Raw genomic sequence first — 72,089 nt, 5'->3', positions numbered from 1 at the left:
ACTCTACGATATCTTCCTCTCCCAAAACGTTTCTCCTAAGAAAATCCCGGCCTTGTCTGCGTCCCGCATTCCCTCAGTGATGGTGTGTTCACTGCAGGACCCAGGAGGCTGACAGGCCCAGGGAGAGAGTGGGGGTTTATGACAATCTGCACTTTAGGGGAAAACAGCCAGAATTACCACTGTGTGAGGATTTCTCTTTAAAGGAATGGAAATTGCAAAATGAGATCCTGACAAATGTGTGTAACAAGGTCTTGGCGGAAGACAGTGAGTTGTGTATAATCTGCTATTTCAAAATCTGGAAGCAGAGAGACCAAATCTTCCGCTGGCCTCCAGCTGACCTCTAATATTTCAGGCATAATTACCGCATTTGCATGTGCAATTGAGTGTGATGTCAGCCACCCAGGCCAAGGCGCTTTTTGGAGTTTGTTGGGACCAGAACACACACAGACATTTCCATTTCAGACTGTGACCAAGCAAGTGTAGACCGTGGAGGTCATTTCTGACATCCTGGCCTTGTACCCTGATTCTGCACATACTATGCTGTTTTGATCACTCTGTTTCTCAGAAAACTACCGTGGCTCCAAGGGCGTTTCACGTCAGAGCCGACTGCTTAGTGATGAGCTGTCCAGGCCATTGTGCCTCACATCAGACACTCACTGCAGACAAGCAGACCCTCCCCTTCCCTCTGACCTGACTTCCTCACTGCCACCTCTGGCCCATCCATTTACCGTTTCTTTCTCCTTTTCTCCAAACACTTCTACACATTCCTTCAAAATCCCCTTCTTCCATGTGATTCCACAAGCCATCAGCATCAATGCCAGGAACAACTTCAGTAACAAAAATCTTTTCCTAGTTTCCAAGATTTGATGACAGGATGTTGTAAAATTATTCCAGGACATGAATGTCCTAATACCGGATCCCACTTTGGTACCCTCTCTTTGACAATAATAATCACACTCTCACGTAAGTCGCCTTCTTTGATCCCAACGACAACCTCCTTTCGATGCCTTCACTTCCTGCCTGAGACTCGAATCCTAGGTCCTCTGCTGGGTTCCTAATGAGGAATCCTACAAGTCTCCCACATGACCTCTTGGTGGCATCTGACACTTTCCAGCACTCTCTTCTTGAATCTTTCTATTCTTTTGACTTTAATTTGTTTGTTTCTCCTGTTTTTGTGCCTGCCTCCATGATTCTTCCGGGTCTCCCTCCCCAGCTCTCTCCTCCAGCATGGGAGTGCCTCCTCACCACCAGCAAGTTCTCAGCCTGCTCCCCCTTCATGCCACGTAGCTGCCCCTGGTTGAGCTATAGGACTTGCCTATAGGCTTGAGCTATAGGACTTGAGCTGTGGACTTGAGCTGTAGACTTGAGCTGTAGGCTTGAGCTATAGGCTTGATCAGTAACCTCTATACTAGGGAGTTGAGCTATCGACTTCAGCTATAGGACTTGAGCTACAGGCTTGAGCTATAATCCCTATACTAGGGACTTGAGCTATAGGCTTGAGCTATAGGACTTGCTATAGACTTGAGCTATAGGCTTGAACTATAGGACTTGAGCTATAGGCTTGAGCTATAACCCTTATACTACCCCTCAATGCCCACCTGGGTTCCGGCACCACATCTGCCCACTGGCTCTTCAAGCTAGAACCCGGCAAACTCAACCACCATGTATCAATTGCTTACTGTATGAAATAAAAATCAGTCAGGCACACACCCTACACATATCCACATCCATCTCAAACTCGATATTTCTTTTTCTTTCTGCCAATGCTTTTTTGTGTTTTTCCTATGTAGTCAAGTATCTGGCTGTCCACAGTTAGAAATCTCAGAGTCCCCCTTAATACCTTCCTTCCCCTCAAATTTCCCATCTGATCTGAGAGCAATCTCTGTTGTTTCAATGTCAACAGTCTCCCTCCCATCTCTTAACTCTTCCCCTTCCCCACTGCTACTTCCTGAATTCAACCTTTCATCAGCTCTTGTCTTAACTGTTGCAATCCTCTTTTATCTGGTTGCTCTTCTGCCAGCCTTACCCTCTTCCAATCTTTACAAGGCAAATATGTGAAGAGTTGTGTCACTGCCTGATGCTCAGCCCCTATTTCCCAAAGCTGTAGCCTACACTCCTGGAAACAAGTGCAGGGCCTTTCCAGCCCGACCCATGGACCTTGTCAGCTACATAGTCCACCCCAGCCTCCTCCTCTCTCTCCCTTCACCCTTTGAGCCAGCAAGACCAAACTTCCTGCTGTTTCTTGAGCATGCAAGCTTTTCATTCCTCCATGTCTTTGCAAATATAGTTTCTCCTACCTGGCAGGCCTTTATTTATTCTGCTCTCTGCCTGGTGAGCCCCTATTCATCCACTGGGCCCAACTCACTTCCACCATGAGCTTTTGGGGGTTTCTGTCTGCAGAGAGACACCCTTCGGTCCCCCATGCTTTTAGACCACCATGCTCCATGCTATGGCCCCTCAATTAGGCAAGCTTTTCCTGCTTGCAGGATCTGGACTGCTCATCAGCACTCCCTCAGCAACCAGTACAATGTGGCACAGCAGCTGCCAGTCTCTCTTTTGAATGAATGAAATCTTGTGGCACTAAATGATACCCTCTGGGTAACTAAATGCAGCTAGTTAGCACAATGCCTAATTTGGATTCTTTGTTCCTCTTCAATTGCAACCTGATAAAACTCATTATTCCTGGGTGGTGAGTGTGCATTCTTGGAGAGAAGAAAGAAACATTCTCAATTAATCCCCGCTTCCCAACAGGCTCACCTGCCTCACTCTGCAGGTGCAGATTGTGAAATTCATTTATCCAGCAGCACGCATGTGGGTATCTTGTATAACATTCTAATTTCTATTAGAGTAGCCATAAATTATTTTATGCTAAAACCAGTCAGCTACTAAATACTTTGTAGACAGTACTGCAGTTGAATTTCTGTGTTGGTATATGAAAGATATTTGTGGGCAGGATTTCCTTTGCTTCAATCCATGGGGAAATGGCATAGGTTACACTTGCATAGTCATCAAGAGAAATGTCAGGCTCTGAAGTCAAACAAACTGGGATTTAAATCCTAGTTTCATCAACACGTGACCTGTGACATGTCACTTAACCTCTCTGCCTCTGTTTTCTCATCCATAAAATGGAAAAAGTGAAGCCTCACGGCACCATTTTAAAAATGAGATGAGATCATGTCTTTAGAGCATTTATCACAGAGGAAGCCCTCAATCATAGTTATCACTTACTGTACTTAAGGCTTTATATATTATGTAACTATATACACACACAGGAGTATGTAAAAATATATGTGTGTGTATGTGTGTATATATATATATACACACATACACACACATGCACATGTATAGTGTGTATATATGCCACATGTATTTATACACACACATACACATTATACTGCCTGTAACAACGTATAAACCTTACAACAACCCTATGATGGAGGTACTATAATTATCTCCATTTTACAGATGAAGAAACTGAGGCAGGTTAAGTAACTTGTCCAAAGTCACACAGCTAGTAAGTAGCAGATCTGAAATTTAAAACCAGGTAATTCAGATTCAAAGTCTGTGCTCTTAGCACTCCATTAAAATGTCTCGCAATGTCTCAATGCACTCTTCAAGTCAATGAATATTAACCATCATCATCATCATCATCGTAATCCAGGATGCTAACCAGGCCTATCTCATATTACAAAAGTGCTCCAGCAAGCTCAGTCAGCTCTAGGATGGTAACTTTGTTGCACAAACAACACTGTACTAATCCTGGGGCTGCCCCAAAGGTCAATCTGGTGTGACACCAATGCATGGGTGGTAGGATACACTGCCGGGGGAGGCCCTGAAATTCCAAAAGAGCCAAGCCAGGATGCAAACTGGCATGAAGTCAGAGTGTGTGTCCCTGGCACAACTTCATCCCATTGCTGATTGCCTTCCTTCTTTTATCTGGATAAAGAGAGACCAGTTGATTCCCCCTCCCGACCAGCTCCAGCCAGACTGTGAGATTTTGCAATCGTGTCTGTCTCAGCTCACGGCTCCACAGAAATCAGACATAGAAGTACTTGCTTGGGTTGTCCACAATTCCACCCCTGAGACAGGAAATGAGAACTTCTAACCCAGTGTCACCGTTTTGTTGTAAAAATCACAATCACTTGTAAAATGTATAAGTGGAATTAAATGCATCTTAGTGCCATGAGCTTGTTTACCAGAAATTTCATTTAGCCTTTGTTTTCTTTTCCTTCTTGTCATCACCTACGTTTATTGACCATCCTTCTTTACTCCCTTTTCCCCCATCCTCCATCTCCAAGTGTACTGTTTGCTTTGACCTCTGCTAAGGGTTTTAGTCCACTGTAATCTATGCAAAATATGCTTTTCTGGAGTATTTGTGCTTTTAGAACCAGGCAGATCCGCCTTTCAATTCTGATTCTGTTTGGCATTAGGCAAGTTACCCTCTATAAAAGCCTCAGTTTTGCACATGTAAAATGATTACAATAAAGAACCCATGTTGGGAAAGCTGTGCTGATCATATGCAATCATAGCAGCAGCTATTTCTTCTTACTGAGAATTGGCACAAGTCCTCGAATACTGGCTAGGTGCCTTTTCACAATCTTACAGATGAAACTGCTGAATGAAGGAAGAGAGCATAGCGTCCCATCTGACACTGGCCTCTTTCCAGGAGGCACCTCTCCACCCTGATAGAAGGGAATGAAGTCTATCTCATCTGTCAGACCTTGGACATAGCACTGTGGCACAGGTACCATCTCATTTAATCCTCATAAAAATCCTACAGGGAAGGTATTGTTTCTATGCCCATTTTACAGATGAAGAACTTCAGTTAAGAAAATAACTTGCTCGAGGCCACCCAATGAATGAGTGGCAGAGGAGGTACTCTTAATTACCGTGAATATAACAATACAATAAACAGTAGTGATGACAACAACAACAATCAGTGACTATCGTGCATTTACCATGAGCCAGGCACTGATGTAGTATTATTTCATGTAACCCTATCATCAACTCCGTGAGGCAGACACCATTCTTAAACCCATTTTATGTCAGGCGCGGTGGCTCACACCTGTAATCCCAGCACTTTGGGAAGCCGAGGCAGACGGATCACCTGAGGCCAGGAGTTCAAGACCAACCCCGGGCAACAAAGCAAGACCCTGTCTCTATAAAAAAAAAAAAAAAAAAAAAAAAATTAGCCGAGCATGATGGCAAGTGCCTGTAGTCCCAGCTACCTAGGATGTTGAGGTAGGAGGATTGCTTGAGCCCAAGAGGTTGAGGCTGCAGTGAGCCATGATCTCACCACTGCACTCCAGCCTGGGTGACAGAGCGAGACCCTGTCTCAAAAAATAAACAACCAAAATGAACAAATGTGAGGCTTGAAAGGAAATGGTGTTGAGTGACTTGCTGAAGGTCCTGTCATTGGCAAGTAGACAGGACTGGCACGTGGAACCTGGTGGTCTGTGTTCAGAGCCAGAACCCATCCTATATTGTTTCTTCAAAATGAAATCATGAATTTCTGTGTACAAAGAGCTTAGCCCAGTGCCTGACACACTAATTTCCAATATGCTATTATTGTCACGGTTATTGTTACTATTTTAATAATAGCATTAGTTTTCTATTGCTATATAAAAAATTATTACAAATTTAGTGGCTTAAACAACACGCATTTTTCATCTCACAGTTTCTAGAGGCCGGGTGTCCCAGCGCAGCTGAGCTGGGTGCTGGTAATTCAGTTCTGGCGTTATCTATCTTGATGGTAACATCAGACCTCACAAGGCTGCAGTCAAGGTGTTGGCCGGCTTGCCTTCCTTCTGGAGCTGAGCAGCCTCTTCCAGGCTTATGTGATCGTTAGCAGAATTCAGTTCCTTGTTGTTGTAGGACTGACTGAAGGTTCCTAGCTTCTAACTGGATGTTGGCTAGAGGCCACCTTCAGGTCCTAGAGGTCCCTGAGGGGGCCAGCCATGTGGCCTTCTCTGAAAGAAGCTCACATCAGAGCAACTGGCTTCTTCAAGGCCAGCAGGAGAATCTCTCCCTCCAGTCTAAGATGGAGTCTGATAGTCATAATCACAGGTATAATGTCACAGCGGCTTTGCCATAGTCTATTGTCAGATGCAAGTCATAGGTCTCACCAAGCTTGAGAAGATGGAGTTACACAGGTTGGGCCACTGCGAGCCACCTTAGGATGTGGCCAGCACACATTCCTTGGCTTCAATTTTTATTTTCTCTCCCACTTACCTTAATTTCCTTTTCATCTCCGAAGAGTACCCTCACCCATTTCATCCTCACCTTCATAGCCACAACAAAGCATTTTCTTACTATACCAGTAAAATGATCAGATTCATTCTATTTCCCAGATTTGTAGAAAGGTTGGGGGCTGGGGTAAGCACACTCGCTGTTGCTCTACCCTCTCTCGCAACACTTCTGATGCCAATTCTGAAGAAAGACACTCTGTTTCTCTCCTACTGTGCTTGCATCACAGCCCAGAACACTTCTGTGACCAGACGCACAGGGGATTTTCCCCACACACCATGCAGTTCTCCAGCAAACACCAACTGGGTATACTATACATCAATTCAATCCTGACATTATCTGTCTGGAGTTAGCAGTAGATCCCATAGGTTGGGTGTTAGGGACTCTTTGCCAGGAACTGGGGACAAAGACCAAACATCTTTCATATTATACCGCAGTAAGGATCCAAGCCAAGGCCTCTCTTTTTCTTTCCATTTTATAAGACCATAGTTTATTCATTTTTCTTTCTTTCTTTCTTCTTTTTTTTTTTTTTTTTTTCAGAGTCTCACTCACTCTGTCACCCAGGCTGGAGTGCAGTGGCATGATCTCCACTCAACTGCAACCTCTACCTCCTGGGTTCAAGTGTTTCTCCTGCCTCAGCCTCCTGAGTAGCTGGGATTACAGGCGCCCACCACTACACCTGGCTAATTTTTGTATTTTTAGTGGAGTTGGGGTTTCACCATGTTGGTCAGGCTGATCTTGAACTCCTGACCTCAAGTGATCTGCCCACCTCGGCCTCCCAAAGTGCTGGGATTACAAGCTTAAGCCACCACGCCCGGCCAGTTTATTCATTTTTAAACCACTGTATTGATATATAATTTACATACTATAACATTCAAAGTGTATAAGTCAATGCATATTTACAGAGTTATACAACCATCACACAACATAATTTTAGAACATTTCATCACCCCAAAAAGAAACTTCATATCCTTTAGCAGTCATCCCCATTTCTCTTGTCTCCCTCAGCCCTAGGCAACAACTAACGTATTTTCTATCTCTATAGATTAGACTATTCTAGACATTTGACGTGAGTGGAACCGTACAATATGGGATCCTTTGTGACTGGCTTCCTTCACTTAGCATAATGTTTCTGAGGTTTATCCACACTGCAGTGGAACCGTACAATATGTGATCCTTTGTGACTGGCTTCCTTCACTTAGCGTAATGTTTCTGAGGTTTACCCACACTGCAGTATAAACAGTATTATTGTGCCCATGGAGGAAGTTTAGTACACTATAGACAAAAAAAGCTGAAAAATGAAAGATTTCAACTTATCAAAATAGGGTTAGAAATAAACATCTTTATTAACTTTTTCACCTCACAATTTTTTATGAGAACCTACTATACCAAAGGCCCTGGAAAGATGATAAGACAGGTAAATTGAGTTAGTCTGATAAAGAAAACCGACAAATACACAACACTTTACCCTATAGGTCTGACTTGTTCTTCAACACACATAAATATCATAGAATCATATAAGGTGAAATTCAGGGTAAATTTTCTGTTATTTTTCTTTTTCTTTTTTTTTTTTTTTTTTTTTTGAGACAGAATCTCACTCTGTCACAAAGGCTGGAGTGCCATGGTGCTATCACAGCTCACCGCAGCCTCACCGTTCTGGACTCAGGCAATCCTCCCACCTCTGCCTCCCAAGTAGCTGGGACTACAGGAACGTGCCACCTCACCCAGCTATTTTTTTAATTTTTTGTAAAGACAAGGTTTCATCATGTCACCCAGGCTGGTCTCGAACTCCTGGACTCAAGCAATCAGCCTGCCTTGGCCTCCCAAAGTGCTGAGATTACAGGCACCTGGCCACAGAAAATTTTCAACTCACTAGAATAAACAGAATCCAAAAGCAGTTTCTCTGAGAGGCGAATTGTATTTTAGGGGAAAAAAATAATGTTAACCAATACTCTCTGCTTTGAGTTACATTGAAGCTTGATGATTTCTATTTTTTTAATGGGGCAGGGGTTGTTTGGAAGATGTCACATCTTGGGAGCGTGCCTGAGAGGCCTGGCTTGCATGTTGTGTCGAAGAAATCAGGGGCAGGGCCGGCATTTCGGTGGGGGCTGGTGCTGCCTGCCTTGACATCAGCCCTAGTCATCTCATTCTACAGTGATGTGGTCATGGATGTATGTGCTCCAAGCCTGGAGGAATTTCACTGTGCTGTAACAGTTTTTCATTTACCGGAGGTCAGGGTTTGAATCGAAAACACTTCTGATTTAGACAAGTTGAGGAATGATGAAGCTAAAAGGTTTCTGTCAGCAAGAACTAACCTCTATGTGGGAACCCAGGATGTTGCACTGGAGTCACTAAAGGGCAAGTTCAAGAATCCTTAAAACGAAGAAGTGTCTATCAGATCAGCTGAAGGAAACAGTAAAGTAATGAAACATATACCACAAATGTGATATTCGTAGTGTTTCCAAACATTCCTCTGGGAAAAGCAAGATGCTTGCTCAAGATTTTCAGACAAGGCCCCAGGACTTCAAGCTCTGGTCGTGGAGTGAGGCCAGAGTCTCACCATGGAACCAGCCCCTCCCACGGACAGCAGCCTGGGCCTCCCATGACCAGCTGCTACCTTGGAGGAGGATGACCTTAGAAGCAGGCCGATGGGGGCCTCAAGAAGATATCTCACCCCCAAGTCCTTCCCTTCCCTGGCTGCCGATCTGAAATTCCACCATTAGAAATTTATATCTTTGCACCAAAGCAAATGCTCCTAGTAAAAAAACAAGCAAACAAACAAAACACACATCTTTTATCAGCCATTTACATCTCACTGCAAATGTGTTTATTAGAGCCTTTGCCAAAGAGTCATTTTTTTAGAAGGGAGGAGATGAAAAGAGCTAAGCACAAAAAAATGCCCAAGGATGAAGAAGTTACCAAAAGCCACAGAAGGGCAGAAAAGGAAGACAGGATGCACCAAAGACAAATAAACTTGACCTCTTCCCATGGGTGCCTACTTGAGAGGATGAAGAGCTGACTCAAACTTGTAGGAATCAAAAAGGGGAAAAAGGGATGCAAGGTAATTGCTGTGATATGGGGAAACTCAGAACTGTGCCTCCGACCATAAAGAGGAGGGAGTAGGACCTGGACGATGGTTTATAAGCAGTGTCCATCCTCTCTCCAAGGGGCAATCCCGTGAAGAACAACAGCAATGTGGGGGATTTGCCTGTGCTGCCCAAACCAAGGAAGAGGAAGAAAACACCTGTCTTACCAATCACTGGAAGTCCTTTGTTTCACTTTAGCACACCACCAGGAGCCTAAAGTCTACTTAATCGTGCACAGACTTTCTGCAGTTAAAGAAAGTTAGCAATGTTTGTCTAAAAAAAACGTGATCTTGGGGGAAGAGAGACTGTGACCCAGGACTCACACTGAGTTCCTGTTTCAGACCGATTAACAGGATGACCCCCAAACCTGGCAAGATGATGATTTGTTTATATAACGTGAAGATTTCAAAACACTATCAATGATTACAGCTCAGAGCTGTCTGATTCCATGGGAAATCAGGGAACCCCAAGAGAAGTCGTTGAAGAATTAATCAGCTGCTTTCAGAAAATCCTCTTGGCTTCCTCTAGTTCACATGGCTCCTGAAAACCATCATGCCTGTTTGAGGAGCTGAAATTACCTACACTTAGTGTCAGTTTAGGTTACTGGTGACAAACCCACACATAGTTGGACGGCCTATGTACAGACCAACAGCACTTTGGGGGATTTATCTACCATTGATAAGGTACTGATCAATAATGAAGGGCGAGTTAAGGGAGACTCTTCTTTTTAACATTCTGGTTTTTTTTTTTTATTTCAATAGTTTTTGAGGTACAGGTGGTTTTTTGTTATACGGATAAGTTCTCTAGTGGTGATTTCTGAGATTTTAGAGCACCCATCACCTGAACAGTGTACACTGTACCCGATACATGGTCTTTTATCTCTCACCCTTACCAACTTTCCCTGGCCCCGTCCCCAAAGTCCATTATACCATTCTTAGGCCTTTGCATCTTCATAGCTTAGCTCCCACTTATAAGTGAGAACATAGGATATTTGGTTTTCCATTCCTGACTTACTTTACTCAAAATAATAGCCTCCAGCTTCATCAAAGTTGCTGCAAAAGACATTATTTCATTTCTTTTTATGGCTGAGTAGTATTCCATGGTGTATATATACCACATTTTCTTTATCCACTCATTGATCGATGGCACTTAGGTTGGTTCCATATCTTTGCAATTGAGAGTTATGCTGCTGTAAACATGTAGGTTTCTCATATAACAACTTATTTTCCTTTGGGTAGATACCCAGTAGTGGGATTGCTGGATTTAATGGTAGATCTACTTTTGGTTCTTTAAGGAATCTCCATACTGTTTTCCATAGTGGTTGTACTAATTGACATTCCCACCAGCAGTGTAAAACTGTTCTCTTTCACCTCATCCATGAAGGGAGACATTTAACATCAACCCTAGATGTGTATAGATCTACATCTTCCTTGTAAGATGTAGGTGTTCATATGTTCTTTTTTTCCCAAAATATATGTGAATTGCTAAATTCAAAGAGTGGGAGTGAAAGATTTAGATATGATGCTCCCCAAAGTAATTTTGCCTGCTGAAAATACAGCTGAAATGCCTAGAAAAGGAAGTTTCAATTCTCTTTAACTTGTCTCACATCCGATTCTCATTCCAGATAATTTTATTCTTCTGGACTGGGAGGAAAAGGCCTACCTCAGGAACCACAGTGTTAAAGATTCTCCCTGTAAGTGAATGTTTAATGAACTGTGAAACCCAACATAAAAAGCACTTCAGATGGCCTCAGTTACTCCACAAGCCAACTATGCCTGAAACACACAAGCTTATGCCTTGGTTGTCTTTTCAGTTGCCACAAGGAACCTATACATTGAGAGTATTCCTGTTCTCCTATCACAGTGCTTTAAAAAACAAAAATTAAAAAAAAAAACTTCCTTTTTACCATAGAGAATCTAACTGTATTTCTCCTCTAGAGATAACTTGTTCTGAGATGCTTTTTAAAACGTGTTTGCGGCATCTAAAAGTTCCCTACCTCCCACACTTAAGTTCTCAAGTTTGAAAGAATACACCATTCCTAGTCTGATGTATCTCCGAAACCAAGAACACAATGCAAGGGAGTGTACACCATATTTCACTCCACCGTGGAGTCACAGCTTTTTCTTAGACATGGTTTTAGCATAAAGTAAATTGTATTTCCAGGATTGCTGCCAAATCCAACAATACAAATAATGATGACCAAAAACAGCAGAATGCAAGTGAACCAGAAGTGATGATGTTTCACAAGGAAATCCCATAAATACTGTAAATATGCTTTGGTTTTACTTGAAGATTAATTAATTAAACCAAACTGGCAAAACCCCAACGTATAGAACTGTACTAGAAAAGAATTCGATAGAAACCCAGTGGAGATACAAATAATTTCTTAGTGCTTCTTAATGCAAATGAAGAGCTGTATCTCAACAATCAATGATTCTGAAAAGAGTGCTCAGAAGAATCTATTTGTTCTTTTTCTTCTTCTTCTTTTTTTTTTTTTTTTTTTTTTGGTACTGGTTATTTAGTGATGATTTCCCAGAATCTCTAAGTTACTCCATTTCTGGATTGTAGGGATTTCTAGCAAATCATCATCATATCAGCATCAAATCATTCATAAAGCATCAATGCGAATTTGCTCCCTGAATATTCTTCAACTGAATGAAAGGAGTTGAGGAGATAGAGGAAGATAACTAACTTGTATTTCATATAGGAACTGTGCTAGGCTGTTGCATGATTTTCTTATTTAATCATAAAACTGACATAGTTACTATTATCTCTATTTTACAGGTAAATAAACCTAAACAGTGAAAAGTAAATTATTAAAGTTCAAACATATTGTACTTTTTGGAAGTGGGGAGGAGTAAACAGGGGCTTTTGGGGAACGTTGCTGTACTCTGTGTGTATTGCTATGTTCGCTGTCATTCAAGAAATTCAGGTGAAGGGATTGGCTCAGCTTAAAACAGCTTTAGCCCACAAGGCCATGTTCTTCTGACAGCAATGCTACTCTAAGACAGAGCCGCATGGGTCTCAGCCTCTTGAGCATTACATCTTTACTGGGGTAAGGTTTGCCAAAATGAGGGAGAAAAGATTTTAAGCAATACTATAACATGGTATTAAATAACACTGAATCAAAATTATTCTTTTGGGCTTTTTAAAAATTGAGATTAAATACACCATTTTAACCATGATGAATTTTAAAGTGTGTCATTCAGTGACTTTTAGTACATTCACAATACTGTGCAAACAGCACTTCTCTTTGAATCCTTCAGAATGTGTCAAAGAAAAAGTCTCAGTTTGTTACTGGAATATCTTTAATAACGCTCTTGTACTTGATTATTTATGTTTAAAAAATAAAAGCAAGCTTAGAGGCTTTAGTAAACAAGCATACAGCTAGAATGTGATAATATAAACTTGATTTGGGGTGTTTTGTGAGGGGTGCATTTATTTTTTATTTGATGTGAATTTCTATGTATGTAGTCACAAAATGTCCTTCTTAAGTATATATTTAAGTGAAATGATCAGTTGATTTAATAGTAGCATTAGTGATAGGATTAGTAGTATTCATGGTAGTATAGTGGTAGATACGGCCAGGAGTCAGAAAGGAGGAACATGAATGACAAAGTACGGGGACCACCCTTCTGGTGGTAGGACAGACAGCAATGGCAGGGTCATGTGATGAGCATTTAGGAGGAGGAGCATAAGAACAATGAAAAACCAGTTAAAACATCATGGGAATGATGGGCTAGGACTTGTGAAGGTAGAGTCTAATCATAAATCCCAGAACACAGGCTGGTCCTGACTCTGCTTTCCTGTTGAAAGCTCACTGGTCCATCCTGCCTTCCACAGTGGTTTAGAAAGGATTCGAGGCAGCAAAACACCCTGCCTCAGAGCCATAGGAGATCCATTTGCAGACTGGTCATGAGAACCAGGGGCAGAAAACCATGGTGGCTCCAGGAAGGACCGACTGAAAGGAAGCTTAGAGACGGCGGGGAGAGCTGAGGGCACAGCTAACAACTGTGGGCTGTAATAGAAGGAAATGTTTCTGTCTCCCAATAACTGGTAAGAAAGGAGGTAGAGAAGAGAGGCAAAGCCAGTGACTGGAGAGGTGATTAATAAACAAAGTGCGTGTCCTTTTGCCCTCAGGCTCTCAAATGAAGGCGTGTAGTTGGAGCCGCGGTGTGGGAGTGGGTGTGTGGAACGAGTTGTCTTCCCTCCAGTGGAGCTGCTCACAGGCCCGTTTGTGCAGGAAACTGACTGCATGCCTCAGAAGTGAGGCTCTGCTGCTGGAAGATCCTTCCCCCGCCTACAAATCTGTTTCTAATGATTCACCATTTGTAAATGGAACTCCCATCCAAGGCTGTTCATTAGCAAGAGGTTATCAAGAAGAAAAATGGGGCACCCATCTGGAGATAAAAATTCCTGATGCCTAACAGATTGTCAGGAAGATTTCCAACCCACCTGACTTGAAAACAATGCACGTGTACACACACACACACACACACATACACACACACACTCACTCCAGAGCTAGTCTTAGCCAGAATATTTATTCATTCTAGGTATCCAATGTATATTAGACTATTTACTACATGCAAGACAGAGGTTTGCGTTTTAAAATGCAACTATACATGAAAGAAAACATTAAGCCTTCATTCCTGTAGAAACTGGTATAACACAGTACAATGAGAATTTCTCCCCTAACGTCTTGGAATATGAGGTTTTGATCCACGGAAATCGCATTTCCCCACAGTTACTGCCACATTTCTTTGTTTTCCTGCCTGCAAAACTTGTCCCATGAGCTGTTCACTATCCCCTTGTCCACTTCTTCCCCTCCTGTACTCACTCCTCCCTTGCTTCTGCCCTTATCATGCCTCTGAAACCTGTCTTGTCAAAATCATCAGTGACTTTGTGTTGTCAAACCTAATGGTCACATCTTGGTCCTCATCTTTTTTGACTGCTAACAGAATTGGATAGAGATGAACCTGCTAACTTGAGACACTTTCTTGTCTTGGATTCTGTAACACTAAACCCTTCTGATTTTTATCCTCTTCACTGGCCACTCCTCCTCAAACTCTCCCCTCATGCTGCTTCTACAAGTAGGAGAACTCTAGGGCTACACTTCAGCTCTTTTCTTTTCCCTGTCTACAGGCTTTTCCTGGGTGAAAAAATCCCACCTAGTCCTGAGGGATTCAATACCATCTCTCAGCTGGCAACTCCAAATTTCTCTCTCTAGTCCTGACTCTCCCTTGAATTCTGGGCTCAGTCATCAACTATCTACTTGATATCTCTCATTGTAGGTCCAATAAGCATTTCAGACTTAACCTATCCTAAACAGAACTTTGATTTCTCCTCCCATATTTCTTCCTCTGTCTTTCCCTTCTCAATCAGGGCATCAACGTCTAAGTATTGATGAAAACAATCCATCATGGTGAAAACTCTGGTGAAAATCATGGAAAAAAAGTGGTGAAAACAAAACCATCGTGTCTTGACAAGATGATTGCCTTCTAGCTAGCCTTCCTGCCTCCACTCCTCTACTCAAAACTCTGCAATGACTAGCCAGGTGTGGTGGTGTGCACCTGTAGTCCCAGCTACTCGGGAGGTAGAGGTGAGAGGATGGTTTGAGCCTGGGAGGCAGAGGTTGCAGTGAGCCGAGATCATGCCACTGCACTCCAGCCTGGCTGACAGAGCCAGACCCTGTCTAAACAAACAAACAAAAAACGCTCCAAGGACCAGGGCCACCAGCTCTATGATTTGCCTACCTGCCCACCTCCCCGTGGCCTTGTCTCCCCTGCATCCTCTCTCCTTCACTCCCCTCCCTCCTTGGTACCTGCGTACCACTCTCCCTGCATGCCACTCAGGCTTCAACCTCCAGGGCTCCACACTTGCCATTTCCCCTTCCAGGACACCCTTGCCCCAGAGAGCAATGTGGCTCACTTCCTCATTTCTTTGCTTAAATATCACTCCATCAAAGAAGACTCCCAATTATCTTATCTAACTCTAGCTATCCCTTCACAATGCTTTGCTTAACTTCAAAGCCCTGTCACTACCTGACATAAGATGTTTATTTATTATCTGTCCCTCTCTATGAGAGAATAAGGTCTCAAGAGCAGGGACTTGACCTGTTCTGTTCACTGCTCTATTGCCAGAGCCTAGAAGAGTGCCTGGCCCATAGTAGATGTTCAATCAATATTTGCTGAATGAATTAATAAATCTTCTTCTTTTCCCCTACTCCTCATGTTCAAGCCATCTGAAAAATCATTCTTTCATCTCAATCCCAAATCCATCCAACTTTATCCTAGGTGAAGCCACCATCCTCTCTCTCCAGGACCACTGCCTAGTGTCCTAACTGGCCTCCCTGTTTTCTCTCTAAAATCTGTTCTCCAAACAGCAGCCAGTGATTCAAAACACAAATCAGGCTCCTCGCTGAAAACCCACAAAGGGTTCCCAATGCTCTTTGAATAAAGTGCAAACTTTGAATCCTGGTGTAAAGGCTATGAGAGGTCTGGGCCTCACAACCTCTCCCACCTCACTGTGGTCCTTGCCCCTGAGGCTTCTGCCACCCTTCTTCTCCCTGTGCCTTGAACACATCAGGTTTGTTCCTGCCTCAGTGATTTGCAAATGCTGTACCGTCGCTCCAGACAGCTCTTCCCCCAGACAACCACACAACTGGGGCCTATCCAAGTTTGAGTGAAATATCACCTTCTCAAAGAGAGATCTTCCCTGGTTCTCCATTTAAGTTAGGCCTCAGCCCATCACTCTGTTTCAGGTTAGTGTGTCCTATTCTCTTCATAGCACATGTAAGCATACTATTTATTCACTTGTAAATGTTTTTTAACTTGCTATTCTTAGTAAAATATTCTCCCTTGTTCCCCATATATATTCTCAGTACACTATATAAATATGGTGTTATTGTTGTTATTGTTATTATTAGTAGTAGTAGTAATAGTATTTGGAAATGGGGTCTCCCTCTGTTGCCCAGGCTGGAGTGAGCACAATGGCATGATCCTGGCTCACTGCAGCTAATACGGTTTGGCAGTATCCCCACCCAAATCTCATCTCAAATTGTAACTCCCACAATTCCCACATGTCATGGGAGGATCCTGGTGGGAGGTAATTGAATCATGGGGGCAGGTCTTCCCTGTGTTGTTCTTGTGATAGTGACTAAGTCTCACGCGATCTGAAGGTTTTAAAAACAGGAGTTTCCCTGCACAAGCTCTCTCTTTGCCTGCTGCCATCCATGTAAGACATGACTTGCTCCTCCTTGCCTCTTGCCATGATTGTGAGGCCTCCACAGCCACGTGGAACTGTAAGTCCATTAAACCTCTTTCTTTTGTAAATTGCCCGGTCTTGGGTATATCTTTATCAGCAGTGTGAAACAGACTTGTTTTCCTGGGCTCAAGCCCAGCAGCCTTGAATTCCTGGGCTCAAACCTTGAATTACAGCAGCCTTGAATTCCAGGGGTTCAACATTATTATTATTACTATTATTATTAATTTATTTTATTGTCAATATTCATCAACTATTAAATTGAGTTAAATTTGGTAGCTTTTAAAATTTTTTCTTGGACAAGTAATTTTTCTTAATAAAACTATTTCAAATCTTGGGATGAATTAAAGATATTATTTGTATTAGTGAGGCTAATTAACTGCAGCAAGCAACACCAGAAACTGCAGCAAGCAACACCAAAAGCAACGCCAGAGGCACAAATCAATGAAAGTATATTTTACATACATTTCCATGTTCAATGAAGAAGTTCTATGAGCAGCATTCCATACAAAGGTCCCAGGACCCAGGTTCCTTCCATCTGTGGCTCTGCCATACCCTCCCTTCAAACGTTCCACTGGCATTTCCTCATCTGTCCTGTCAGCATGCAAAGAGAAAGAGCAAGGTAAGAACCTCCATGGAGATTTGGGGGGCCAGGCCCAGAAGTGGAAGACAACACCTTTATTCACATTCTGTTGATGAGAGCTTGTCATATGGCTCCAACTTAACTGCCAGGGAGGCCAGGAATGCCCAGGAGGAGCGATCAGGACTGGCAAGCATCTCCTCAGTCTCTGCCACACCATTCTTGTTCTGCATGGAGCATGGTGACTTCCAGGTATCTGCCTCATAAGCAAGTTTGATTATGGCCTTTTAGGTACTTGGGGTTTACAGAAAGTGATGAATAAACCTAAACAGATAGGGAAGACCAAAAGGTTCCTGGCCCTGTCAGAGCAAATGAACATGAAACTCGGCCAGAACAATTCTAACCCCCTCTCCCCCCAGCATGTGCCTTCATGTTTTTCTGCATTCCTAGGAGCACAATATTTGGGCCCAATTCTAGCCATAACACCAACCTAAGCTTTGCAATATTCAACAGCAACTTGAGACTCTGAATTTCAAGCCCTATTTTCTTGCTAAGACAAATGGATTTTGAGAGCCACGGGTTTTAGTTTTGGCTGCTGGTTTCTCCGTTTTAACTCTTCTTAGACTTCACTTATTTTTGTTTGGTTGTACATGATCTTGTCCAATATCATGGGAAACAACCCACATAAATCAATTATCAATAGTTCAGCCAGGGTGAGAACAAATTCAAACAGACAGTTCTAAAGCAATATATTTAAATATTTTCTAATTCACTGTAAATTAAGTCCAATGAGGATAGCCCGCATATCCCAGTGAGGAAATTTTTATTTTCTCGTCTTCTTTCTTGGTTTAATCTCATTCACCTTGGGCTTATTCTGTGATCTGCATCTCGTAATTGTTTCCCTCAAGTAATCAATGGAAATAACAAGGCCATAAAGACAAGAAACAAAGATATATATCAGAACAGTGTGGAATTTCTTGTATAAAATAATAAGATCCAAACCCCAGTTCCACACCATGAACAAGTATGGGACATTAGAGCAAAATACATGAAATGAATGTGTTGACTCTTACATGGTTCTCATTTGTTGATTTGTTCAATAACAATTAAATACCAAATTACAGCCAGCTAGACAAAACAAAGAACAGAAAGCAGTTGAAAAGAGAAGACGTACAATTATGTAGTAACCTTAATAGAACAACTATGTAGCAACCTTCACATAATCTTCAATTCGAAGCAATTTGACAAATACAGACCACAGTTCGAAATACCACCTCAGAAAGATGGATTGCTGTGGAAAGGGTTGAAAGCAGGAAGTCTTCAGGAAATTAAAGGAAAGGCATCATGTGGATTGGGGGAAAGGAGGTTATACAGGGAGGGCAGAGGATAAGCAGACAAGAATATGGGAATATACAGAAAAAGAAGAGAGCATGCTGAAAACTATGTGACTGAAGTCAGGCATGCATAGTGGGATGCTCTGTGAAAGAAAGTTGAAAAATACGGTCCACGGAGCAAGGCTCATTGTTACTAGGCTGAGCCCAGACTTGAAGTAATCAGAAATAAGGAAATAGTGGAGGATCTTAATCAGGGGAGAGAGATGATGAAAGCAGTGATGAATCTGGCCGCAGGCAGGAGGATAGATTGAAAGTGAGGAGACCAGTAAAGAGGCTGTTGCAAAAATTTATATGGGACTTGATAGGGACTTGGCTCTGAGAGGTGACAGCTGACACGAAGACCCAGGGACAAATCCAAGAGTCTCTGTGGAGAAAGGAAAGATGCTTGTAAATAAAGGAGTAAAGGAGAAGAAAGAGGAAATGAAAACCCTGGGGATGAGAATAAGGGTGGTGGCATTGAAGACAAGAGGAATTTATCAAGTAGAGGATGCATTTTTTTCAGATTAAATTTTCTAACATATATTTATGAGTTAGTCATCCATGGAATATTTCTTTTTAACTTCTGATTCTAAGACACATGGTTAAAATTAAGGTTAATATTCTTGTTGGCTTTAGTTTTATATAACTTTGAAGTTTACAAGGTTGGGGGGATTGAGAATACGCATCAAGATATTATATGTTGCCAGGTCGTGTTTTAATCTTTAGCAGAATAGCAGAACAGTGCTACATGTAATCAAAACATATTTTACTAGGAGAAGCAATCAGAGCTCAAGACAAAAATGGTTCTTGGATAAGGATAGCTGGTATAAGACAGCTAATTGATCTTTTAAGGATCATGTGAATTTTTTACCTGACATTTTCTCTTCTTTTTTATAGTTACTTCGGTAACAAACAGAAAGAGGCCCAACCGATGCCAAAATCCAAAGAAAAATAGACACTCGACACAGAATAAGGTAGATACCAGGAAAGATGTTTTTAAAAACCTGGTGAAAAGCAAAGCATGCAAATTTCAGGAAAAGAGAAATGTCTGTATGTGAAATGAATGTAAACATGAAGATCTCCCAGGAGCAAATGGGAAAGGCAAAAGAATCAGCAAAACACCCCACCCAGAACAGAGGCTTTGGAAGAAAGTTTTGGTAAATAAAAGTAAACTGGAAATCTGGAGCTCCTCAGATTAGAAATGTGTAAATTACCACAAAATAAAATAAAATACAATATTTAGCAGAGAGACTTTAGCCTTTGGCATTGCCAAAAGTACAATCTTTTCTCAGATTCTGGAGTTTCCAGTTTACTAGAAAAGTGTAACCTTCAGTGCCAGAATAAAGGTGGCCTGCCTCTTGTAATGCTATGGAGGGTAGAAGAGAGCCATTGGGAACATGGAGAAGTTCTGCATTAGAATTTTGGCTGGGTGCGGTGGCTCATGCCTGTACTCCCAGCACTTTGGCAGGCCAAGGTGGGCAGACCACTTGAGGTCAGGTGTTCAAGACCAGCCTGGTCAACATAGTGAAATCCTGTCTCTACTAAAAATACAAAAATTAGCCCAGTGTGTTGGTGCACTCCTGTAGCCCTAGCTACTTGGAGGCTGAGGCAGGAGAATCGCTTGTACCCAGAAGGCAGAGCTGTTTGTTTGGGACCTCTGCCATGGAGTTCCCACAGACAAGACTGTAGAATTAAATAGTTCCCAAAATGCAGATACATAGATGGGATTATAGAAGAAGCAAGTTGGGGATTTATTTGAAATTAAGGTATGTATAAATATTTCTAATTGACCTCCAATATTATTATTCCTTTCTTGCTCAGTAACAGAATTCCCAAAGGTTAGCAGGGCACTTGGCTGCCTAAAATAAAGACTAGCTTTTTTTTTTTTTTGCAGCTGAGATGTTGCCCTACAACAAAGTTTTGGTCAATGGATTATAAGAGGAAGTCGTGTGTGCAGTTTCAGGGAGTATGCCCTGTTGTTGTTCCTTTCTCCTTTCCTGCTCACTGAAATCTAAGCATAATGGCACAGGCTACAGAAGCCATCTCAGACCACAAAGTGAAAGCCACATGTTGAGGACGGTGAGGCAAGAAGAGAAGAGCTGGGTCCCTGATGATAAGGGAGCAATCGTACCAACCATAGATAGTGTTTACTTGAAAGTGAGATCAACTTCCACTTTGTTAGAGTCCCTGACAATTACCTAATGACTAAAATTATCTCAGGATAACTCAAACTTACAGAGGCAGGACAGGCTTGACCCACACCAAACTGGTGTACAGCTTCTTGCACTAAAAAGCAAAAAGTTGCATTGAAGGTAGATATTAGGGTGAGTCTGATCAGTGTGAATGAACGTGAGTTTTAGTTTTAGCTTGACAGTGAGAAAAAAAGGAAAATGAAGTACTCACCTAATTAGGTAACTGACAAGGTGGGGCTTTGGGAAAATGAAGCCAACATACCTATCACTTTCTGCTTAGAAACATGCAAAATAGAAAAGGGGGATTTGGCTCTTGAGCTGAAAGTGAGGGGCTTTACATAGCAATCATTAGCCAACAAGGGACTAAGAGCTTCCCGGTTATAAACATGGGACAGAATGGAGGGTGTTTCCCAGAAAAAAAGTGCATTGTAAGGAACAAAATCAACAGCAACCTTGGAAAATGTTTGCAGGGCTAAGAAAATACAGTAGAATTTTCCTAGGCAGAAATTTCACAGTTAAATAATGAATATGTGGCAACAGGGTTTTACTATAAGCCAAATATCTATGAGATAAAACTGGAAATATTAAATGAAAGTGAAGAAATCACAAGATTAAGCAAGGTAGAAAAATGATGGACCTCGTTTAATCATACAAACTGGCTAAACACCGTTCGGTAAGGAGCGTGGGGATCAAACAAATGACTGCTCTTTAGAATTCACAAACAAAGGAAATATCACAGTTGGGCTTTAAGAGCCAGATAAGAATTTATAGAGAAAGTATTTTCATAGGAACCACTATGTAATCATGGTTACAACACAATTTAGTTCCACATTCTGGCAGAAAATAAAAAATATCCATTATTCAGTTACCCAATTTTAAAAAGGGAACTGTAATTAACTCACAAGCAGTGAATTGGAAACAACAACAACAAAAGCATTACAAGGAATCATATAAAGAAAAATTAATTGAGAAAACCAGATTATTGTTTAAACATTACTAGAAACCAAAGGAAAGTACTTGCCAGAGATTTAAAAAAAAAAAATCTGATCCTTTAAAAAAAAAAGAAAAAGTAAAAGAAAAACATCTATATGACTACTAATAGTTAAAAACAAACAAAAAACAAAAACCACTTCTATTTTAGGAAGAATACTTTTTTTTTTTTTTAATTTGAGACAGAGTCTTGCTCTGTTGCCCAGGCTGGAGTGCAGTGGCACGATCTCAGCTCACTGCAACCTCTGCCTCTCAGGCTCAAGCAATTCTCCTGCCTCAGCCTCCCAAGTAGCTGGGATTACAGGAGTGTGCCACCATGCCCAGCTAATTTTTGTATTTTTAGTAGAGACGGGTTTTCACCATGTTGCCAGGTTGGTCCTGAACTTCTGACCTCAAGTGATCCACCCACCTCGGGCTCCCAAAGTGCTGGGATTACAGGCATGAGCCACCGCGCCTGGCCTCTTTTTTTTTCTTTCTTTCTTTCTTTTTTTTTTTTAATGTAAAGGTTGACCAAGTGAGACTCATAGGAACAGGGGACACACAGGTTGTGAGAGACAAGTATAAACCAGAAACTGCTGGGAGTTTTCAGTGCTGGAGTAAGAGAAAGAGGAAGTTCAACTGGAAGTCTGTGGGACCTCCTTTGATCATGGTACAAAAGATTTAATAGATGGAAGTTAAAAAAAAAAAGAGAGCGAGAAAGAGACTAAATGAAGATTTTAGGGAAGTTTTGTCTCCCAAATTCCATTTGAAAATACTGATTGGAGACACTAGAACAAGCAGCAATAAATGCCCAGAATGTTCTAGATGTGGCTGATAGAACAATGTCATCAGAGCCAGAGAGCTACTCAGGAGCTCTGAAGGAAGTATTTCCCAAAATGTATAAGAAGCCATAGTCAACGCGTGACTTCTGATCACCAAGTAAGCATCTCTTCTGCGTGAGTATCTTCAAAAAACGTACAAACTAAACAGAAGCTTCACATATATAACAGGTAAACTAGTAGAAGAGAAAATCAAGCAGAAATCCTCCATATTTTTCAAATGTGGCAAAATAGGGGAAATCAGGCTAAAGGAATCTAGTATTTTAGGAGAGAAATAAACATCAAGGCTAGGAGAATTCGTGGACTAAATTTATTTAGAGGTTTAAGTTTCTCAATATGAAAAGAAATAATTTACATGGAAAGAAATAATTTAATTTTACCTGAAATATAACTTGGCCTATTTTAAAAAACAAAACAAAACTCAGATCTGACCGAGGCCCTACAGAGCAAAGTAGTTTATCTTGATAATTTCTTGAGGGTATGCAGAAAAGATGCAGCATTGCACATCGCATAGCACAGTGCTAAAATTCTTTCAATATCTCTCTTCTCAAAGAGCGTGAGTGTGCATGTGTGTGCACGCCCCCACTTCACCCTCCTCACCCACATAGACCCAAAAGTTAGTTTGATGGCATTCAGCAAGAGAGAACCCCTCATTTGGCCCAAATATTAACCATCTACAGTTCTTTAAATATGCTCTTGGGAATATTCAATTCACTCTGCCATGTAAGACAGAAAACATTTCAGAAGAAAATCAAAACATCGTTCTATCTTTGCACACGTGGAAAAAAGTGATGATGATAACAACAGCGAACGCTTTCATAGCATTTACTAATGCTTTATGTATATCAGCTCCTTTAATATGGCTTATTATCATTATCATCATCATCGTTATTCCCTTTATACACATGAGGAAACTGAGGCCACACAGCTTAAGTAGCAGGACAGGTTTCTGACCCTGTTCTTTCTTCTGGCTCCAGGAAAAGCGTTTTGTTACCACCACTATACGGACTCTCGTCTCTCCCCAGTGGCTTTTGCTTCCTGGGTCTTCTCTGTGGATGGCACCTTTGCATATGGCTCCTACCTACTTCTCCCTCCTCTTTACCACTCAGTACCTCCTCTTTACCACTCAGTACCACTCAGTACCACATGGATTCCTCCAGCAGTCGCTCCCTGCCTGTGATTTTGCAGAAACATGCATCCACTCTCACGCACACTCACGCTCACACATGCACACGTGCAAATTCACTCTCACACTCACACAAACTCACACACATACCATCTTTTCTCCATACAGCCAGAGTGTGGGGTGTCCAGCACTTCAAGCACTTAAAGTCAGCACTTTTGCTTCCTGCTTAGTAGGAGTAAACAAACAAGAAAATAAATAAACAATAACACAAGTATCCACTTTTTAAATGATTTAAAACACAGATGTTGAGTGCAGTGGGGTGTCAGGAGACTAGATCTTACCGTTTCTGAACACTTGAGGGTAAAATTAGGAACAAAATGTATTTGAAATCTTCCAGAAATTTGCTTCCTGTGGCTCTAAAAGTGGAAGTAAGAATGTGCCTTCTGGGCACACTTTTCTTGGTTCTGGAAGGGAGCAAGTTGACGATCTCAGGGTAGAGGCCACTCTGGGTCCGCGTGGCAATGGATGCCAGAGCCTGTCCCAAGCATGCCCTCCCAAGAATATTAGCACCAAAACTGGCCATGGAGGGAGCAAATTGTAAATGTAGTAGTGTTGGGAGCAGGCCAGTTTGGGGAGCGAGTTGGTGTGTGTGTTGCAGACTGGAGGGAACGCTGTTCCAGGAAGGGGAAGAGCAGGCCAGTGGGAATCAAACTCTTTTACCCTTTAAAGAACAATTGTGTGCCTGCAGCAGTGACCCAAAACAGAGACCCAGGCACAGCTCGTTCCCTGGAACAAAACCAGCAAACTGAAATGTTCTTGGAACTCAGAAATAGGGCTCCTCCAGCCTCAACAGGGCACCTGAGTTCTGGGCCCAGCATGAGAAGATGGGCACCAATAAGGCCCCACCATAGTTCCTGTCCATATAAGGGGAGGGAGGGGCTAAGAGAGGAAGATGGGATTTCCTACTTCTCTAGGCATGTGGGGAGTAGAAAAGGTATTAATTTCAAAAATATGTGAAATGTGACTTTATTTGTTCCTCTATGTGTGTGAAACAGGTCATATCAATGACATTGGCTATTATTATCATTTCTTCCTTCTCCCACTCTCCATTCCATCTCTAGAACCATGGCCTGGACCTACTCCCTTCTTCAGACTTCCTGAGACCAACATTACAGATCACTGTTTGACCCTATTCTGCTGTGACATCATTTCTTCATCAAAGGACACCTGTGCTTTTGTGGTATGTTTATGTTCCAATCTGGTCCTCAAATTTTCAGGACCACAGATGCATTTTATCTGTTTACTCTGTATAATCCAATGGTTGTAAATTGATTTGCACTAATTAAACCCACAAAAGGCTGATTCATAAACTGAGAGAACAATGTGTTAAATTACAGAGAAAGATTAAACTGGAGTGAGAAGCAAGGACATGCATTTGAAAGGCCACTGTATTTGGGATGAGTCCACCCTAGAAGCCAAACAGCAAAGCAAAGCATGGCCTTGTCAACACAGAATCAATGCAAAGCTCTTTGTATGTTGTCATGTGATATTTCTAGAAAGTTCTGGTAGACTGAGAATTTGCCTTTCATGATGGTTATGCTTGAAAAACCAAGTCCAGTATTTGGAATGAGATGGTCTTCTCCCTGGAGGGTGCCAGAGTGACACTGATAAATTGTTACAGCTCAACCCTCATTTTTCCCATTGTCAAAGAAAGATATTCTCATTCTGTTTGTATTTGTCATTGTGCTTAGATTATCAAACTTACAGATAACTTTTATCAATTATACTTTGATGGGTAATTTAGATTGTGACAAATAAATCTAAGCATCGTAGTGCAGCACCTAGGGGCTGGAAAAACATTGGCAATCATCTAGTTTAATGGTTTTCAAATTGCATCTCATGGACCCAACAGGCTGCTGGATTAGGTAGCTACAGGTGTGAGGGGGAAGCTGAGTAAGTAGGCTGTGGCCGGCCATCATCCCCTTGTAAGGAGCTTGAATTATTCAAAGTGCAGTAGTCACTGATACATTTTAGTATAGAGTGACACAATGAAGTTTACATTTTAAAGAATCAATTTTAGTGAAGTGACGGGAGAAGGCAAGCATAGAAGACCACCAAGGAAGTTATATAGCATTTGTCCAGAGCAGACTTGGTGGTGTTGGGGACCAGGGTAATAGCAATAGAGTTAGAGAGAAGTGGATGGATTTCAGATGTAATTTAAAGTTACAATCAGATAGGACTTGGCTAGTGAGGAAGCAGAAATTATCAAGAATTCACTCATGTACCCCAGCTGGAAAATTTATTGAGTACTAACAATGGGCTAGGCACTGGGCTAGGTGTTCAGCTAGACAACCAAGTCCCTGCCCTTCCTGGAGTTCATATTCTAGTAGGAGATGGCAATAGATGAGCACACAGGGAAAAGCTAACGTGCTCTGAAAGAGCTTGGGAAATTAATTGTAGGACCCACACTGTTTTCCTTCTTTCAGAGATCTCTGTTCTGAACCACCTGCTGTTACAATCAACCAGTTATCCAACCCCCTCAAAATCACTGCCCATGTTTTGCCTATTTCTCAGTGTGGAAGATGGAAAAGACAATCTACTCCCTGTTATTTCATCATGGCCAGAAGTAGAAGAAACTTTCTCCCGCATAAATGTGGTATAAGGGACAAAGGAAAGGAAGAAGTCAAAACTCATTACGCTCTGACTTAATAGCACAGTAGACGGGTGTGAGACAGAACCAGATGGCTTTGGATTTATTTTTGTTTCTTCCTCTCTTCCTCCCTTCCCTCCTTTCCTCCCTCCCTCCCTTCCTTCCTTTCTTTTGTATATGTGTGTTTTAAGTTTTGTTTTGTTTCAAAGATTCCTGAGAGCAGAGTGATGTGGAAAGGATGGAAATCAATGGAATGGCTCTGAACATGTTGAGTTTGAAATGCCTGTAGCACCTGTGGCACAAGAAAGTTCCAAGAGGAGGCCAGGGATATTCTTGAGTACTTGGGCATATGAAGATATAATTCACTGAGATGTAGAATCTGTAGAAGGAGCAGATTTCTGGAGAGAGATTTAGCACTCAGATGTTGAGAAGTTAATTTTGAAATATCTATGAGACATTGAAATATCAACATCAAGTAGGCAGTTCAATATTTACTTGTGGAGCTCAGAAAGAAGAGCTAGGCTGCTTATATAAATTTGAAACTCTTCAACATAGAGGTGGCATTTAAATCATGGTAAAGGATAAGGTTACTTTGGAAGAGAGAGAGAAGAAAGGAAAGCAGAAGAGGAAAGGAAGGAAGAGCACAGGAGAAGAGAGACGATGAGAGAGGGGAAGGGAGAGAAGGGGAGGGGAGAGGAGAGGAGAGGAGAGAACAGAGGAGGGGAGGGGAGGGGAGGATCCAACAACTAGCCGTCAGAGTTTAGAGGAATAGCAGTGTTTGGAGGCTGCACATAGGTTGAGGGACCATGAAAGAAGAATAAAAACGGACTGGCCACAGAAGAAAGTGGGGAAAGTATAGTGTATTTTCAAAAGAAAAAGTATTTCAGGAGGGAATACCAATTGGTTCAAATGCTGCTAAGAGGTCAAGTAAGGTAAGAATGTAAAAGTGTCCATTGGATTCAGTACTGGAAAGTACTTAGGATTTGAAAGTCACTAGTGAGTTTATTAAAAGCAGTTCCTTAGAAGAGGAAGTTCAACCACAGTAAGGTGAAGAATGAATGGGAGGTGATGCAGAGGCAGCATATGCAGAGAGTTCTTTCATGGGGAACGGAAAACTAGAGTATTCTGGAGAGACACGGTGCATTAGGGGAGGTTGATGTTTATTTTTAAGATGCAAGACACAGAGAGTATTTGGATGATAAAGCCAAGAGATTAAGAATGCAGAGAGAGAGACTAAGAGGCAGAGCAAGGCTCTTGAAAAGGTTCCTGAAAGGTCTGGGATCCAGAACATACTTTCTAATGGCCATTGCCACACTCTCCTGTTAGCTCTAGCAGATCTCCCCTAATGGGTTACGACTTCTCTCAAAGCAGGGATTCACCCCCCACCCTCAGTTCTTTTCTGAGCCCACGTATGGCATAACAAAAACAAGTGTTTAGTTTAATTAGATCCCATTTGTCAATTTTGGCTTTTGTTGCCATTGCTTTTGGTGTTTTAGACATGAAGTCCTTGCCCATGCCTATGTCCTGAATGGTATTGCCTAGGTTTTCTTCTAGGGTTTTTATGGTTTTAGGTCTAACATTTAAGTCTTTAATCCATCTTGAATTGATTTTTGTATAAGGTGTAAGGAAGGGATCCAGTTTCAGCTTTCTACATATGGCTAGCCAGTTTTCCCAGCACCATTTATTACATAGGGAATCCTTTCCCCATTTCTTGTTTTTGTCAGGTTTGTCAAAGATCAGATGGTTGTAGATATGTGGCATTATTTCTGACGGCTCTGTTCTGTTCCATTGATCTATATCTCTGTTTTGGTACCAGTACCATGCTGTTTTGGTTACTGTAGCCTTGTAGTATAGTTTGAAGTCAGGTAGCGTGATGCCTCCAGCTTTGTTCTTTTGGCTTAGGATTGACTTGGCGATGCGGGCTTTTTTTTGGTTCCATATGAACTTTAAAGTAGTTTTTTCCAATTCTGTGAAGAAAGTCATTGGTAACTTGATGGGGATGGCATTGAATCTGTAAATTACCTTGGGAAGGATGGCCATTTTCATGATATTGATTCTTCCTACCCATGAGCATGGAATGTTCTTCCATTTGTTTGTATCCTCTTTTATTTCCTTGAGCAGTGGTTTGTAGTTCTCCTTGAAGAGGTCTTTCACATCCCTTGTAAGTTGGATTCCTAGGTATTTTATTCTCTTTGAAGCAATTGTGAATGGGAGTTCACTCATGATTTGGCTCTCTGTTTGTCTGTTATTGATGTATAAGAATGCTTGTGATTTTTGCACATTGATTTTGTATCCTGAGACTTTGCTGAAGTTGCTTATCAGCTTAAGGAGATTTTGGGCTGAGACAATGGGGTTTTCTAGATATACTATCATGTCATCTGCAAACAGGGACAATTTGACTTCCTCTTTTCCTAATTGAATACCCTTGATTTCCTTCTCCTGTCTAATTGCCCTGGCCAGAACTTCCAACACTATGTTGAATAGAAGTGGCGAGAGAGGGCATCCCTGTCTTGTGCCAGTTTTCAAAGGGAATGCTTCCAGTTTTTGCCCATTCAGTATGATATTGGCTGTAGGTTTGTCATAAATAGCTCTTATTATTTTGAGATACGTCCCATCAATTCCTAATTTATTGAGAGTTTTTAGAATGAAGGGTTGTTGAATTTTGTCAAAGGCCTTTTCTGCATCTATTGAGATAATCATGTGGTTTTTGTCTTTGGTTCTGTTTATATGCTGGATTACATTTATTGATTTGCGTATATTGAACCAGCCTTGCATCCCAGGGATGAAGCCCACTTGATCATGGTGGAGCTTCTGCACAGCAAAGGAAACTACCATCAGAGTGAACAGGCAACCTACAAAATGGGAGAAAATTTTCGCAACCTACTCATCTGACAAAGGGCTAATATCCAGAATCTACAATGAACTCCAACAAATTTACAAGAAAAAAACAAACAACCCCATCAAAAAGTGGGCGAAGGACATGAACAGACACTTCTCAAAAGAAGACATTTATGCAGCCAAAAAACACATGAAAAAATGCTCACCATCACTGGCCATCAGAGAAATGCAAATCAAAACCACAATGAGATACCATCTCACACCAGTTAGAATGGCGATCATTAAAATGTCAGGAAACAACAGGTGCTGGAGAGGATGTGGATAAATAGGAACACTTTTACACTGTTGGTGGGACTGTAAACTAGTTCAACCCTTGTGGAAGTCAGTGTGGCGATTCCTCAGGGATCTAGAACTAGAAATTCCATTCGACCCAGCCATCCCATTACTGGGTATATACCCAAAGGACTATAAATCATGCTGCTATAAAGACACATGCACACGTATGTTTATTGCCGCATTATTCACAATAGCAAAGACTTGGAACCAACCCAAATGTCCAACAATGATAGACTGGATTAAGAAAATGTGGCACATATACACCATGGAATACTATGCAGCCATAAAAAATGATGAGTTCATGTCCTTTGTAGGGACATGGATGAAATTGGAAATCATCATTCTCAGTAAACTGTCGCAAGAACAAAAAACCAAACACCGCATATTCTCACTCATAGGTGGGAATTGAACAATGAGAACACATGGACACAGGAAGGGGAACATCACACTTCGGGGACTGTTGTGGGTTGGGGGGAGGGGGGAGGGATAGCATTGGGAGATATACCTAATGCTAGATGACGAGTTGGTGGGTGCAGCGCACCAGCATGGCACATGTATACATATGTAACTTACCTGCACATTGGGCACATGTACCATAAAACCTAAAGTATAATAATAATAATAATAATAATAAAAGAAAAAGAAAAAAAATAAATAATAAATAATAAAAAAAACAAAAACAAGTGTTTGAAATATTAATACTTCTTCAATAAATTAATATGTACACAATGCAAATGAATGAATAAAATTTATCTGATAAAATCTGCCCTGTAAAGAGAAGTAAAGATATCTATGTATTTAATTACTCCTAGACCAGGAAATATTTTCTATAGCTTTTGGTGATTGTCCCCAGAGTAGAAAATAAGCATAATAAAAGCAAAATTTTTATTATTAATATTTTAGAGACAAAGAATGTGCTTTTTTTCCCCAAAGTAATCACAACTGATGAATAGCTACTTCCTGTGTAGATCCAAAGGCTTCTTTCATATTCTAGGGCAAAGAGTAATTGCTATACTGTACATCTAAAATCCATTCTCATTTATCAAAAAAAAAAAAAACTTAGTTTGGAAAGTGCTACATAAATTATTACCATTATTTCCATAATGTCTCTATATGTTGACATAGTATTATTATGTCATTAATTCTCAATCATTAGGCAAGTAATGGAATCAAATCTGGGATCATTCAATGAATAATAAGTGGAGTGGAAGACAGCAGGATTGTCAGCCTAATTTGGGCTCATTTGGACTAATAGTCCACATCAGAACACTGATGACAGAGGTTCAACTCGGAAGTATTTTGTGGGTCAAGGGGTCAGCTCAGGAATTTTTAATTCCTGAGATTTATTTACAAAGTACATTAAGAACTGGCTGAAAAGATAGTCCCCTATACAGGAAGAAGGTTATATAGTTCAGGGACATGGCAAAAGGCAAAATTAGAGCATAACATACACAACTAGAACTGAGAAATTACCCAGCCCTTCCCCTTCATGTTACAGATGAATATAAAACCCAGAGCAATTACATGACTTGCCCAAGGTCACATAGCGAGTTTAATGAGACATCCCCACAGGAAGTGGTATCTGGTGATATCCTAGTTCAGTGCTCTACACCATTTTACATCCCCTATGAGTTTTTGTTTCCGATGTCTTCTACAGCAAAAAGAATTGTCTTCAAATTCTAAAGTATATTTTAAAATATAAAGAATAAACTGAAACCCAACATAGATAAGGCATTAAGGGAAATTGGGATTTTTGAAGCTCATTTTACTCTAGAACTTCACAGTTCTTAACTCATTTAATCCTTTCAATTCCCTTTCAGGTTTTATTCTCATTTACAGATAAGGAAACAGAGGCTACAGAGACAAAATAATTTACTGCAGGTCACACAATTAGCAAGTGATGCATCAAGACATGAATTCAAGTCTATAATTCTAGGTACACTTCTCTTTCTACTATACCACACTTCAAATGAGATCAAGTCTCCCAGCCCATACAGATCATAACCCAAAGTACTGAAAGATTCTGAGATGTAATTATGCAACCACTGTTGGCAATCTTTGGGGGAGGGGGGAACGTGAAGAACAAAGAGGTGCCAGGAGACTAGAAAATATTTTTTGATTGTGAAATTCAAGAAAGCCTAGATTCTGGGAACTGCAGCCTGGTCAAAGAAAATTCTTGATGTCAACTGTTGGCAAAATTCAAGGATAAATGACTAAATAGATGGTTTGTGAACCACTTAGAAAAGAATGTTATGATCACATGGAACCAACATGGGTTCACTAAGGCCATGTCATGCCAAACCATCAAACATATTCACTAGAAAATAAAGTTGTCAGTCGGAATGTCATTGTGGTCGATTTGAAAATATGTGATTTAGATAATAGGACAGCTGATATGTTTACAGCTGCTTGAAGTTACCAGTGACCTGTCATATTGCCCTGTCTGATATTATTCCATTAAAAAGTTTAAGATGTGTTTTTAAACATTAAAAATTGTCAGATTTGTAGATAACTCAAAGTTTAAAGAGATGCTTAAAGTAACAAAAACCAATAAGTATTCTGACAGACTAAAATGAAGGTCAAGCCCCCAGTTTTAGATTTAACAGGGAAAAATATAGTTATACATTTAAGTAAAAAATAAATAGATGGTACGTATCAGATAAATAGACATGTAGGTAGGTAGATTGATTGATAAACTGTTCGATGATAAGATAGACTCACACAAGTTTCAAATGGAGAAAATGTGACTTGACCAAAATTTATAGGAGAAAAGACTGAAGGTTAATTGACCACAAGTTTAGTATAAACCCACAGCTATGCCAGAGGGCACACATGCCCCATATCATAATATGTAAGAGCTTGAGCTTTAGCACCTGCAAAGCCAGGCCCACCACTTAATAGCTGTGTGACCTTGAGCAATTTGCTTAACTTTTAAACCTCAATATTCTACCCTATAAAATGAATACAGTTAGCCCTCTACATTTATGGGTTCCACATCCATGAATTCAACCAACTGTGGATAAAAATATTTGAAAGAAAATTGCATCTTGTACTGAGCATGTATAGACTTTTTTGTTATTATTCCCTAAATAAGACAGTGTAAGAATTATTTACATTGTATTAGGTATTATAAGTAATGTAGAAATGATTTAAAGTATACAGGAGGATATGCATGGGTGATATGCAAATATTACATCATTTTATATCAAGGACTTATATCTGTAGATTTTGGTATCTACAGGAGGTTCTGGAACCAATTCCCCATGGATACCACGGGAAGACTGTGTCTACATTGTCACTGGGAATTGCTATAATAGAATTTGGATTACAATTCAAGGTTTCTGATTCTTCATCTGGTGCATTTTCCATGGAGGACTACCTTCAAATGTTTGAAAAAGACGTATTAGTTTTAGTCTACGGCCATACCACCCTGAAAGTGCCCAATCTCATCTGAAAAAGACATTTTAGGAAAAAGAATTAGAATTATTCCATGAGACCCTAGAGGTCCCACCAACATCAGATCAATAATGGGACATTATCAAGAAGCCAATTTAGTGATCTGGAAAATAGGTTGGTATAAACACAGAAATTTGAAAAATGAATCAAATTTTTTAAAACATAGCATAAGAGATATGTAAGACATGGGGAAAGATCTAAGATGTATTTAATTAGAATCCCTGAAGGACCAAAGTTTCATGTAACTAGAGACCCAAAAGGGGAGATGACACAAGTGGAGCAGAAGCAATATGTAAAAAGATGACATCCTAGATCACGGGTGTTCAGTCTTTTTGCTTCCCTGGGCCACACTGGAAGAAGAATTGTCTTGGATCACACATAAAACACACTCATACTAGCAATAGCTGATGAGCTAAAAAAAAAAAAAAAAAAAAACCCGTAATATTTAAAGAAAGTTTATGAATTTGTGGGGTTGGGCCTCATTCAAGGCTGTCCTGGGCAAAATGCAGCCCATGGGCTAGGGGTTGGACAAGCTTGTCCTAGATAATTCAAAAGCTCACAAAGCAATCAAAGAAAACTTCAAAATGTTCTAGAATTTAAGTAGAATAAATACAAAGGAAACCACATCTTGTCATATCAACATAAAACTACTAAGAACAAAGACAAAATCTTAAAAGCAGCCAGAGAAAACAGACAGGTTACTTTCAGAGGAGCCACAATAAGCAAAAGACCAAGAGCTTACTTCTCAGTAGAAACAGTGAAAGCCTGAAAAACAAACAAACAAAAAACAACAAAAAAGCAACAGCAAAACAAAACAAAAAAAATGGCATATTTAAAGTCCTGAAAGAAAACAAATGCTAACCTAAAATTCTATACTTAGTGAAAATATCTTTTAAAAATGAAGATAAACTAAATTAGTGAAAATATCTTTTAAAAATGAAGATAAACTAAAGATATTTTCAGGCAAGTAAAAACAGATAATTTACTCCCAGCAGACTCCTATTAAAGGAAATATTAATGAAAATTCTTATATTTGGAAAATAATACCAGATAAAAATAGAAATTCAGAAATGGAAAAGGTAAATGTGTTACTGTGATGTATTAATTTAACTGTATTAAGCAGTAACAAAAAAGTTTTATAGTGTTGGAAATGTATATAGGTTAAAATGCACACCGACAATAACAAAAATAGTGAAGAGGAGGAGTTAAATTCTGTTGTCTAAGAGGCATTGTGGAAATGATAAGAGTATATATTATATTAAATACAAATAAGTAGGTATTGTAGAAATGGTAAGAGTGCAAGGAATGGTATTGTAATCTTTTTTTTGTAATCTCTAAATTAAAAAAAGAATGGCGAAAGGATATATTGCAAACAAATGAGTAAAAGGAAAAATTGAATAATAAAAAGTACATAAAAGAAAATAAGACAGAAGAGGAATCATATAAGGTTAAACATAAAGAAATATTAAGAAGATAGATGTAAACCCAATTATTTCGCAATTATGTTAATATAAACAGAATAAAAGCTTCAATTGAAAGACAAATATCAGCAGTCTGTATGATGAACATAACAACAAATCCAAAGCAACTATGCAGCTTACAAGATACATGCCCTAATCTAAGACATGGAGAGATTGAAAGTAAAAGATGGAAAATAATAAACTACGTAAATGCTAACAAAAAGTTTTATAGCTATATTTATATCAAGCAAAGTGAACTTTAAGGCAAGAAATCATACTAAAGATAAAAGGAACATTCATAAAGAAAAAAATTTAAATCTACTGGGAAAATGTAGAAGTAGTACACCCCTAATAACATAGCTTCAAATATTGAAGAACTGAAGGAAGAAATATACAATTATAGGGAGAGATTTTAATAAACCTCCTTTAGCATATGAGAGAAACAAATGGCCAAAAATAAATTAGTAAGGATACAGGAAGTATGAATAACAAATTGAACTTATTTATAAGCAAAGTTGACATTGACAGAATGATCCATCCAACAATGAATAAGCATTCATCCCAAGGGCATATTGAACATTTATAAAATTGACCTATGCTGTTCAGAAATAAATTCTTGAGAAATTTCAAATTATTAAAATCATTCAGAGTATATTTGCTGACTACAGTGAAATGCCTCACAAATGCATTAATGCCAGTATAGAAGGGTTTGCAGGAGTGAGTTTGCTCTCTCTTCCCTTTCCACCTTCCACCCTATGAGGACACAGTAAGAAGGACCACACCAAATTCTAGTGCCATGATCTTGGACTTCGCAAACTCCAGAACCGTGAGAGAATAAATTTTTGTTCTTTATAAATCACCAGGTCTCTGGTGTTCTGTTATAGCAGCTGAAAACAGACTAAGACATTTGTACACCCATGTTCATTGCACCATTATTCACAATGGCTAAAAGGCGGAAACAACCCAAATGTTCACAATAGATGAATGGATAAACAAAATGTGGTATATATGTACAATGAAATATTATTCAGCCTTAAAAAAGATGAAGTTCTAATAATGCTACAACATGGATGCACCTTGATGACATTATGCTTAGTGAAATAAACCAGAAAAAAAACCCCAAATATTGTATGACTTCATTTATATGAGATACCTTGTATAGTCAAATTCAGAGAGAAGGACATCACACTACAGGTTACCAGTGGGTAGGGGGAGGGTGGAATAGGCGTTTATTGTTTAATAAGCACAGAATATCTTTTGAAATGATGAAAATGGGCTGGGCACAATGGCTCACGCCTGCAATCCTAACACTTTGGGAGGCTGAGATGGGTGGATCACCTGAGGTCAGGAGTTCAAGACCAGTCTGGCCAACATGGCAAAACCCTGTCTCTACTAAAAATACAAAAATTAGCTGGGCGTGGTGGTGTGCACCTGTAATCTCAGCTACTTGGGAAGCTGAGGCAGAAGAATCACTAGAACCCGGGAGGCAGAGGTTGTAGTGAGCCGAGATCGTGCCACTGCACTCCAGCCTGGGCTACAAAGCAAGACTCCATCTCAAAAAAAAAAAGAAATGATAAAAATGTTCTGGAAATGGATCATGGTGATGGTTGCACAACAATGAGAATGTAATATGCCACTAATTTGTACACCTAAAAATGATTACGATGGTAAATTTTTTGTATTAGGTATATTATACCACAACTGAAAAGTTATGCAAAAAATCAATCAATGTAATTCATATTACATTGAATTATATTCACATGTAATAACAAATTTTTCCCTCAAAAGTTGGGAATAAAATAAGAATGCCCACTATCACTACTTCTAACATTGTTCTGGAATGCCTATAAATTAAAAATAAATAAATAAAAGTTTTAGTTAATGGAAAAAAGAAATAAAACTGTCATTATTTGTAAATCATATGATGGTGTATATGGGAAATCTGAAACACTCCACCATTAGAATTAATAAGTGAAAAGCAAGATCCCTACTTACAAGATCAATAAACTCCTCTATACCACGACAAACAATTAGAAAATGAAAGTTTTCAGATGATAATGATTATAATCTCACTCAAAAAACTGAATACCTAAAATAATTCTAACAACATATGAATAAGACATCTACACAGAAAACTATTAATATAAAACATTATTGTGAGAAGTTAATAAAGACCTAAAATAAACAAAGGGATATACCATGTCCATGGACCCAATAAAATTAAGATGCCAATTCATCCCAAATCAATCTATAGATTCAATGTACTCCCAGTAAAAACTCTCAGCAGGATTATGTGTTTGTTTGTGTGTAAATTGGCAAAATAATTCTAAAATGTTTATGGAAATACAAATGGCCAAGGGTGGTGAAGGCAATCTTGAAAATAAAGAAAAAAGTTGAAAGACTTATACTTCCAGATGTCAAGAAACATGAAACTATAATAATTAAGACAATGCAATTTTGGCACAAAGATAAGTAGAGCAATAGAACAGAACAGAATAGAGAATCGAAAACCTGACTCACCCGACAAAGGTGACACTATAGCCCACTAGGAAAAGAACAGCTGTTTTCAATAAATGGCATGCCGTCAATTGGAGATTCACAAGAGAAAAATTAACTTTGACCTTACACCAGACACAAAAATCTACTCCTTGATGGTATAGATCTTCATGTACCCTAAAATAATAAAGCTTCTAGAAGAAAAGCACAGGAGAATGACCTTGCAGGGAGAAACAGATTTAAATGGGACACAAAGGTAGAAGTGTATATTCTGGAGTCAAACTGCCAAAGTATGAAATCTAATTCCAAAGTTGGGCAAGTTATTTCACCTTTTTGTGCTTCAGTTCCTTCATCTGTAAAATGAAGATAATAAGCAAAGGACTATTCAAGTATCAAATACAATGATACATGTAAAGTACCTAGAACAGTGCCTGACACATGGCAGGCACTTATTACTATTATCCTTTCTAAAAATATTGAGATGGCCTCCTTTAAGGGAGAGATACTTGTTTTCTTTTCTTTTCTTTTTTTTTTTTTTTTTGAGACATGGTTTCACTCTTTTTGCCCAGGCTGGAGTGCAATGGCACGATCTTGGCTCACTGCAACCTCCGCCTCCTGGGTTCAAGCGATTCTCCTGCCTCAGCCTCCCAAGTAGCTGGGATTACAGGCGCCTGCCACCATGCCTGGCTTTTTTTGTATTTTTTTAATAGAGATGGGGTCTCACCATGTTGGCCAGGGTGATCTCGATCTTTCTACCTCGTGATCCGCCCACCTCAGCCTCCGACAGTGCTGGGATTACAGGCGTGAGCCACCGCACCCGGCTGATACTTGTTTTCATTTTGTGTAGAAACCTTATGTTCTGCACTTTAACATACAATTTTTCTTTTCTTCTTTTTTTATCAGCTGACTTTAAGATTCATTATTTTTTTTCCCCTCTCTATTGGAGGCTTTGCAGATGTTCATATCAGAGACACTGCCTCACAATTCACAAGCATGTGTTACACACCTGCCTGCTGTGTGCTGGACTCATGTTCAGGGGCAGGGAGAGGAAGGTGGAGAAGATGCTTATACGGGAAACAGCTGACAGATTTTTTTCCCATCATCAAAAGCTTCCCATATAGTTGAACAGTACAATATAGATTTGAGAAACTACTAGAAAATGTGACAGTCAATAAGAAAGTGCTACACTGAGGCCTTGTGCAATGGCTCACACCTGTAATCACAACACTTTGGGAAGCCAAGGTGGGAGGATCACTTGAAGCCAGGAGTTTGAGACTAGCCTGATCCCGTCTCTAGAAAAAAAAGAAAGGAAGTGCTACACTTCACAAAGGAGATCATTAGAAAACACGACGGCATATTATAGGTGCTATTTGCACTTACAGATGTAATTGTACATAGAGATATAAGTGTTTAAGCTGGAAGAGGAAGAAATTGAAAGCACAGAAGAAACTGATGAGACTGAGTCATGAGAAGTCATGAGTACTTGCCCTGGAATACAACTTCTAAAAGGTGGCAACCCCTAATGCTGGCATGGTTTACTCTATTTGCTTAAGAAACACCCAGAACTGGAATTGCCTGGGCGGGATTACAGGTTTGGACGGCAGAGCCTTGGCAGAGAGAGGAAAGAGAGGAAGTCAGCCGGGGGACACCCACCCACGGCCCTCTCCCGGCTGACATCAGCACTCTCCCTGGGCACTTCACCAAATGATAACTCTAAGAAGTCCTTTGTATGCTGGGATGGTACTACTGATCCATTTTCAGCAAAGGAAAGTGTATGCACCTTCTCCTTCCCACTTTCAATTTCTTACTTAACTAGATTCGGAGCAGAAACCAAACACCGTTTCTCACTACTATCGAAACCCTCCAAAATAAGATGACTAAATCTCAAAGAGATTAAACTCCAAAAACAAGTAAGCATTTTAGGCTGTTTAACCCACGCAAGTAGGCATAAGGATTTGAAATCCACAGATTCACTAATCTTGTGGACATATCCCCAAATTTGTGCTTAATTTCTCCCACTCTCACTTACTTGATATTCCAAGATCTGTCTGACTTAAGTGGGTGAATTATCAGTTTGTGGACTATCCAATTCCCTATTTCTCCTCCTTTCTTCTATCGGCTTCATTTTTTACTTTTTGCTATTTACCACTTATTCTGGAATCTCCATCTGAGGATACTGGAAAAAAGAGATTGAAATACAATTAATGAAATGTCAGGGAAGAGGTAGAAACTGGTATCTGAAAGCAGTGGAGTTTTAAACATTGTATTATCATTATCATTATTATTTTTGTGTTTTTCCTTTATCCAGTCTCCCTCCTCAATCTTTTAAAATTCTCTTCCTTCCTGTCTTAAATTATAAAGGTAATTTGGGCTCAGATGTTGCTTGGTCCTGGCTGAGAATCTTTGACTGTACAACTTCCAGTTTAGACATGCTTTCTGAGGATTTAGTCATTACAAATAATTTATTTGATTACTGAATTCCAGATGTAATAAAATAGAAGCACATTTGTATCATATTCCTACATTATAAATTCTGTATCTAGCTAAAATTTTTTTTCAAAAGGAGTGTATCATCTTCCACTCTCAAATACTGCTCTCTTCCTCTTTTATTCTAAAAAAATCCCCCAAATTAGTGACACCCCCATCCACTCAGTTGTCTAATCAAGATACCCGGAAGTCATCCTGGACTTCCCCTTCCCCTCACTTCCCACTCCCAGCAGTCACAAGTCCTGCTGAGTTAACCTATAATTCTTTTCTCCTCCAATGAAAATATATATTCAATCAACAGTATCCCATGGCCTCCAGGCTGGAGGTGAAAGTCTCCATGATCAGCCTTTCTTTCTAGGCTATTTGCCCACCATTCCCAGATTTACACATTCCATTCTGGCAAAGTGAATTCCCCATGGTTGCCCAATGACCCTGCTGTTTCTCACTTCCATGCCTTTCTCATGCCAGGAGCCCTCCCCAACCCAGTCACTACTTTTGGCACGTAAGTTCTTTCAGGTGCCCATTATCATTCCATTTTCTAGGCTGGCTTGTGACTGTCATTTATGTGTCTGTTTCCTCCCACTATTCAGGGACTGTGTCTTGCCTCTGCATAACCAGCACCTGGCTTGGCACATAGCAGATGCTCAAGAAATATTCACATGGAATGAATAGTTGCATATGTAACATGTATTTCTGAATAGCTCAGAAGTTAGAGATATAAAACACAACAGACAAAAGAGTAAAAATGAGAAATAAATTTGTTTTTAAAACTTTTGCATTGCTTTGGATCCAGAGCACAGAACCAGTCTTTTGTTCTTCCCACAAATCAGTGGCATAGAGCCAATACATCAGATTGCTTTTGCTTCCTGAATAACCAGAGTAAACATCTATTGCATTGCTTATTAAATGCAGGTGCTAAATACTACAACAGGGATTGTCTCATCTAATCCACAAAATTACCCTATTAGGTAAGAACTATTGTTACATTTGAGGAAACTGAGGCTTAGTAGAATTAATATGTTATTGGTGGAGCTGGGATTTGGAATCTGACATCTGACTCAAAGTTCATGCTCTTAACCATCATAATTTCCATGGGAGTTAGGGTCAGAAAGTAGCCTATTGGTGAAAACATGTAGAGTTGAAATTAGTTTTGGAAATATCTTTTCATCAGGAATCCGTACCTTTTTGGCAGGAAGTTAGAACACATTAAAATTCATAGGCATATACTCATAGTCTGAGTCTTCCAGGCACAAATCAAAAGCCATTTCAATCTTTTCTAAAATCTTATACATATTTAACTGGGCGTGGTGTCTCATGCCTGTAATCCCAGCACTTTGGGAGGCCGAGGCGGGCGGATCACCTGAGGTTGGGAGTTTGAGACCAGCCTGACTAACACGGTGAAACCCCGTCTCTACTAAAAGTACAAAATTAGCCAGGCATGGTGTCACATGCCTGTAATCCCAGCCACTTGGGAGGCTGAGGCAGGAGAATCGCTGGAACCTGGGAGGTGGAGGTTGTGGTGAGCTGAGATCGTGCCGTTGCACTCCAGCATGGGCAACAAGAGCGAAACTCAGTCTCAAAAAAAAAAAATCTTCTACATATCTGATGTATCTCCTTAACAGTCTTTTTATTATTACTTTATTTATTGTTCTATAACAATAAATTCATTGGGGTACAGGTGGTATTTCGTTACATGAGTAAGTTCTTTAGTGGTGATTTGTGAGATCCTGGTGCACCTATCACCCGAGCAAATCAGTAAGAAGAAAACAAACGATCCTGTCAAAAAGTGGGCTAAGGACATGAACAGACAATTCTCAAAAGAAGATGTACAAATGGGCAACAAACATATGAAAAAATGCTCAACATCACTAATGATTAGGGAAATGCAAATCGAAACCACAATGTGATACCATCTTACTCCTGCAAGAATGGCCATAATCAAAAAATCAAAAAACAGTAGATGTTGGCATGGATGCGGCAATCAGGGGACACTTCTACACTGCTGGTGGGAAGGTAAACTTAGCAATCATTTTAATACTTAATGCCACAGCTTCATGATTTTTTTTTTTTCTCTCTCAGATCTTTATGACCCCTGCTAGACTGGGCAAACCCATAACTGTGAACCACGTTGGAGATGGACATCTCCTCTCTCAGGAAGCTCAGCACAGCCAGCTCTTACATTGGAATTGAAACTAATCACCAAGCATTAGATGAAGATGATGACTTGCATGTAGGAGCCATGCTGTGTGGGGATCAAAACTGTTAGATTCACACTCAGCAGAGTGAGATTACACTGAGAGCCTGTGAGAGAGCCCAATTGTGGGGCCAGCAGATTCCTATACCCCCATCCCATCTTCTTGTGGGACCTTGGACTGAGTCATAGGCCTAATTGCCAGGTCCACTTAAATGGCCCCCTCCTCACCCATGTGTGTGCGTATTTGAGCTCATGTAAAGTAAATATACAGACAGAACGATACCGTTGATCAGGACCCTCTCATTGTCCTGAAGTTCAGGACATCTGATACAAGCAATAATATTCATTTTCATTTTGACATCTCTCTTAGGGAAATGGCCTGACACATAGTCCTTCCTGACCTCTGACCTAAACCCCTTAATCTATGTCATAAAATGGTCTCTATCTGCCTGATTCTTCTCAGCGGTAGAGAACTGATGCCTCAACCCCAGTAGGTCAAAAGAGGTACGTGCAATTCCTAAAACTTTTGCGTGCAGTCTGTATTTCTTTCCTTTGCAATAATAAGATTAAATCAGATGATTGCAAGGTCCCTGAACCATCAGTAGGAATATAGATAGACATAGATAGATACTTAGGTAGACAGAAAAATAGACAGGTAGATAAACAGACATAGAACTAAAAATCTGAACCAATAAATGCTTTTTAAATTCCTTTGAGAAAGTTTAAGAAAGCCCATTCTTTTCTCATGGGAAATTATGATTCAGGCCTTTTTTTTTTCTGTTTACACTAAGTACATTGTGGCTAAACTCCAATTAACTTTAGGTAAAAGAGGACAAGAATGAAAGATCTGAATTAACATAGAGGAATCATCAACTCTCACAGAGCACAAAAAGTACAATGGAATCTACTATATGGTTTTTTTTCTTTTGGTGGACATAGTAGCTTAGCAACACGTATTTACTTCCTGTTATAAGACAGATGGGTCCTATCAAATGAAGAGTTCCTGCATGATGAATTGTATATGAGGCCACAGTTTTCCTTCAGTAATTGAATAGCATTCTAGAAGATCATCACAAGCTGGAAGATCGTCACAAGTCATTCTCTTACAGGAAAAGTATATGTCAATAACAAGATTGAGTGTAGAAACGGAAAGCGCTCCAACAACAAGCTCAAAGACCCAAGCGGAACCATTCCAAAGCTACTCAAGGTGTGGCTGGTGCTGGTTCTCAGTGCCACTGCCACTGGTCCCAGCTCCAGGAGCCTGCCCTGCAGGGGAAGTAGCTGGCTCCCCAGAGACTCACGGCTTTGGGTCAGGCCACAATGCACCAAGTTGCAATGGGGCTGCGCCTCCTCACTCCACACACTCCCCTGCTGGGCAAGCTGCATTCTTCAGGCTTCATTGTTTTGGGGTTTTTTTTTATTGTTTTGAGTTGTTTTTGTTGTTTTGAGACAGGGTCTCACTCTGTCTCCCAGGCAGGAGTGCAGTGGTGCGATCTCGGCTCACTACAGCCTCAATTTCCTGGGCTCAAGCATTCCTTCCACCTCAGCCTCCCGAGTAGCTGGGACCACATGTGTGAATCACCATGCCCAGCTAATTTTTTGTATTTTTTTGTAGAGACAGTTTTGCCATATTGCTCAGGCTGGTCTCAAAGTCCTGAGCTCAAGCAGTCTACCTCCCAAAGTGCTGGGATTACAGGCATGAGCCATCATGTCCAGCTCGGCTTTGTTGTTTTAAACTCCTGTATGTGGTATGTCTGTATGTGTTAATTGTGGTAAAATACACATAATGTAAAATTTACCATCTTAATCATTTTTAGGTATAGAGTTCAGTGACGTTAATTCTATTTAATTGTTGTGCAGCCAATCTCCAGAACCCTTTTTGTCTTGCAAAACTAAAATTCTATACACCTTAAACATTAATTCCGGATCTGTTCCTCTCATCCCCTGACAACCATCCTCTACCTTCTACGTCTATGAATTTGACTTCTCTAGGTACCTCATATAAGGAGCATATGGTATTTGTATTCTTGTGAGTGGCTTATTTCACTCAGCTTGAGGTTCTCAGCTTTCATCCATGTTGTAGTATGTGTTGGAATTTCCTTCTTTTTTCTTGCTGAATAATATTCCATGTGTTATAATTGTTTCATCCCATCCGTAGAATATTTGTGCAAGGTGAGGGAACTAAGAGGCTGATTATGTAATTCTCCCAACTCTCCCAACCCCTATGGGATGTACCTGATACCTGGGATATAACTTTGTTTCTATCACTAACAAGGCCACAGAAAATCCAGAAGAAAAATCCCCTGTACGAAATGTTGTGAGGACCATAGGTTAAGCCACAGATTCTAACCTGGGGTCCGTGGATCCTTAATGAGTCCATGGTAAGGCTCTGAGAAGTTTGTGGTCTGCCTGAAACTATATCCAAAACTGTGTGTTTTTGCTTTCTTCTGTGGAAAGAAAGAGTCCTTAGTTTTTATTATATTTTAAGAGAGTTTTTGACCCCCAAATGCTAAACATCATTGGTCTAAACAGTATTTCACTAAGGTTGAACTGAGATATGGGATGAATTGTCATTGTTCCCTTCCATCTCATTACACAGCTCCAGAATGCTGCAGTCCTTAGAAACACCTACCACATAGACGCTGACCCTGTACCTCCAACCCCTAGAGCACCCGCTCTCCAGAGGGTTGTTGAGAGGATCATGGATGCAGCTGTGCTTGGTCTCATTATTCCTCACAGTCCCTAATAAATTATTTCTGCAATGCCAGAAAAAAAATGACACTCAAAATGCTTTTACCAGATTTCATTTCAAAATACTGCCATAATGAGAGGTAGAAAAGATACACCCAGGTAGAAAAGCATGGTCCCCCATCTTGAGAAACATGCAATCATGAGAGAGAGGCAGGGTTTCGACACCATCAGGAAGCACTACCAGAGAACAACGCAGACACAAGCCAGATGTGTGGCCTAGACCTGAATATTCTAAAGGAACTTTCTTAGGGTCACAGCCTGTTAAAATGATTCTGCCCTGCAGAGAAAATTCCTCTTCATGCTGAGGTCTAGGGAAAGTCTGGTTTCCAATACAAATTGGTATACTTTCACTTCTTTGACAAGGAAAACTATGTAAGTGACCACATATTCCTTTAAAACTTGGCCACCAGGAAGCTCAGCATCATATTTCTGGCTCAATAATGGCAACTATGTAAGTCCAAATGATCTCACATTTTTGTTTTATTGTCCAGCCTTCTCCCCTTCTCCCTGCTTGACCTTTAGTTTATGTTTTTTGTGGTCTGGATTGTATTTTTGAATTTACAATTACCCCTTCGTTGTGTATTTCAACTGCACGCTGTTGCAACTCCTTGTAGCATATTTGTGGTCTGTGATAGAGATGATTAATGGGAGCTGGGGGAGTATGAGGATGTCTACCATGCCGAGAATTTTCTGCTCCATCCAGATATACTCTAGATCCTTCCCCATCCTCCTCTGACTCTCCCCACTGGGCAGGGGGCTAGCAGTGACTGTGAGCTTTTACCAAAATCCTACCTGTAGCTCCTACATGCAGCCTCTTCACGTGCAGCTGCAGCTTTTCCTGGATGTTAATAACCGTGCCCTCCCCTGTCCCCTTCAGTGCCAGAGTGGCAGCAGCAACACCTTCCTACCCTTGCTGGCCCTGAGGTGTGTCCCCAGCCCCTCCTGGCTTATTTTAACAGTGTCCATACATGTGTAAGGACTGGCTGTTTTGTCTCAATGTTTCATTTGAGTCTGAGTCAGGGCCATGGCTGACAGGTCTATCAGAATGAGATGCAGTTTTGCCATTTCTCCCCCACACAGAATGCTCCAGTCATGCTTCTGTGTGTGTATTTCTTTGAAAGCACCAGTTCCCTCTCACCTCTGAACCTTTATATGAGCTCCTTCTTCCTCCTGAAACTCCCCTTCCTCCGCTCTCCCTCCTCCCTGCCCTTGTACGCACAGGTTACTCAGTAGATGCAGCCACCCAGACCAGTCCCACTGAATTCTAATTCTTCATTTCTCAGTCTGTCTCCTCTAGTAAACTCCAAGTTCTTCAGAGCAGGGTTGTATCAGATTATTTGTTGTGTTCCCACCACCTGGTATTCAATTTTAAAAACTACTGAATAGATGAAAGAATACAGGAGTGGGGGGTAACAAGCCCATGGCCTTTCCATTGAGCAGTGCTGTGTCCTGAGCCAGCACCGGCCACCATGTTCCTGCCCCAGAACTGCCTCGTCTTTTCCCCCATAGCTGGCTGGGCTGGCCACAGTCTAGCACGGGCATGATGCCAGTGCACATGGGTAGGAGCACAGGTGGGGGTGACACAAGGGTGTATATCTTAGAGAGACTGAAGGGAGGTGGAAGATGAGGAGGGGAGCAGAGGGCTCTGCACGCACCCTCCCCAGACTGGAGCTTGGCTTCAAGATAACTGGAGCTCATTCAGGCTCAAAGAGCAAGACGACATCCCAAAAGTGAAGAAAGAGATGGTGGGTTTGGAGATTAACATGCACTAAATGGGAGGGAAGCGGTTCCAGGACAGGGCATCTGCTGAGGTCGGTGGCCACTGAGCACTGGGAGACAAGGAGCAAAATGACCATGACTGTGTCCCACAAAACCAACAGTTCTTGCTCCCCTTGCCATCTCCCCAAAGCCTTCCCCTATGCCCTGTGTAACCATAACAACCTTAACCACTCTGAGATATGATAACAATCTGCTTTTGAGTGAACTCAGTGTACTTTAGTGACTAAGAATGTAGTGTCTGCTATCCTAAAGACCTCCATTCACATCTCTGTGTGGCCTTGGCCAGGTGACCCAAACTCTTCCAGATCCAGTGCCCTCATCTGCAAAGTGGGGACAATGACCTAAGGTTGTTCGGAATATTGATTGTTTATACATGTAGAATATGCAGCCCACTTCCTGGCACAGATCACAAATTCTACTATTTTTATTAAGTTTAATTTCTTTTTTTTTTTTTTTTTTTTGAGACGGAGTCTCACTCTATCGCCCAGGATGGAGTGCAGTGACACCATCTCGGCTCATTGCAAGCTCTGCCTCCCGGGTTCACGCTATTCTCCTGCCTCAGCCTACCGAGTAGCTGGGACTACAGGCGCCCACCACCGTGCCCGGCTAATTTTTTTTTTTTTTTTTGTATTTTTAGTAGAGACGGGGTTTCACGTGCTAGCCAGGATGGTCTCGATCTCCTGACCTTGTGATCCGCCTGTCTCGGCCTCCCAAAGTGCTGGGATTACAGGCGTAAGCCACCGCGCCTGGTCCTATTAAGTTTAATTTCTAAGATAACCGCCCCACAAGGGGAAATCAGCTCTGATACCCAGTAAACACAATTACAGAAGTTCTACTGAGTCTGTCCATCATCTTCCATATAAGAAGGGAAAAAATTCTGACAAGAGCTTAAAATGCTAAATCCTAAACACTATATGTACTGTTTTACTTTTTCAACAACAAAAGAGTTCAGGTAGAATTCTTACCGCCGCTGGGCCTGGGCTCAGCTATTTTCACACATTATCCTAACTCCTTACAACAACCCTTTAAGTTCAGTATAATTTCTCCCGCTTTGAAGATGAGGTGACTGACACCTAGAAGGTTAGGACTTGTTGAGGATTACACAACAAGAAATGCTGGAACGGGGTAGCGGGGTTGGCTCTAAAGTCTAAGCCTGTCTGCAGGGTCACTGTGTCCTCTCAAAGTGACATTTTCAGTGTTTCCAGCATGATTTAGATGCAGTTCTTTCAAGCACATGAAACTCAATGGCCATGTCTATTAGAAAACCCCTGTATATCTATGAAAAAGTTTGCTGCTTAGTGTAACTGATGAATTTCTAACTGCTAAACGATGGCATCCACCTGCATGTACAGGCTGGTATTCTAAATGCTCCCTTTAAAGTTAAACATCTGCCCTCTTAGCCTACCTTTCCTGCACAAGCTGGTGACCCTCAGCATTCAGAGAAGGTCTGCGCCCTCACTGATGTTGCGGCATCGGGCAATCGGCTTGCCAGGGAAGTCGGGACGCGCGCCCACTCCCTGAAACATCTCTAAAATTCTTGTCTCAATGCGTAATGTTTGGATGGTTTCTGAGCACCGTCACTCGGTCTGCGTTACATCCTCCACACGTCCACAGACACTTTGAAAGTGGTGGAGCTGTGTGAAAAAAATAAGGCCCAGAAACAATTGAGCAGTAATAGTTTCAGTCCTACACAAGTGCTATTTTGGTATCTTGGCCTTGTACCTGACAAATGAAGGAGAATTCTGAGTGGAAACATAGACGTCCATTAGTAAGAGAAATCGGAGTGGGGGGCGGCCAACGGGTCTCATGGATCCCAGCTCCTCATGCACTTGACCTTGTTCCCCGACAAGACAGGGTGCCAAGGATCTTTCCACATCCAGACCCAACTGTCTCTTTCATTTAGCTCATCCTTAAAATTACCCACAAGAAAACAAAAGCCAAATTGTGACAGCATGCATTTTAAGGCCTACAAAATACACCCAAGTATTGTGATGTATATACGCTTTTTTTTAAAAGACAGTCTCATTCTGTCGCCCAGGCTGGAGAGCAGTGGCGCCATCTCAGCTCACTGCAACCTCCACCTCTCAGATCCAAGCGATTTTCATGTCTCAGCCTCTTGAGTAGCTGGGATTTCAGGCGTGCACCATCACACCCGGCTAATTTTTGTATTTTTAGTAGAGACGGGGTTTTGCCATGTTGGCCAGGCTGGTCTTGAACTCCTAGCCTCAAGTGATCCACCTGCCTCGGCTTCCCAAAGTGCTGGGATTATAGGCATGAGCCATGATGCCTGGCCTGTATGTACTCTTCACAGCAAACCAGAGAGGGTGTCAGGGCAGATATTATTATGCCCATTTTAGAGACCAGAACACTGAGGCACAGAAGTTAAGTCAATTAATTAGCCAAGGTCATGGAACTGGTAAAATCAAACCTTAATTTCAGGATCCAGCTGGTCTGATTCCAAGTCCGGTGTTCTTTTAGCTCACTGTTAAAATATAATGTATATTATATATACATTAATATATATACATACATATATACATTATATTTTAATAGTGAGATAAAAAATCACCGTTACATTTTTTATCAGGGCCACCAGGACTCAAAGTAAAAATGCACAAATAAAATTTGAGATAAAGCTGGACGATAGCCAGGGAAGTCAGAATCTAAGGAGTGTGTAACAACTCACCTGCCAAATCAACAAAAAAAAAATAAAGAAGAAAAAAGAAAATGAAAAAAAAAAAAAAACAACTGAGGAAAGCACCAGGACAGGGTACTAGAGTTGACTCGCATCCCACTCAAAGACCTCAAAGACCCCCAGGTAGCAGCCCTATTAATGAGCATTTTCCTCCCGACCGCTGGGCCTGTCCCCCTGCCCAGGGCTGTGGGTGTCACTCCTTTCTGCTCTGGCAGCCACTCTCCTCCACAGGCCTGCTGGTGCCAGGAAACACACAGACCTGAACACAGGGTCCCCCCGTATTGCCTAGATCCGTCAGGAAACAGGAACAGAGCCCAATGGCTCATCCTTGACACCACAACTGGCCCCTTTCCACTCCTGCCCAGCCCCCCTCCCCGCCCCACGTCCCTGGGTCATGGGTCACATCCTGCCTGCCCTTGGAGGTTGACCAAGGCTGAAATGCAAAACTTTATATGATATTTGCCCTCGGCTGCTTCTCACATGACCAGGTACATATCCATTTCCCCAGAGCACAGAAGAGAAACTGAGGCTCAGGGACAAGAATACCAATTGAGCCCAAGGTCACCTGGTGAGATCATGGCAGAGCTGGGATTCCAGTGTGACAAAGGCTGACCTTTTACTATTTCCACTTATCACATGAGCACACTGAAGCCCAGTGCAGTTTAACGGAGACCTCGAGTCACTGCAGAGGCGTGGTGCACAGGCCTAGGAAGGGGCCTCTGCTTTCCTGGCATCCGGTCTGGGCCTCCAGCCACAGGCCCATACCAGTCCTCCTAGGCATTCAATCTAGAAGTGGACAGTGGGTCTCACTCCTCTCCAGGCAGTCAAGTGTGGGGGTATTTTCCAGATGAGTATTAAGGGAAAAAAACATAACAGGGAGTTCAGGTTAATGTACAGATCTGTGGACCAAAACGCCAAAAGGGAAAGCACAGTAATTCACCAGGGCTTCAAAGGAAAACAAAGGAGGGAAAATTGAAACAAAAGCTATCTCATTGACAATCTGCCATTTCCTTTTTTCCAGTTGTTTTCTTTCCCTCTTGGGAAACTGGCATCAGTCTCTCCCTTCACCAAGTGCATAACATGTAGGGACAAGGGCTTGAAAAGTTGGGTCTAGTGAGGCATTAATATGATGTGACTGTGCAGCCGAGTGCCACTGCCTTCTGCAGGTGTCCCGGTGCTCTGTCCTCAGCCCAGCACACGGTGTCCCACCTGCTTTGGAAGCTGTTTATTGACACTTAGTGACTGATACAAGGCCATAGTTTTATTTATTATTTATTTATTTATTCATTCATTTATTTATTTATTTTGAGACAGAGTCTTGCTCTGTTACCCCAGCTGGAGTGCAATGGTGCAATCTCAGCTCACTGCAACCTCCACTTCCCAGGTTCAAGCGATTCTCCTGCCTCAGCCTCTTGAGTAGCTGGGACTACAGGAACCCGCCACCATGCCTGGCTAATTTTTGTATTTTTAGTAGAAATAGGGTTTCACCATGTTGGCCATGCTGGTTTCGAACTCCTGACCTCAGGTGATCCGCCCACCTCGGCCTCCCAAAGTGCTGGGATTACAGGCAGGAGCCACCGCATCTGGCCAAGGCCACAGGTATATGAAACAGGCCTCTTTCCTGAATTTTATTGCCTGATTTCATTCTGTTTAACTAAAAATAATTAACTTTCCATAACATTACTTACACTGAGCAAAAACAATGTAATAAATAAAGTTATTTAGCAAAAACAAGGTTAAAAAAAGAGCTGAATGCTTAACATAAAACAGGTGATAAATAAGTAAATAATCCAGGAAGAAGGAATATCCACCTCTGGACCAATCACTCTTTTGAAGTTTGAAAGACGTACCAAGCTTTCCTGAAGTTGCTAAAGCAAACAAGCACTTAAAATGGGGCCCTGTGTTAGGGCAAATGGTTCGACACAGTCACCAAATGAACACAGATGAGTCTTGTGTTTTCTTTCCAATGGCTGTGGCTCATATGGACATCTCTTCGCAGCCAACTCGTTCCACGTGATCCATCACATCCAGTGGTTGCTGTTGTTGGCAGGATTTCTAGGAACAGCCCCCAAGATTCCACACCCTAGTGCCTGGAACTCGGAAATGTGATGAAATATCACAACATGTGACCAGGCGCAGTGGCTCATGCCTGTAATCACAGTGCTTTGGGAGGCTAAGACAGGAGGATCGCTTGAGGCCAAAAGTTTGAGACACATCGCAATGTGTCGTGTTATAAGGCACTGTTGACTTTCAAAAGGGAAGATCATCCAGGTGAGTCTAATATTGTCACATGGGCCCCTAAAAGCTGGGAACTTTCTCCAGCTTGTGGCAGAAGAGGAAGGTGGGAGAAGTCAGAGGGATTGAGGCATGAGAAGGACTTGCTGTGCCATCACTGGCTTGAAGATGAAGGAGACCAGATGAGAAGGAGTGCAGGCAGCCCCTGGGAACACAGAGCCGCAGCGCTGACAGCCGGCAAGGAAACAGGGATCTCAGTCCTACAACCACAAGGCACTGAATCCTGCCAACTTCAGGGAGCCTAGAAGCTTATTCTAGCTGGGCACAGTGGCTCATGCCTGTAATCCCAGCACTTTGGGAGGCTGAAGCAGAAGGATCACTTGAGCCCAGGAGTTGAGACCAGCCTGGGCAACATGGCAAGACCATGTCTCTATTAAAAAGAAGAAGAAGGAGAAGGAAAGGGAGAAGCAGAAGGAGAGGAAGAGGAGGAGGAGGAGGAGGAAGGGGAGGAGGAGGAAGGGAGGGAGGAAAGGGGAAGGGGGGAAAGAAGAAGAGGAAGAGGAAGAAGAAAGGAAGAAGAAGAAGAAGAAGGAGGAGGAGGAGGAAGAGGAGGAGGAGGGAAAAGGAGGAGGAGGGAAGAGGAGGAGGAGGGAGGAGGAGGAGGGAGGAGGAGGGAGGAGGAGAAAGAGGAGGAGGGAGGAAGAGGAGGAGGGAGGAGGAGGAGGAGAAGGAGAAGAAGATTACCCAGAGCCTCCAGGTAAGAGCTCAGCCAGCCAACGTCTTGATTTCAGCTTCGCTGAGCCCCTGAGAAGAAGAAGAAGAAGAGGAAGAAGAAGAAGAAGAAGAAGAAGAAGCAGAAGCAGAAGAAGAAGAAGAAGAAGAAGAAGAAGAAGAAGAGGAAGAGGAAGAGGAAGAGGAAGAGGAAGAAGAAGAAGAAGAAGGAGGAAGAGGAGGAGGAGGAGGAAGAGGAGGAGGAGGAGGAAGAGGAGGAGGAGGAGGAAGAGGAGGAGGAGGAGGAAGAGGAGGAGGAGGGAAGAGGAGGAGGAGGGAGGAGGAGGGAGGAGGAGAAGGAGGAGGAGGTAGGAAGAGGAGGAGGGAGAAGGAGGAGAAGGAGAAGGAGAAGATTCCCCAGAGCCTCCAGGTAAGAGCTCAGCCAGCCAACGTCTTGATTTCAGCTTTGTTGATCCCCTGAGGAAGAAGGAGGAAGAAAGAGAAGAAGAAGAAGGAAGAAGAAGAAGAAGAAGAAGAAGAAGAAGAAGAAGAAGAGGAAGAGGAAGAGGAAGAAGAAGAGGAGGAAGAGGAAGAGGAAGAGGAAGAGAGGAGGAGGAGGAGGAATCCCCAGAACCTCCAGGTAAGAGCCCAGCCAGCCAACGTCTTGATTTCAGCCTCGTGAGCTCCTGAGCAAAGCCCAGCAGAGCCCACTTTGACTCCTGAACCACAGAACCATGAGATCATTAATGGGTATTATTTTAAGCTGCCAAGTTAGTGCTCCTTTGTCACAGCAGCAACAGAAAACCCATACAATTGTCCGAGACGTATTGTGCTATAACACAAAGACAGAAATAGAGAAAAAGAAAAACATCAGAGCAGACTGTGGAGAAGAAAGCGCAAGGAGGGATGAGGTCTCAGGCTGGAACTCTCTGAATTGCCACTTACCACCTCCTCAACTCCTGGTCTGGCCAACTCAGATCATCAGGGAACTAAGATGTAAATAGAGAAGTCTCTTCTGATCCCTGAAAAAGCGTTTTTTTCTTTTCCAAATACAGTAGTGGGTTTTTCTGCTCTGAATCAAAGGGTACTAGATTTTAGTCAGTCTGAAAGGTCTGCCAGCTGTGACACGTGTGTGGTTGGAGCTATGAGACACAGCCACAAGGCACAGCATCTTAGGAGAATGGAGAATGGAAGATGCCCCCTCCACAGCCTTCTTCCTCCAGAACCCTCTCCCTTGGCTCCTGCTCCTCTCAGCCCTCTTAGCTCATGTCAAAACTTACTCCACAAATGTCTCCCTTTCTCTATCTGCGTTCCTCCAGGTCACTGTCTTGGCCAGACTCAATTTATATTTTTCTTAGAGGCCGTCACAATACCTAAAAAAGAAATATTACTTTGGGGGAAAGTTGTTCTTGAAGGATTTACTCTCTCTTCTCAAATCCCATCTTTCCCTTGATGTTGAATCAATTTGAAGTAAAGCTGAAGTACAGGAGGATTATGGAAGATTTCAGAGGGCATTGTGAAATGTAAAATTCCATCTTCACTCTTCTATACTTCATCCAAGGGCTCTCACTAGCTGAGGTCAGCCAAGGACTTAAGTCACTCCTCAAGTATATTCAAGCTTTCATTTCAATCCAGCAAACATTTATTGAGGGCCTCCTACATGTGCTAAGCTGGTACTAATGGGATTCACCCACAGCAGGGAATCTTGGCACAAACAATGGAAGTATAATCACCTAATTGAATTGGGACCTTGGCAAGAATATTACATAGAGCGTATCCCCAATATCATTGCCCCAGGCAACTGGGCAGCAAAGCCCCTATACATAGGTAGGTACACTGCAGTGGACCCCAGCAAACTGCAGTGCACAAAACCAAGGTGTAAGAGTCTTGGCAACCCATTCTCTCCAACTATCTGCCTTGAGCACTTTATCTAGGCATGAGGCTTTGGGCTGTGAGGGCCCCCACAGTAAAACAAAGAGTCTCTCCTCCAGAAGTTTACAACCCCATGGTGGGCAGAGCTGGCTCACAGAGGTGGCCTTGGAAAATGAAAACCTGCCTGTTTAAAGATCTAGCCAAATAAAAGAAGTAGCTCTTCATTTAACTAGACTCTTTTAGATACTGATCCAAAAGCAGAAGGAAAGGTTTTGTATTTCCAGCTGTCTCATGTCTCTTCTTCTACCTTTCATCTCAGGGATACAGTCTCTCAAGACAACCAACTCAATATGGAGACTTACAAATTGTTTTCTTATGGAGCTCAGCATTCAGTGGTGATGGAAGTACAGTCTTGGCAGAAAAAGAAGTGTCACACCACAGCCCCCACTGTCTACTGCTCAGACTAACTCCCCACCAGTGATAGTCAGGCCATCACTGATGAGCTTGGAGACTGTTCTTTAATGGTGAATTTTTCCCTAAATCTTCAAAAAACGAATCTATATGTCCACTGTTTCTGGAGTACCTCTTTCTAGAGTGCCTCTCAATGATTTTGTTTATTTATAAAATGGGGATAATGCTCTGTATCTTTCTGTAGAGGCACTTATAATGATATTTATATAAAGTACCTAGCATAGTGGCTGATAGACAGTAGACAGGTTTTGTTGCTGTTCTGATTTGTAATTATTACAATCATTCCCAACTGCTTTCTGAGCATTTGTACCTGGATATCTCAAAGGATTCTCAAACTCAACATCTCTAATACTAAACTCATGGCCTCTATTCCCAAATCTCTCTGCCTATGCTGTATTCTGCTTTTGTCTAAGATACTACCACCCACCCAATTATCCAAGCTACAATACTGTATGTCTTTCTTCTCCTTTTCTCCCTCCTTCCCCTCCTCCCCCACTCCTCCTCCTCCTCCCTCTCCTCCTTCTCCTCCTTTTCTTTCTTCTCACTCAAAAATGATTGGCCATCAGGTCCTAACTATTCTATCCCCCAAAAATGTTTTCAAACCATTTCTCTCTATATTAATCCAAGACTATTATTGTCTACCTGGACCACAACAAAAGCCACATAACTCGCCCCCACTGTAAACCATCATTTTCATTGCCTTCTACAACTTAAACCTGATCATGACACCCTCATCAGTGACTAAAGCCCTACAGTGATTTTCCACTATTGACAAGACAGTGACCAACTCCTTGGCACACACAAAATGCCTTTCACAATCCAGCCCCTTCCCTCCCTTCGGCCTCATCTTCTGCCCTTCACCACCAGCATGCACCTACGTTCCAGCCATACCCACTTTCCTGCTCTTCCTCAGATGCACCCTCTTTTTCCTTCCTCCATGCTTCCAGATAGTACTGCGTCTGTTTAGGATGCTTTCCCACACTTTTCACTTGGCAAATTTGCCTCTCAAGAGCTGATTCAAAGCTGGGCATGGTAGCCTGGTGCAGTGGCTCACATCTGTAGCCCCAGCACTTTGGGAGGCTGAGGAGGGCAAGATCCCCCGAGGTCAGGAGTTCAAGGCAAGCCTGGACAACATGGTGAAACCCCATCTCTACTAAAAATACAAAAAGTAGCCAGGCTTGGTGGTGGGTGCCTGTAATCCCAGCTACTCTAGAGGCTGAGGCAGGAGAATCATTTGAACCTGGGAGGCGGAGGCTGCAGTGAGCAGAGATTGTGCCACTGTACTCCAGCCTGGGCAACAGAGCAAGACTCCATCTCAAAAAAAAAAAAAAAAGATAAAAAGCTGGGCATGGTGATGCATGTCTATAATCCCAGCACTTTGGAAGGCTGAGGCAGGAAAATCCCTTGAGGCCAGGAGTTGAGACCAACCTGAAAAACATAGCAAATACCATCTCTACAAAAAAATGTTAAAATTAGCTGGGCATGGCAATGCATGCCTGTAATCCCAACTACTCAGGAAGCTGAGGTGGGAGGGTCACTTAAGCCCAGGAGTTCAAGGCTGTAGTGCACTATGATCACCCCTGAGTTAGCCACTGTACTCCAACCTGGACAACACAGCAAGACCCTGTCTCTTTTAAAAAATAAATAAACAAAAGAGCTGAGCGGGGTGAGGTGGCTCACACCTGTAATCCCAGCACTTTGAGATGCCAAAGCAGGTGGATCACTTGAGGTCAGGAGTTTGAGACCAGCCTGGGCAACATGGTGAAACCCCATCTCTACTAAAAATACAAAAATTAGCTGGGTGTGGTGGTGGGAGTCTGTAATCCCAGCTACTTGGGAGGCTGAGGCAGGAGAATTGCTTGAACCCGGGAGGTGGAGGTTGCAGTGAGCTGAGAACATGCCACTGCGTTCCAGCCTGGGTGACAGAGTAAGACTCCGTCTCAAAAAAAAAAGAGCTGATCCAAATATCTCCTCCAATTTGAACTTTTCTGACATCTGGATCAAAACTAATCTCTCTTCAATGTTCCCACAGCATTTTCTAAAGACTTTAATGAGATCTAATTCACATACAGTAAATTCACCTATTGAAGAGTTCTCAGTATATCATAGGCTATGCAACTATTACCACAATCTAATTTGAAAATATTTTCATGGCCCCTAAAAAAACCATTTCTCATTAGCAGTAATCACTCCTCCTCTCTCTGCCCCAGCCCCAGGCACCTACTCATCTACCTGATGTCTCTGTGGACTTGCCACATAAGGGAATTCTGTCTATGGACTTGCACAGCTCACATGAAAGGAATCATACAGTACGTGGTCTTTCTCAGCTGGCTTCTTTCACTTAGCATGTTTTTACAATTTATCCATATAATACATATGTCGGTACTTCATTGATTTTAATTGCTGAGTAATATATTCCATTGTATGGATATAACACATTTGTCCATCCATTCATCCATCAGTTGGTAGACATTTGGGTGGTTTCCATTCTTTTGACTATTATGAATAATGCTGCTATGAACACTGTGTGTAAGTTTTTTGTGTTCTGAAACATTTTGCACACAATTCCATTATAACATTGCTCACTTTGTATTACAATTATTTTTACATTCTTCATTATTGAATTCTAAAATTGTCTAAGACCTTACCGCTCTCAAGACCTGCCACTGTCACAAGCAAATCTGATGAATATGTGAATGAATGAATGAACAGAGCAAATAATAAATGGATACTCTTTTGAGCAAGGTAGAGCCAGCAGGGTCATATTTATTTTCTGTAAACAAAAGAAGAGTTTTGGCAATAAGCCAGGAAGGCGTTGGCAACACAGGAAGAGAAAAACCCTAAACTCAACTAACTAAATAAATATTAACAGCATCTCCCATGTGCATGTGAATATTGCTATATGGCTTCTCTTGTTCTTTCATAGGCATCATATCATTTGATATGTGAGGCTGGCAGGAAAGGCTGCTATCAAAATTCAGTAAAGTGCCTGGTTGAGCGTCTGCAGCACAGTGGAGAGAACAGAGCACTTCCCAAGGCTGCCCAGAGGAAAGTGGCGGGGCTAGGCTGGGATCACAGCTCCTCTCTCCCCATGTCCACCATTCTTCCTTCCATCACACAGACTCCTGTTTCAATATCAAGACATACATTAGGCCTGGCATGGTGGCTTACGCCTATAATCCCAGAACTTTGAGATGCCGAGACGGGTGGATCACCTGAGGTCAGGAGTTTCAGATCAGCCTGGCCAACATGGTGAAACCTCATCTCTACTAAAAGTACAAAATATTAGCCAGGTGTGGTGGCACATGCCTGTAATCCCAGTTACTCAGAAGGCTGAGGCAGGAGAATCACTTGAGCCCAGGAGGCAGAGGTTACAGTGAGCCGAGATTGCGCCACTGCACTCCAGCCTGGGCAACAAGAGAAAAACTTCCTAAAAAAAAAAACACACACACATTATTCTAATCCCATATTTGTAGTTCCCTGAGGGTATGGGACATGGATACCCACAAGAAACTGCTACAGACCATACCTCCCTAATGCCCACACCAAAAGCCAGCAGCTTGGCAACCAAGGGTAGAACGGCTCTTCCCCAGACACTCAGGGCAAGCGCCATTCTCCTTTTGGATGATTGGACATACCATAAAAACTCCCATGAGCTCACCTCCAGAGTGGCCTGGAGTTCACTCCATGGAGAATATGTCTCGTCCTCTCTACAGCTGATTAGAAATGCCGAAGTGCACTAAAGGAAGAGAACACGAGCCTGGCTGCTGCTATTTACAGACCTGATAGTCTGTGGCCCCTGAGTGCCTCCAGCCTCCTGACCTTGTGTACCAAGAGCACGGGATGACGTCGTCTCGCTGGACAACTTCAGTCACCCCAGAAGTTCAGGAGGTTCCTGGTGACAGCTCATGGTGTGTGGACCCTAAAATAACTGAGTGAGAGGTGAATATGCTATTTCTAAAAAGTACAGCCTGTTCTGCTTTGGATGCCAGGGGATTATGTCACTGTATCTGTTCCCATCACAAAGGGATGCTTTTCTGGAGCGCCTACTGCGCTGCATGGATCCTGCCTACATTAGGGCCAGGATTACCAACCAGGCGAAAGGTAGGAGTTTCGCCTTCATCCCAAGTGAGGGATATTTGCAAGTACAAATATCCATAACCAATAGATTATAACCAAGAGAACAGGCATTCCAGTGTAACATGTTTGTGGTGTGGGAGGAGGCACTGGAATCCTGAAACTCAAAGGACTCCCAGCCAACCGGGAACAGCCAAGAAAGGAGGCTCACTCCCAGGCAAGGACAGCAGCTCCTTTTCCCTCAAGCATGTGACAGGTGCCAGCAGGGAGGGGAAAGTGGCCAAGCTCTTTTGCCATTGTGCCAGGAGTAAGGGCACGGTGTCCAAGCTCAGCTTCCCTCAAAAGGGGAAGAACACATCTAACCGGAGACCACCAACCACAGGCCTGGAAGGAACTTTTGAGACAGCAAAGTCAGGTGATGAAGAGTCAGACTCAAGACTCAGGCTGTCTGGGTTGCTTGCTAATTCTATCATTTCTTAACAGGATGCCTTGGGCAAGACCCCGAAGCCATCGTTGTCCCTGTACAAGAAGGCTAATATTAATATCTATTGCGTAGAATTTTCTAAGGACTAAATGAAGTAATGTTAACACTTTAACCCTTTTTTTAAATTCCTGGCACATTATAATAGGTGTGTATTTGTAATATCAGTGGAACATTTAGACTGTCACCTTCACTCCAGAAGGATTTTCATCTAGCCATCACACGTCACTGCATTTCTGTGTTAATGCCTCGGGTCTCAGCAATCAGAAGTCTCTTCATGCTCCAGCTCTTCTAAGACCAGTGGACTAAAGATGCAGATTTTTTTTTTTTGAGATGGAGTCTCACTCTGTCACCCAGGCTGGAGTGCAGTGGTGCAATCTCGGCACACTGCAGTCTCCGCCTCCCAGGTTCAGGTGATTCTCCTGTCTCGGCCTCCTGAGTAGCTGGGATTACAGGCGCCCACCACCATGCCCAGCTAATTTTTGTATTTTTGATAGAGATGGGGTTTCACCATGTTGTCCAGGCTAGTCTCAAATTCCTGACCTCAAGTGATCCTCCCTCCTCAGCCTCCCAAAGTACTGGGATTACAAGCGTGAGCCAGTGCACCTGGCCTTGAGATGCAGAATTTTAAATGGTCAAAAATGTACAGTAAAGCAAAGGCAGGCCCTTCCCTGCCAATGCAGGTTGGAGCCTTTATGCAGCTCCCTACTCTCTAGAGAGGAAAAGGCAAAGAATGCTTGTGACCGGGGAGCTCCTCTAGAAGGAAGCTTGGGAGGGGAGAAAAGAGCCTTTTTCCTCAATTCCTACATATTTCAAACTAAACAATAGATTTCAGAAGTAATCACAATTATCAGTTTCTGCCTGGAGCAAAAAGAAATTTTTCTTTGTGGCAATGGAGGGCAGGGACATCCTTGGGTCCTAAGGTCTCCGGGGCCCTACAACCTGTTTCAGGATTTTAGGGGGAGGTTTTTGTTTTTGTTTTTGTTTTGTTTTTGTTTTTAGTATTCATTACAAAAGAAGCTTAGCTTTATACTCAGGGACATGCTCTAAGCCTAATTTCAACCTTGGGCTGCAGGCTGCACCTGTGAAAACAGACTCTTCCACCTCAACCTGCCAAAGCCTGGAGCATGAGCGGCTGTCGCCATCCCATGGCATGTGGGAGGGAGGGGTGCACAGGCCTAGGGGAGCATCTGCTGCAGCTGGGGCTGGTGGCAGCCGTAAGGGCACTGAGAGGTGAGCCTCCACCATGGCCGTGGTCCTGGCTACAAATGCTGCTAGGTGGCATGATGTCTTCCTACTCCTCTTTTATTATTTTTTAAACTAATTCTACAGCCACAAGAAGACCCACCTTCAAATCCTGCACCTGCACCTGCTGTCTAGGATTTGAATGTTATCTCTGCAGGGACATCCCTCCAGTCTCTTCGTTACCATTTTAAGACCTACAAGAAGAGAAACAGAAATGTGTGTTTTCTCAAGAGGAACATCTCAGCAGCATAAAACCAAATGCATACTCAGGAAATGTCTGTTAGGCTTCAAAGAATAAAAATGAACAAGAATATTTTGATATCATGAAGAAGAAGAAAAAATACCTTAGGCAGATAGCAAGTGTAATCAGGCCTTCTTTCCTGATCAATAGGAGCAAAGCAAATATTAAATCAGAGTGGGGATAGGCAACTCATTCCTTCAATTAACAAACACCTGTGTGGCACCTGCCATGCATCAGGCATGTGCTAAGTGCCAAAGAGCCATCGCTGAGCCCCACAGAATTCTCTGCCATCACAATGCGTCCTTCTCAGGGGAGGCCAATGATAGACGTGAAGGATGTAGAATTTTGCATGGTGCCAAGGGCCACAGAGGAGAGTGATGCAGGGAAGTGAATGGGTTACCATTTTAAATAGGCCAGTCAAGGAAGGCCTCAGTGAGGAGGTGACGGGGGCACTTTGCAGGGAGTGAGCTTCAGGCTCTCTTGGCAGAGTGTTTCAAATAACGTGACAGAAACCACAAGGGCCTGGACACAGGAGCATGACTGCTGGGTTTGGGGAAAAACTAGTCGGCCCATGGGAGTCCTGAAGAAGAGACAGTGAGGAGGAAAGCGGTAACAGGGGATATGAGAGGGGAAGCAGTGCCGAGACCACCTGGTGCCTTAAATAACTCACCCTTGCTTCCTGGAATCTGGCGTGAGCTGTGAAAATCCACACGTGGTGCTGGGTGCCGGGCATATAGGGGTGAACAAACCCCTTGAAGATCAACAAATAATCACATGAATAAATGTGAATAAGTTATACCAATTAATATATTCAGGTATCTGAACAAAAAGTACAGGGCCCCTTGACAGTATATTACAAGGTCACCCAAGCTGGGAGTAGAGGGATGTCTCCCTGAGGTCAAGACATCCAGCTGACATCTAGCAGGTAAACAGGATGTATCCAGGGGGTCAGGGATGAGGATGCAAAGGAGGAGAGAGCGTTGCAAGCAGAGGAGAAGGCTGTGTGCAGGCTCTGAAGTATGAGAGGCCAGTGGTTCCAGGAGCTAAAAGAGGGCCAACGTTGTTGGAGAGCAGAGGTTCAGGATGCAGGAGGAAGTAGTACCAAGAAATCTGGAATGGAGGCAGGGCCAGATCCCACGGACCTTGTAAACTGTGTTAAAAGATTTTGCACTTTAGAGCAAGGGGATACCAAGAGAATTTTAAGTTAGAGAAGGACATCATTTTTTCATGTGCACTTTTAATGGAAAACAGATTTGTAAGGGCAAATGTAAATCAGACCCCTCACAGGAAAGCTCTTGCAGAAAGTCCGCATGAGAGATCCAGCAGGTGGGTCTGGGGCCACTGTTAGGATGCATTACCTGAAGTCTACAGCACTCTTATCTCATTCCTAAGTCCCAAGCATAAAATGATGACAGGTAAGATAACAAAATAGAAAGCTAAAAGATACAGTCTATTCTCGCCAGCCGCGGTGGCTCACGCCTGTAATCCCAGCATTTTGGGGAGGCTGAGGGGGGTGGATCACTTAAGGCCAGGAATTCAAGAACAGCCTGGCTAACATGACGAAACCTCGTCTCTACTAAAAATACAAAAATTAGCTGGGTGTGGTGGTGCATACACGTGTAATCACAGCTATTCAAGAGGCTGAGGCAGAAGCCAAGCACAGTGGCTCACTACAGTAATCCTAGCATTCTGGGAGGCCAAGGCGAATGGATCACTTGAGGTCAGGAGTTCAAGACCAGCCTGGCCAATATGGTGAAACCCTGTCTCTACTAAAATTACAAAAATTAGCTGGGCATGGTGACACGCGCCTGTGATCCCAGCTACTTGGGAGGCTGGGGCAGAAAAATTGCTTGAACCCAGGAGCCAGAGGTTGCAGTGAGCTGAGATCCTGCACCACTGCACTCCAGCCTGGGTAACAGAAATACTCCATCTCAAGGGAAAAAAAAAAAAAAAAAGAGGCTGAGGTAGGAGAACTGCTTGAACCCAGGAGGTGGAGGTTGCAGTGAGCCGAGATTGTGCCACTGCACTCCAGCCTGGGCAACAGAGTGAGACTCTGTCTCAAAAAACAAACAAACAAACAAACAAGACATAGCCTATTCTCAAAAATGAATTAAACAACACTGCAACTGAAAATGGGTCATAAATGCAAAGGAGTGAACAGGGCTGAAGCAACAGGTTCCAGGTCTACAAGACAGGCGGCCAGGCAGGAATCCAGCTGCTGAGCTCCACAATGTTGAAGACTGGGGCTGGCTAAGGCCACTCTACTACTGAAGTGAATAGAGGAGGAAAGGAAAAAAACAAACTGGTGTCTACCACTGCCTGAGGCTAACATTTTTAGCAAACCACAGGCCCTGGAGGACAAAAGGACACAGATACCAAGAACTGAGCAAAGCTGCCTGGCAGCTCTGTGACAGTATCTGTGATATCACCAAATCTCATCAGAACCAGTGTTCTAAAGGCCATATGAGCCTAGGAACCCAGAGAACTGGTGGAGGAACCCTCAAAACCACTAGAGAGAGGGGCAAGCCAAGGGGAGAAAGACTAATTCAATGAAAGAAAAGTCAACAAAATCAACAATCAGATTCAAATTCATGCCAACTTAAATTTATGTTATAGAACAAAATAATGGAATATTATTTTCCATTATTGGAATAACTCCAATAATGGAGCTATAACATATAGCTCAAATAATGGAATAATTTTCATTTAAAAAGTAGAAGAAATTATGAGGCAAAAATAGTAAGGAATGAAACATGAACAAATTAATATAGATAATGAAAAATCTTAGAAATGAAAAATACAGTTATTAGTATAATAACAAATCAATGGGATAAACTCTAGTCTAGACACAACAAAAGAGAGGATACATGAAAAGGTAATAGTCCTAAGGAAGAGAAAGCCTGTCCTCTTTAAGACTGTCAAGAGCGGGGAATTACAGAGGGAAAGAGTAAGGAATTGTTCAAGACTGGCAAATATGGAAAAAACAGGACAACTAAATGCATCATGCATTTCTGGATGGATTCTGGACCAGAAACGAAAAAGAGACACTGATGGGACAGTTGACCAAAACTGAATGAGGTCTGTGGACAGTGCAGTAGTTGATTTCAATGCTGAGTTAGAAATTCATTAGTGAATATGTAGATAGTTGGAAAGTCATTTAGTGAATATGTAGAAAAGTTTTGAGGAAACATACTCTAGAATATTTAGGGGTTATGGGGCATTATGTCCACAGCTGATTCTTAAATGGTCAGAAGAAGACTAGGAATAATCATTAGAGATGGGAAGAAAGAGAAAGAGAGAGAGAGAAATAAATGGTAATGGAACATATACAGTGAAATATTAACAGTCGATAGCTGTGAAGGATGTAGAATTCAGTCGGGGGATCTGGTTGGGGACATATGTGAGTTCTTTGCACTGTTCTTGTAATTCCTCTGTAAGCTTTAACTTATTTCTAAATAAACTACTTAAAATATAAATAGGAATTTAATTCTGTTTATTAATATGACCTAGTATCACTTTAAGCAAGAATAAGTGATTCTTTTCATTCTTTTCTTCTTTTTGAGATACAGTCATGCTCTGGAGTGCAGTGGCATGATCCCGGCTCACTGCAAACTCCGCCTCCCTGGTTCAAGTGATTCTCGTGCCTCAGCTTCCCAAGTAGTTGGGACTACATGCATGCACCACCACACTCAGTGAATTTTTTTTTTTTTTTTTTTTGTATTTCTAGTAGAGATGGGTTTTCACGATGTTGGCCAGGCTGGTCTCAAACTCCTGGCCTCAAGTGATCTGCCCACCTCAGCCTCCCAAAATTCTGGGATTACAGCCGTGAGCCACCGTGCCCGGCCATGAATAACTGACTCTTGACACCAGTATTTTTTAGTCAAACAGGAAAACACTTGTCTTACATACAAGCAGCCAACAAACGTATAGAAAAATGTTCATCGCTAATCATCAGAAGAGATGCAAATCAAAACAACAATGAGATACCATTTCACACCAGCCAGGATAGCTATTTTTAATAAAAAGTCCAGAAATGACAGATGTTGGCAAGGTTGTGGAGAAAAGAGAGAACACTTATACGTTGTTGTTAGGGATGTAAATTAGTTCAGCTCCTGTGGAAAACAGTTTGGAGATTTTTTTGAAGAACTAAAAATAGAACTTCCATTCAACTCAACAATCTCATATCTGGGTATATACCCAGGAGAAAATAAATTGTTCTACCAAATGTTTGTTCATTGCAGCCCTATTCACGATAACAAAGACATGCAATCAATTAGGTGCCCATCAATGACGGATTATATTTTTAAAATATGGCATAGATACACCATGGAATACTACATAACCATAAAAAAAGAACAAAATCATGTCCTTTGCAACAACATGGATGCAGCAGGAAGCCATTATCCTGAGCAAATTGACACAGAACAGAAAACCAAATACTGCATGTTCTCACTTATAAAAGGGAGCTAAACATTGGGTACACAGGGACACAAAGATGGGAACAATAGACCCTGGGGACTCCAAAGGGTGGAGGAGAGGGAGTGAGGTTAAAAATCTACCTATTAGATACTATGTTCACTATTTGGGTGACGAGATTAATAGAAGCCCAAACCTCAGCATCACGTAAAGTACCCATGTAATAAACCTGCACATGCACCCTTAAGTCTAAAATTTTAAAAAATAAACATAGGCCAGGTGCAGTCGCTCACACCTGTAATCCCAGCACTTCGGGAGGCCGAGGCAGGCAGATCACGAGGTCAGGAGATTGAGACCATCCTGGCCAACATGATGAAACCCCATCTCTACTAAAATACAAAAAATTAGCCAGGCGTGATGGTACATGCCTGTAGTCCCAGCTACTCGGGAGGCCGAGGCAGGAGAATCGCATGAACGCGGGAGGCGGAGGGTGCAGTGAGCCAAGATTGCAGCATTGCACTCCAGCCTGGGCAACAGAGCAAGACTCTGTCTCAAAAAAATAAAAATAAACAAATAAATAAATAAAAATAAAGAGGCACACACACACACAAATAAAACATTTGTCTTAGTACCTAAAAATTATTTCTTGTTTTTTTCCTTTCTTCTTGTCAGATGGGTAAGTGCCGACATCATAACAAGGTTTGAGGGTGGCACACCTCACACATGCATGTGAAAACCCAATCATCACACTTAGAAACCACAGAAGATCATAAAAATTATCAAAGTGTAAAAATATAACTTTACTCCTCTTTGTCTTAAAATAATAATTTTAAAACAACACTCAATTAGGCTTTCATCTCAGGAATGCAAAGAAATAAGATTGTCATGCATGCATGTCAGCGGTGAATTGATTTTGACTATTCACCCCTCGGAGGTCAGAACCTCTTTAGTGAGTCAGGAAAGTTTGATTATGACCTGACTGAAGTTAAAATGTGGGAAACTGCTTTATTTTTCTCAGATTTCCTTTTCCGTGTCTGTGCCCTCAAATGCCCGGCTTTGCCCCTCTTCCCACTAGAGACATTATCTGTGCTGGTTTTTTTTTTAATGCATAGTATTAGTTGTTTTAAATTAGTAATAATAATAAAAGTGAACCTTTATAAAGTGCGTACGATGTGGATGAAGTATTTATATGACCAACTTTTCTTACAGGAACCATAGGGAGAATTAAAAGCAGAGATTTTATATCACAAAAGCAGGATTCTGTTGAAAATGTTTAATGTCCTATGTGTGGTTTATATAGTTAGGTCAGTCAAACTTTGTTGTTGTTTTTCTATCTGTGATAACAGAGAAAACGTGATATCACATTAAAGGGTGACATGGGGTACTCCAGAGTACATCCTGAGGAAGTGATGGGATGGTAGAGTCTGGGGAATGAGGGCCTGGAGGACCGGTTAAAGGAAACAATGGTGTTTATACTAGAAAGAGAATGCTTCAAGGAAATGCAAGAACTGCTTTCAAATAACCAGCAAGACTGTTTGTGGAAGAAATTTCATTTATCCTGAGTAGATCAAAAGGACAAACCAATAAAGAAAATGTATATGATAGAATATTTTGCATTTTCTTTTTTTTCTTTTTTTCTCCTCTGTGGGATCCAAATTGGATTTTCAAAAAGGGAAACTAGCAAATGATTCAGTCTCTGACATGGAGTGATCCATGGCCCCACGAGCCATGAACTCCTATCCCCAAACATCCATGAACATCAGTGCTTCGGAGAAGTGATTCCTAAGTAAAGCAAAACCTATACCAGATGATATCTCAAGATGATTTCAAATCTAAGCTGCTATTATGACATCTCCAAAATTACAATCACTTTGACTTGCTACACTTACAATTGAATACTGAAATATCTTGTTTATATATACATTCAGGAATGCATCTATGGTGAGGTCAGTCTGCACATAAGTGATATTTATGAATTTAAAGTACCCAATAGACGAGAGAATGAAAAGTTATTATTGAACAAATGATTCACCATTTGGGAAGGAATGGGCTTTTTAAAAGAAATACGAGAACAATGACGTCTGTAAAATAAATGTGCACTAGGCCACATAATAATTACTTCTTGTGCACCTCTAGCATATGTTAAAATCATCATGTCCATTGCTGACTAAACCCCAGTTTTGTCCTGCCCTGAGGATATGAGAGATCTCATAAAGAAGGTGCTTTAAAGAAAGACTGCAGCCCAGGCACAAATATCAGCCGCCCTCAGACTCAGGAATAGCAACACATCCTGCTTCAGGCCAAAGCACAGAGTCCGCCATGACATTCATAACCTCCAGGGGTTAAGCCTGACCTATATGGAGAGAGTGCAAAAAGTCAAAGGTTTCTATGTGCCAAGAAGCATATTTTTCTTCCTTTTGGTGTCAGCAACAGTTTGAACCCCATAGCTTAGCTCATCAGAGTGGCCCTTCAGGACAGGGCGGGGGGGAGGGGGTGCAGCTGTGAAGAGCAGTGCAGGAGGTCCCTGGGGGTAATGGTACCATTCTGTATTTTGATGAGGGTGGAGGTCACCCGAAGACACATGCGTGATAAAATTGCATACAACTACACAGACACACATAGATGCATGTAGAAACATGAAATCTAAGTAGTTAGTCTGTAGCCTGCTTAACAGTTTTGTTCCAATGACGGTTTCCTAGTTTTGATACTATACTAAAATTAAGTAAGATGATATTAGTGGGTGAAGGCTGGGTGAGAGTTAAAGAGGGCTCTGTACCATTTAGGCAACTTCTGGTGAGTCTATAGAGATTATTTCGAAATAAAAAGTACACAGCAAAAGAAGAAACAGAAAAAGGAGGAGGAGAGGAAAGATGAGAAGAGGAGGAAAAAGACATAGAGGAGGAGGAGGAGGAAGAGGAGGAAGCGAATGGCCCTTCAGTCACTTGCCTCAAAGCTATGGATGAAGAGGGAAATATACATGAAATGGGAATGAAGGGACACCCCATAAGAATGGGTTGTCTATTTTCTAGGGAGTTGCAATTACTCCCTAACTAAACCTCAGACTTCCTTCTCTAGTCTTGACTCCCTCACTCCATTATTTTCTTGAGTGCCAGATACACTTTTTAAAAACCAGGCCAAGTCCCTCTGGAGCTTACCCACCATTCACAGGGCACCTTGCCTCCCACCGCTCTCCACCACCCTCAAGGACTTGGCCATGGGGATACCCGTGCACACCTGGCTTCTGCATGCTTACACTCATGCAGCCTACGGTGATGCCACTGCCTGGTATACTCTTTCCCTTCCTCTTCACTTCCTCCTTCCTCCACTTTCAAGTCATCACTAAGTAAGTCAGAGCTGATGTGCCTATCCTCCCCCATCCCACGGCTGATCTGATTCTTTCTCCTCAGCACTCTGCTTTGTATCTGTCAGGGGATACTCAAAATATTGACACTCCAGCTCTGTCCGGGTACCGTCCAATCAGAACAGCAGCCTAAACCATCAGATCTGGCTGAACCAAACCTTCCGAGTGCATTTCAGGACCCATTTTTCCTACCCTTTAATTTGCAACATTGTTTTGAAATAATGTGTTCGTGAATCACTCTCCCTCCTAGATGCAGAGCTCCCCAAAGCAAGAACCATCCTTCTTCTCTGGGTCCTCAGTGCCTAGCAGAGTGCCTGCCACAGTGTTGGGATGCAACAAATCTATGTTTGGCTTACCTGACAAACATAGATGGACAGACTTCCTGACCACACTTAGCTTAGAAGCAACAACTTCACATCCAAAACCATGAGGCAGGATAGGCTGCCTTTCCTGAGGTTGTGGAAAGGCATCCAGAGGACTCATTGGCACCAAAGTCAGTGGAGACCAAAGAGAGTGCCGGATAGAGCATCAGAGCCGAATCATAAGGAGGCCATGGAGGACACGATGCCAACCCTCATGGTCTGGCCCCTAGGCAGGAGGGTGAGGTGGTCAGCATGGGACGGTGACCAGCCATGCAGACAAAGAGAGGGCTCCTTAGAGACCTAGAGACATGACCAGAGTGTGGCTTTCCTGAACACACACACACGTCTCCCATAAAAGAGAAAAATTCGCCAAATTTAGAAGTGTGCTGATGCAATCAAGAGTAACAGCAGCAGAAGAGTGGTAGCAATTAAGGTAGAAAGCTGTTTGCATTTCACAACTTGACAAAATTGCCCCTGCTGCTGGCCTGATTCTAATTGTGTGACGGTAATGTAAGAAGATTTAGTTTGGCAAGGTATAAGCCAAGGAAGGGGTGACACAAAGGAGAACTAGGACCAGAAGAGCTGGCCAGCCCCTCACATTCCTGAGTGATGGAGGCACCACAGCTCACTCTTTTGTAGCCTCTTCAAGGTCCGGCAGTTTTGTTTGGGAACTTCTAATTTGGGTTTCCAGACTTCTGAATGACAGACATTGACGGGGAGTTCATCATCATCTCAGCATGATTTTAGAATCTCCCAGGCTTCCAGTCTCACAGACACTGGTTGCCCAATAGGCCTCTGACTTAGGGAATTCTATGGGCCCAGGCCTCCTATGACCTTGCAAAGTCTCCGTGACTTGGCCCTCAAGGATATGTGACTCAGTGAAGCAATTTATATATATCTACTTTATATATAAATTTCAGGGGAAGAAGGGGACAATCAAGCCAATTGATGCTTTAAGAAGAACCTGGGGGGCCGGGCGTGGTGGCTCATGCCTGTAAGCCAAGCACTTTGGGAGGCCGAGGTGGGCAGATCATGAGGTCAGGAGTTCAAAACCACCGTGGCCAACATGGTGAAACCCAGTCTCTACTAAAAATACAACAATTAGCTGGGTATGGTGGCGTGTGCCTGTAATCCCAGCTACTCTGGAGGCTGAGGCAGGAGAATTGCTTGAACTGGGACCTGGGAGGCAGAGGTTGCAGTGACCTGAGATGGCGCCACACTGCACTCCAGCCTGGGCTACAGAGCAAGACTCCATCTCAAAAAAAAAAAAAAAAGGAAAAGAAAAAGAAAAAAGAAGAAGAAGCTCGGAGTCTGTACATATATAAAGACTTTCAGGCCACCAGGCCAAATCAGGCAAATCAATCCATTTCCTTCTAAGATGTCCCACAAGCTGCCATAGGCATCCATTGACATGTGACTGTTCCATCTGTCCAGTTATTTTATTTTATTTTACTTTATTTTATTTTATTTTTGAGACAGAGTCTCACTCTGTCACCCAGGCTGGATTACAGTGGCGTGATCTTGGCTCACTGCAACCTCTGCCTCCCAGGTTCAAGCGATACTCCTGCCTCAGCCTCCTGAGTAGCTGGGATTACAGGTGCCTGCCACCACGCCGGGCTAATTTTTGTATTTTTAGTAGAAATGGGGTTTTGCCATGTTGGCCAGGCTGGTGTCGAACTCCCGGCCTCAGGTGATCCACCTGCCTCAGCCTCCTGAAGTGCTGGGGTTACAGGCATGAGCCACCTTGCCTGGTCCCATCTGTCCAATTCTATTCTGGAGAAAGGAGGGGTCTCAGCCAACAGGTATGGGTCTTCTCCTTTCCTCCCCTCCACCCTCCCAGCCCTTGAGGAGGCTAACTCTGAGCAGGAGTCTCCACCCGTGTTGTGACAAGTGAACAATGCTCACATTAACTGAGCACCTATTTTGTGCCAGATACTTCACAGAGACACTCACATAGTCTATCTGATTTAAAGCAAAGACTAAAATTGTTCACTGGTAATTGAGAAAGACAAATAATTCCCGAAGTATCAGTTTTAGTTTCAGTTTCACGTTCACACTGTCTCTGTTTATGGTCCTTTACTTTCTAAATTTAGGGAGGCTCCATGTTGAAGCAACTCTGCCAAGTATCATCACCTTCAGCTTGGGATCAGAGGAAGCTGAGATTTCTCATCTCACATGGAGATTCCGAACATCCATCTCATACCAAGTCAAAGAGGCATTGCCCTCAGATCTTCCCTCGTTGGGATTGGAGAGTGCCTTAGAACCATCTGCATTTCAAAATTAGTGAAATCCCAAGGTAGTTGATGGGCAGTGTCTGGAAATTCGTCAGGGAAAATGTTAGTTTTGATAAATGCCAACCTCCTAATAAAAGAGAGCTCCTTCTTCCTATTACTACTTCAATGGCCAAAGAAGGAAAGGGAGGAGCAGTGTGGGGAGGGCAGGGAGGAGCCCCCCAGGGTATTTTCCGACTGGGCTTGTGCTGTGACCTGACACAGCAAAGACTAGAGTACTGAAAAGAAGTCAATGGCAAAGCAAAGTTTTTACAACTTTGCCATCTTTGGGCCCCGTTGGTGCATTCTAGGGCTAAAAATAAAAATAAAATACCCACCCTGGTAAAGACTCCAGAAGATGGCTGTGTGAAAGCTCAATGTGCCAGATCATGTCTTACGCCAAGTCAGTGGGGATTTGCTGAAGAAAAGTTTAAGGGGTCAGCCCCAGGAGCAAGAAGCCTCCACCTGGAAAGAGGGAAGAGGGAAAATGTAGAGAAGAGGCCTCTGCTCACACCTGCAACCCCAACACTCTGCAAGGCCGAGGCAGGAGGATTGCTTGAGCCCAGGAGTTTGAAAACAGCCTGGGCAACTTAGCGAGACCCTGTCTCTATTTACTTAAAAAACTTATGGAAAAAAAAAAGAAGAAGAAGAAGACGCCTCAGGAGAAGGGTTCAGAGCACACATGAGGTCACTGCCCCATAAGACTCTAGGGAGTCTCTGTATGGGGCTGGTCAGGAGCTTACTGACCCAGAGAACATTCGACCTGGGTCACTTCACCATTCCAGCCCCTTCATTTCACAAATGAGGCCACTGAAGACGTGATGTGGTATGCCCTAAGGTTCAGAACAGCTGGCAGCTGGCCCCTGGTATATGGGGGCATGCTCCCAAATTTAAAGCATCAACCCTGGCCAATTAATCTTCGGAACCCAGGGCAGAGGGCGGCCGTGGTAACTCGTCCCTTAGGAGAGGACAGGGAGGGGCCCGGCCCGGCCCGGCCCGGCCCAGCCACCGTCAAAGGTGTTCCAAACAACCAGGAAGAGAGTTACTGAGAACAACACTCAGCCATGACTTTTTATTCCCCCCAGCAAAATGAAAAGAAAACAAAATAAATATCCCAGAGTCTTCGCGACTGGCAGTGTCAAACACAACTGTGTAAAGTGTTTGCAGAGAGCCATTAAAAGAACCATTTGGAAAGTTTTGTATTGTTTTCCTAAAGGCCCACGCGCTGCCTGGAGCCGACTGTGAGCTTGAAAGACTCTGCCTGACACTTTCCACTTCCTGCTCATCCTCCAGTTCCAGGATGTGGATGGGGTGAGAGGATGAGAGACTTCCTGCACCCCCAGAGCCCAGGCCCGGCAGACCTACGCGGGAGGAGGCTGTCCAGCGGAGCCAGGAGGAGGAAATCTTGTTTCCTCTTCTAAATCACCCAAGAGGTGGTGCAGAGGGATGTGTAGGAAGTCAGTTCATTGTTGTTGAAGTTACAGTCTGTTTCTTAAACATGGGGATAGCAACTCCGATTACATTCAAGCTG

At 42.2% G+C, this 72,089-nt stretch overlaps 1 long non-coding RNA gene and 1 other non-coding gene across 2 annotated transcripts; both read right to left on the bottom strand.

Annotated features, from left to right (window-relative positions):
• Nucleotides 1–17,017: 17,017 nt before the first annotated feature.
• Nucleotides 17,018–60,404, bottom strand: LOC129051661 (uncharacterized). The gene is made up of 5 exons (XR_008516087.1): nucleotides 60,253–60,404; nucleotides 60,012–60,102; nucleotides 48,550–48,603; nucleotides 38,940–39,086; nucleotides 17,018–17,189 (listed from the first exon to the last, which is right to left on the bottom strand). It is a non-coding gene; the product is annotated as an uncharacterized LOC129051661 (long non-coding RNA).
• Nucleotides 60,405–65,231: 4,827 nt separating this feature from the next.
• Nucleotides 65,232–65,333, bottom strand: LOC112130004 (small nucleolar RNA U13). Its single transcript, XR_002912327.1, has one exon. It is a non-coding gene; the product is annotated as a small nucleolar RNA U13 (small nucleolar RNA).
• Between the last annotated feature and the right edge of the window lie 6,756 nt (nucleotides 65,334–72,089).

This window comes from Pongo abelii, chromosome 17 (assembly GCF_028885655.2).
Source record: "Pongo abelii isolate AG06213 chromosome 17, NHGRI_mPonAbe1-v2.0_pri, whole genome shotgun sequence".
NCBI classification, from domain to species: Eukaryota; Metazoa; Chordata; class Mammalia; order Primates; family Hominidae; genus Pongo; species Pongo abelii.
Note: the sequence above shows the minus strand (reverse complement) of the source record. Positions and strands in the feature narration are given on the sequence as shown.